This window comes from Camellia sinensis, chromosome 14, assembly GCF_055761805.1.
Source record: "Camellia sinensis isolate YWXY chromosome 14, ASM5576180v1, whole genome shotgun sequence".
Taxonomy (NCBI): Eukaryota; Viridiplantae; Streptophyta; class Magnoliopsida; order Ericales; family Theaceae; genus Camellia; species Camellia sinensis.
Genome location: NC_138974.1, coordinates 136,054,131 through 136,126,219, shown reverse-complemented (window position 1 = coordinate 136,126,219; position 72,089 = coordinate 136,054,131). Strand labels below are relative to the sequence as shown.

Sequence of the window (72,089 nt, the reverse complement as noted above, 5' to 3'; positions counted from 1 at the left end):
TAACGTACCGTATTTATTTATCGAACTGAATTAAAAATTCAAAGACTAAGTCGAGTGTGTGACACTCTGTCTTTAAGACAAATTCGCCCCGCTACGGTGCTTACGGTTGAATGGCGTCCATCTCCCAGGATACAATGATCTTCACAAACTTGTAGTAGCACACCAAACAAATTTGTACGGCGAACCAAACCTTGTGTTCTATACTCTCTTAATATTTATTCCTAAAACTAGAATGAAGAATAAAAGTACTAGAGTAAAATCTGGACAGCAAAACCAAAAATGCAGACTTCAAATTTTTTCCTTCTCTGAACTGCTGGAAAATTGATCTATATATAGGCACGAAAGGTGACCAAAAATTTGTCCGAACAGGTGCAAAGACAGCCGAACAGATGTGACAAAATTATGAACAGGTTTAGTTCAAATTTTGAACAAAACTGCAACATGTTATAATATAAACAATTCTGGACCGTTGCACAACCAACACCAATTATTCAAACTTTGAAAAGTGAACCGTAGTGGACCAAGTCAACCTGATGGAACTTAATTTTTTTTTAAACTATTGAAATATATATATATATATATATTAAACTATTTAAATATATATATATATATATATAACTATTTGAATAGTTGAATCATTTTTAGGAAACCACTTAAGGAAATCAAAAAATAAATTTAGAATTAAATTAAATTCCCACAATAATTTTAAAAAAAATTAATGTTAGACTCGAAAACGACGTCAACTTCCCATTCACTCATAAATGGTTTTGACGTTCCGTCTTCACCTTGTGACTTGTCACGCGGCAAGGAACACTTCACCTCTTCGGACCCGCCCCGAAACATATTCGAGGCCCACTCAATTTTGGGCCAAAAAATATGCATATATTAAACCATTTTTTCTAACATAAACTACACATGCAAGCCTATTTCCACAACAATACCATGACTTTAAGACTATCAATATCTTCAAATATTTGATATACACATCACAAAATTTATATATATATATATAAATTTCTATCTATAAGTTTAGTCATTTTATCATATGAATATAATCTAAAAATTTCAACAATTAAAAAAAAATAAGAGGGTTGAGAGGGTTTTCTTACTTAATAATAGAATTGAAATGGGTGATGAAATGGTAAAAAAATTTAGCTTCCTTAACCTTCCTCTCTTCTTCTCCTTCTACTGCTTAGCTGAATTCTTTTTTCTTATTTTCTCCTCACTCATCTAAAGGAGCAAACATGCATATGTATAATATAAATGCAAGCTAAGCCTTCTCTTGTATATATAGGATTATGCTGAGCTCTCTCTCTCTCTCTCTCTCTCTCTCTCTCTCTCTCTCCATTCTACGAAATCACTTTCTCTCAATTCCAAGAGCATAATGAGCTCTTCTTCCCTATATATTAACATGCAAACAAACATGTGCCAAAGTTGCCATCGAAAATCTGTTTTTTTTTTTTATTTTTATATTTGTGTATTTGTGTGAGTTGCATAAAATTGATACACTAAGATTTTTAACTAAGGCATTTAGTAAGAATAATTATCATAATTAAAATAATTTATAAACAATAAATATTGAATATATACAAAATTACTATTCTTAATAATGTCTTTGTTAGTGATTGAATTGGGTTAATTTAAAACTAACTTTTACACTATTATATATTTTAGATAGACTCTGAATAAAATTAATTAATTTATTTATTTATTTATTTTCTTTTAAGAATAATTAAATGCGGGTTTTCATAGTCATGTGCTACACATTCAGTAATCCCCAAGCCAAAAACCAGTAGTGTGACTCCATGAAGATTCGTCACATCTAGCACGCTAATTGATCTGCCTACAATGGGAAGGCTAAGAATAGTGCCAACATCATCCAAGGTCAAGGTCATCTTACTAACTATCATATGAAAATGTGTTCATTTCAGATTGTCATCTCTCAACAAAATTGGAGATTAGAAGCTTTTGACGAACCAATAAGTGCAACGAGCTAACTGTGACAGCCCAGACCGCTCAATAATGGCTTTGAATCTAGTATTGTTGTCTACTGACCACCATGCCCATGCAAAGATCTTCAAAGAGTGATTATGACACTTTAAGGCCCTCGTTTCTATAAAACAAATTAATATCTCATTAGAAACTACCATATAACACCATAAAAAATCATCTACAAATGAATTTAACTTCTACTTAGGAATGTTTACCTTCCCCTGCTAAACAGTTGCAATGACATGACTATTGAAACTCCACAGTTTTGATGGATCGGTCGGTCCACCTAGAAAAGCATAAGTAAGGTCCTCTTCCTGGACAGTAGGAGAATCGGGTAAAGGGGCATCCTCCACGACAATGTCAGGCATATCATTACCTTCAACTCGTCTTCGAATTTGGCTACGACTTTGACTAGCACTGGGGATATCATATTCTACTGGAACTGGATCATGGCCTTAACCATGACCCCGACCTTGACCTCGCCTACGCCATTGTCCCTATTCATGGTCAACATCCAGTTCACGACGTCTTCTATTTGAAGCAGTTGGTGGGACACGTTGTTGACGTTCAGAATCCATATTATCTGCAAAAATTAATATATTTAATAAGTAAACAATTGTAAAAAGAATATACAAAATAGGGGGAAAAAAACATACTGTTCAAAAGTTGAATGTTGTCCGAATTAAACAGATTCGGAAGTAGAATGTCGAAACAAATAAAAAAAATCAGAATTCTACTGTCAAAATAAATTATCATTTTCGTAATTCTATTTCCAAACAAGTAGTTTATTTTCGGAAAATCAATTCCGAATGAGAAACATAGTGCTCAATTACGGTGGGCTATGCGTTCATTTCGAAAATGGTAAAAACAAACCCTACATTACAAATGAAATAGGAATAAGGATTAAAACAAGTAAACCAACCTAATTTCTCCAAATGTGAAGAATTCCTTCAATAATTCACGTGAGATGTCTTCAATGCTTCAACGAGATGTCTTCAATGGATGGATGCAGCTTTTGGGAACAAAAGGTAGAGTATAAGAGATGGGTGTGTGTGTGTGTGAAAGAGACGAGTTTGGGGGTCTAAGGGGTTTGTGTGTGAGAGATAGGTCTAGGGGTATGTATGTGTGCATGATTTACATTTGAGGGCAGATGTGGAATAAAAAGTGTGTGGAGTGAGCAAAATAAATTGGGATTAATTTTTTAGGTGTGTGTATTGAGAAGGATGTGCATAGAGAGGAATGGGTATATGCAAATAGAAGCTCTCGAAAAAATTGCATTTCAATATGTAGTAGTAAAAAAATTATATTTTTATGATGATGTAACTCTCATGTTTATGTGCTTGATACAACTCTTCCTCAAAATTGTACCTAAAAATATTTCATTTGTAGTGTTTTTATTTTATGACTATCTCATCTATTTACAATTTTTACTTATTTTAATGGAGCTAAGATTATTAGGCAACCACTCATTGGTTTATAAATTGGTGTTTTAGGAAGATGGTTAAAAGTTTATTTTTTTACTTTTTTTTTATTATTATTTTTTTACTGTTTCATGTGAAAGGTGATATAACTCAAAATGGGTTAAAAATTAGGGAAAATCGGTCTAGGGTCCCTCTCCCACTTTTTGTAATGGAAGACATCCACAAAATTATTTTTTGATGTCTAAGGTCCCTTAACATATATGAGAGTCTCTTTCTCTTTCTTTCTCTCTCTTCACTGTTCATGATTTCTCTCTCTCTCTCTCTCCCTCTCATCTCATCTTCTGATCACCAAACCCACCATCGGAGGTCTCGCCTGGTCCTCTTACCGTTAAAATTAAGGTATAACCTATCGAAATTGTCTGGTTTTGAGATCTTCGTATTGGATAATATAGAGATCCTTGCATTTATTTCAGGTAAGCTTAGGTATTGGTTTTCTGTTTCTTGGGGGTGGAATGCGGACATTTTCAACTAGCAACAGTTCTATTGCAGCTTTGTTGATCACCCTTTATCCCCGCTTACCTACTGGACCAAATGATAATCAATGTCACCTTCAGGTAAAGTGCGGAGTAACGACTCGTACTTTTAGTTTTCTTTTCTTTTCTTTTCTTTTCTTTTCTTTTGAGTGGAGCACAATGAAGGTAATAGGTAGGAGCGAATTGGTATGGAAGTATGTTGTGTGCCCCATTTCAGGCAGTTGCCAATGCTCTGACTCTAGTTTTTCTTTATTTTTTTGGGAAAAACAATTATTTGGACTTTATAAGATGCAATTCTTCAACAAATCTTTTGTAGTTGGCAAGGCTTTCGTGCTAGAAGTAGCTTATAAGTCAGATGCCTATATATATATATATATATATGATGGTGGGTTTGGTTTTTCTCTGGTATGGTTAGTTCGAACCAAGAATGTCACTGGTTGTCTGTCTTTACCTTGGGAATTGATTGCTTCTGAGAGTGGTTTCTCTCACGGCTTCGAGGCGACGATCTCCAACCACTGTCGAAATTTCTCTGGACTTCCCAAACCCAAAGAAATTCTCAGACAAACATTTTCAGAGATTCTCCCACCCAGAGAATTTCTCTGGACTCCACAATCCAGAGAAAATTCCTAACTAGAGAAATTCTCTCAACCCAAAAAATTTCTATGGGCATGACCAGATGCAATAGCTGAGTTGAAATACGGTGATACAGTCACTCTGCTGCCAAAGTATGCCTGAAGATGCAACAATTTCTCTGGGTTGTTGTTGCTGTTTTTTTTTTTTGAAAATTTCTCTGGTTTTAAATCCAGAGAAATTCCCTGGTGTCCGTCGTCATCTTGTAAAACACAGGCATGAATCCATTCACTTGCAACTGAAGTTATCCAAACTTTCTTAGTTAGTTTTGATTAAATGTGCTTCTGAGTTTTGTTATTAAGATGTTATTAGTTTTGCTATCATTAAATTATTATTGTATGCTTGCTTGGCCTACCTTTGATCACCACTACAATATTGGGGAAATGAGAAGAAAAGTAGAGAAATTCATCCAGAGAAATTTCTTTGGGCCAGAATTTCTCTAACCAATTTTCTCTAGACTGAAATTTCTCTGGACTGAAATTTCTCTGGGCAGAATTTCTCTGGGCAGAATTTCTCTGGACCAATTTTCTTTGGACTGAAATTTCTCTGGACTGAAATTTCTCTGGACCAAATTTCTCTGGGCCAGAATTTCTCTGGACCAATTTTCTTTGGACTGAAATTTCTCTGGACTGAAATTTCTCTGGATCAAGGTTGAGGGACCTTATGTAACAACCCCCATACTGTTTACTGATTAATGACGGATTGATTACCGATAATCACCGATTACTGTTAAACGGAACTGATAATGACTGATAACTGACTGATAATTGAACTGATCAAAAGTACTGAACTGACTGACTGAAAATTGGAAACCGAATTGATTGAGTATATGTTAGTTAAATTGCATTCTATCTGTTTGATTGTATGATTATCTGTTCATGCTTATATGTTTAAACTGCTAATTGAAGGCCTTATCGACGGCCGAATTAGAAACTGATTGATGTTTAATGACCCTCGTAATTAATGTGATTTTATGGTATATTTACCTGAAAATTGATTAGGTATGATTAAATTAGATTAAATATTAATTAATCGCATAGTTCGGCTTAATTACCATCTCGCCACTTAGTGGCCACCGCCTCACACCTCATGAACCTTGTATACACTCCACGTATTTGATTAAACCATCATTTCTTCTCACATTTTGAGCCTCAACCGACCTTAGAGAGAGAGAGACTAGAGGAGTTGGTTTTCATCTTGAAATTGTTTGGAGAATTGAAGGAATTGAAGTATAGATTGCATATTTGAGCTCCTAGTCTTCTAATTCAAGCTCTAGGTAAGGATCCTATCTTCTTATTGATGCTATTGAACTAGTTCTTGCATGGTTCATGCTTCATTGTAGAACTAAGTCATGATTTGGGTCATTAATGGTGAATTGAAGCTCATTTCATGCATGCATGTTGGAATTAATGAGTTTGGAGTTGAATTCATGGTAATTGGTGCATGCATGTTCATGTTTATGTTAAATCCATGATTTCACCATGTTTTGAAAAGAATTGGCTCCTTAGAGCATCAAATTGGAGCTTTGAACTGATTTGAATTCATGCATGTTTGCATGTTCTTCCTATTCTTGAATAATGGTTTGAAATTGAGTTTGAATTAAACACCCTTGGACTTTGATTTCTCAAATTGAGCTTTAAAACATGTTATTCTATGTGTTTATAAATGTTTTCCAGAAAATGAGCCCAAGAGAATCGATTTTGATGCTTTTTGACTTGAGTTTTAGCTTGGAGGTGCAATCTGGGTTTTCCAGATTTCGCACTCCCGCTCGAGCGGGTAAATTGGCGCTCGAGCGGAGAATCCGAGCATCCTGTATCTCTGCACTGTTTTACAGTACGCTCGAGCGGAGGATTGGGCGCTCGAGCGGAATCATGTGTCTCAAGCTCGAGCGGGCGTCGAGCGGAGATTTCACCCATCCAGTACTTTTACAGTACGCTCGAGCGGGAAAAGTTTACGCTCGAGCGTGTACCTTTGTTGCATGTCCGCTCGAGCGGGGAAGCATACGCTCGAGCGTGACTCTGTTTTTCTGAAAATTCTGAACATGCTTTTGAATGTACATCTTTTCATCCTCATCCCATCCTAGGCATTCTTAGGCCTAGTTTAAGGCATCTTGTTGAGGATATAGATGTAGAACACACCAAGGCAAATGAGGGATTAAGTTATGTTATTTCCCAACCGTGTAGCTTAGTGTGTTCAATCTGTTAACTGTGTAGGGTTGGCGACTGAAGAGACACGCTCTAGCATACTGTAGCCCGAACTCTGTGAGTAACAATTGTGTAAAGATATGTTCAACTGATTATCTTTTGAATACTGAACTGAACTGTTTACTGAACTGGTATTATTTACTGAATGAATGTATGTCCTTTATTTCTGAACTGTACTGTGGCATCCTTAGTACCTACGGTTTACTGTTACTGTTACTGTTACAGAGATCTCTGTCGGTTTCCTTGTGAAACCACTACTGTTTACTGACTGATGGCCATCATTACTGTTCGGTCTTTTAAGACCTACTGTTACTGTTATGCTAATGGATGTACCACATATGACTGTTTACTGTACTGAGCAACTGAAATACTGATTGAAATGAACTGTTTTCATTACTGTAAGGACATTCATTCTAAACCCCTTTACGCTTTATGTTATTCACTGGGCTTTAGCTCACTGCTCATATATATATGTAGGTGTACAGGCACCAGACCGCAGCTAGAGGCGTCAGGGTTACTCCAGTTTTGTCCAGCCAGCCTCTGTGCCTCACCGCGAGGTTCCGAACCTAACGTGTTAGGGCTTAGGGGTGTTTTACAATTCCCCCTTCTGTACTGTTTCACTGTTTTGTATAGACGGAATGTTTTCTGTACTGTTTTGTAGGGTTGAGTCCCTAGTCTGAATGATTGTAAATATTGCACATTGTTCTGTACTGTTTATGTATGAATGTATGAAAAGTCTTTTTCATATAGACTGTCACAGCTCATTGGACATTGTTTAATTACTGTATTGGCTTCCGCCAGGCCCTGTACTCTATTTTACTGTATTTCTGTTCTGCAGGCCTTCGGTAATCTCGGATTACTGGCCGGTTACGGTGCTAAACCCATAGGGCCGGGTTTGGGTCGTGACAGAGTGGTATCAGAGCGATACTTAACCACGAGTTATACCGCACACACGTGTCCAAATGAGCTATAGGGTGTCCTAGAAAAGTAATTAGGGCATCTCATGAGCATGATAAGTGTGTGGTTATGTTATGACTGAATATCTGCTAATGTGTTAAACTGGTAAACCAATGACTGCTTATGTTTAAAACTGTTATAACTGCTTATAGTGAAATGGACAATGCAAATGAACCTGAGTCCTCATCTACTGAGGCAAGAATGGAAAGAATGGAAAGAATGATAGAACTGATAACTGCTAGACTTGAACAACAGAACCAACAGCCTCCTCCTCCTCCGGTACAGCCGGAACCTAACGTTAATGTGAATGATGGGGATATAATTGCTCTGACCCAGAAGTTCAGCAAAATGAAACCGCCATCCTTTCAGGGAGGCCTTGAACCGTTAAAAGCTGAAGCTTGGGTTCTGGAAACAGAGAAACTATTTGAAGTGTTTCCGTGCTCAGAAGCGAATAAAGTACTGTTAGCTACCTTCACCTTACAAGAAGAAGCTAGAAGGTGGTGGATGTTGATCCGCGATACAAATGCTGTTATGACTTGGGCTCAGTTCAAGGAGTCATTCTTTGAAAAGTACTTTCCGCAGTGTGTCAGGGATAGGAAAGTAACTGAGTTTGAACAACTGAAACAGGGCACCACGTCGGTTGCCGAATATGAAACAAAATTTACTGAACTTGCCCGTTATGCACCGCACATGGTGGATACTGAGTATAAGAAGGCCAGGAAATTTGAGGGCGGCCTTAATGTTGCAATTCTTGATCGAATAAACGTTTTGAAACTACCAACTTTTGTGGGTGTTCTCGACCGGGCATTGATGGCCGAGTCAAACATCGCAGCAGTGAAACAATCCGAAACACCAACAACGGAATGGCATGGTAAAAGGCAGGGTTTCAAATTTAAGAAAGGCAAGCACAACCCGTTGAACAAAAAGCAAAACACAGGGTCAATGACTACTTCTAGTCAAGGAAACCGTACAATACCGCCCTGTTCTGAATGTGGAAAAAATCATAAAGGAGTTTGTTACAAACTATCTGGAGCCTGTTACAGGTGTGGCAAGGTGGGCCACATGGTTAAAGATTGTCCTTCCGCTCCTCAGGGCAATAGCAAAGCTGCACCAAGCGCAGCAGCATCAAATGCTCCACCAAAACCGAATCCTAAAGCTACCGGGAAAGAGCCTGTGAGGCAAGGCCGAGTGTTCACACTAGTACCGGGAGATGTGCAGAATACCGAGACCGTTGTGTCAGGTATTCTCTCTATTTGTACACAAAATGCATATGTATTGATTGATTCGGGGTCTACACATTCTTATGTATCGCATGCTTTCTCACGGAAACTGAATAGACCCTTAGAACCTATGAACTATCTGCTAGCCGTATCATCACCTGTAGGGGGATCCATGACATGTGCTTATATGTACCCCGCATGTGAAATTATTGTTGGGGATATGCATCTGTTTATTGATTTACTGCCATTGAACATTGATCATTTTGATATAATATTGGGAATGGATTGGTTACAAAAATATCATGCCACTATTGACTGTGCGACCAAGCAAGTTGTTTTCCGTCCACCTGGTCTGCCTGAATTCGTGTTTAATGGGGTTGGAGTAGTACCTCCCCCGTATCCGATTTCATCTGTGAAAGCTCTAAAATTGATTAGAAAGGGCTGTAAGGGATATTTGTGTTCTGTACTGACTGTATCTACTGATGATAATGCTAATGTGAACTGTATTCCTATAGTCAGAGAATTCCCAGATGTTTTTCCAGACAATTTGCCAGGGGATTTGATTGACAGGGAGATTGAATTCACCGTGGACGTGATTCCCGGAACACAGCCAGTTTCTAAAGCTCCCTACCGAATGGCTCCAACTGAACTGAAAGAATTGAAGGCGCAATTGCAAGAACTGTTAGACAAGAAGTTTATTAGACCTAGTACCTCACCATGGGGTGCACCGGTTTTATTTGTAAAGAAGAAAGACGGCTCACTGAGACTGTGCATTGACTACCGTGAATTGAACAAGGTAACTGTAAAGAATAAATACCCATTACCGCGCATTGATGATTTATTTGATCAGTTACAGGGTGCACAAGTATTTTCCAAAATTGATCTCAGATCCGGATACCATCAGTTGAAAGTTAAATCTGATGACATTGATAAAACTGCTTTTAGAACGAGGTATGGACATTACGAATTTTTAGTTATGCCTTTTGGAGTCACGAATGCACCAGCTGCATTTATGGACCTCATGAACAGAATCTTTAAACCATACCTTGACAATTTTATTGTTGTATTTATTGATGACATATTGATTTACTCTAAGAGTATAGAAGAACATGAACATCATCTGAGACTTGCCCTACAAACCTTAAGGGAACAGAAACTGTATGCTAAACTGTCTAAATGTGAATTTTGGCTTGACCATGTTATGTTTTTGGGGCATGTTGTTAGCAAAGATGGGATTTCTGTTGATCCGCAGAAAATTGAAGCTGTAGTGAACTGGCCTAGACCAACAAATGTGACTGAAGTCCGAAGCTTTTTGGGATTGGCTGGATATTACAGAAGATTTGTCAAAGATTTCTCCAAAATTGCCCTACCACTGACACAGTTAACACAAAAGGGGACATCATTTGACTGGACTGACCAAAGGGAATCTGCCTTCCAGGAGTTGAAAACTCGATTAGTGACTGCACCTGTTCTGACTTTACCTTCAGGTACGGATGGTTATACTGTATTTAGTGATGCTTCTCATAAGGGTCTGGGGTGTGTTTTAATGCAGAATGGGAGAGTTATTGCGTATGCTTCCCGACAACTGAGACCACATGAAAAGAACTACCCGACCCATGATCTGGAACTTGCTGCAGTGGTATTCGCACTGAAAATCTGGCGTCACTATCTGTACGGGGTGACATGTGAAGTATACACCGACCACAAGAGTTTAAAGTATTTCTTCACACAGAAAGAACTGAATATGAGACAGCGGAGATGGCTGGAACTGATTAAAGACTATGACCTACAGATATTGTACCATCCGGGAAAAGCCAATATCGTTGCCGATGCATTGAGCCGGAAATCGATTGGAAACTTAGCCTGTTTGCTTACAGGACAGAAAGAGTTGCTTTGTGACCTTGAAAAATCTGAAATTGAAATTGTTTTGAGAGAACAAGGTGGAATCTTAGCTGCTATTTCTGCTCAACCGGCGCTGATTGAAGAGATTAAAGAAAAACAGCAACTGGATGATTTCTTGAAGAAGATCATTGAAGAAAGAGAATCCAAACCGAGACCGGGATTCAAATTTGAGAACAATGTACTGAAATTTCAAGAAAGACTGTGTGTACCAAATGATACTGAACTGAAAAGAAGAGTTCTGCAAGAAGGCCACAATTCGAAATTGTCTATCCACCCGGGGAATACAAAAATGTACCAAGATCTGAAACAGAATTTCTGGTGGCCGGGAATGAAGAAAGAAATTGCCGACTTTGTGTCCAAATGCCTTCATTGTCAACAGGTCAAAGCTGAACATCAACGACCTGCCGGACTATTGCAACCCCTACCCATACCAGAGTGGAAGTGGGAGCATATCACCATGGATTTTATTGTGGGATTACCTCGCTCCAGAAAAGGTATGGATTCAATTTGGGTTATTGTTGATAGACTAACCAAATCTGCTCACTTCTTACCTGTCAAGACGATTTATAATGCGGACAAATTGGCTGTCATCTATATTGATGAAATTGTTAGACTGCATGGAGTGCCTGTGTCTATTGTTTCTGACAGGGATTCGAAGTTTACATCGAGGTTTTGGCAAAGTCTACAGACTGCATTGGGTACTGAACTGAGACTGAGTAGTGCCTATCATCCTCAGACAGATGGACAGTCGGAAAGGACCATCCAAACTCTGGAGGACTTACTGAGAATGTGTGTCCTTGATTTTCAAGGAGATTGGGAAAGTCATCTGCCATTAGTTGAATTCGCCTACAACAACAGTTACCATTCGAGTATTGGTATGGCGCCTTTCGAGGCATTGTACGGCAGAAAATGTAGATCTCCAATTTGCTGGGCAGAAGTTGGAGATGGGCCTTTGCTTGGGCCCGAGATTGTTTATGAAACAACTGAGAAAGTGAAACTGATACAGCAAAGACTGAAAACTGCACAGAGTAGACAGAAAAGTTATACAGACGTCAGAAGACGGGACAGAGAGTATGAAGTGGGTGATCACGTTTTTGTGAAAGTGACACCAATGAAAGGCCAGACTCGTTTTGGAGTCAAAGGCAAGTTAGCGCCGAGATATGTCGGACCGTATGAGATTATTGAGAAAATCAATCCGGTGGCGTATCAAGTTGCGCTCCCTCCTGAAATGGAGCATATGCACAACGTCTTCCACATTTCGATGTTGAGAGACTATCTCCGGGATCCCTTCCATGTGATTGAGCCTACTCGTATAGTGCTGAGTGATGACTACACTTACGAGGAACGTCCTATACAGATTGTTAACAGACGGATCAAGAAACTGAGAAACAAAGAGATCCCGCTAGTGAAAGTTGACTGGCAAAACCACGGTGGCATGTATGCCACTTGGGAAAGGGAAGATGACATGGCCAAACGATATCCTGAACTGTTTCCACTGAATCCTGTTTTCTTCCAGAATGAAGGTAACTCGAGTTTAGAGGACTAAACTCTTTATAAGGAGGGGAGACTGTAACAACCCCCATACTGTTTACTGATTAATGACGGATTGATTACCGATAATCACCGATTACTGTTAAACGGAACTGATAATGACTGATAACTGACTGATAATTGAACTGATCAAAAGTACTGAACTGACTGACTGAAAATTGGAAACCGAATTGATTGAGTATATGTTAGTTAAATTGCATTCTATCTGTTTGATTGTATGATTATCTGTTCATGCTTATATGTTTAAACTGCTAATTGAAGGCCTTATCGACGGCCGAATTAGAAACTGATTGATGTTTAATGACCCTCGTAATTAATGTGATTTTATGGTATATTTACCTGAAAATTGATTAGGTATGATTAAATTAGATTAAATATTAATTAATCGCATAGTTCGGCTTAATTACCATCTCGCCACTTAGTGGCCACCGCCTCACACCTCATGAACCTTGTATACACTCCACGTATTTGATTAAACCATCATTTCTTCTCACATTTTGAGCCTCAACCGACCTTAGAGAGAGAGAGACTAGAGGAGTTGGTTTTCATCTTGAAATTGTTTGGAGAATTGAAGGAATTGAAGTATAGATTGCATATTTGAGCTCCTAGTCTTCTAATTCAAGCTCTAGGTAAGGATCCTATCTTCTTATTGATGCTATTGAACTAGTTCTTGCATGGTTCATGCTTCATTGTAGAACTAAGTCATGATTTGGGTCATTAATGGTGAATTGAAGCTCATTTCATGCATGCATGTTGGAATTAATGAGTTTGGAGTTGAATTCATGGTAATTGGTGCATGCATGTTCATGTTTATGTTAAATCCATGATTTCACCATGTTTTGAAAAGAATTGGCTCCTTAGAGCATCAAATTGGAGCTTTGAACTGATTTGAATTCATGCATGTTTGCATGTTCTTCCTATTCTTGAATAATGGTTTGAAATTGAGTTTGAATTAAACACCCTTGGACTTTGATTTCTCAAATTGAGCTTTAAAACATGTTATTCTATGTGTTTATAAATGTTTTCCAGAAAATGAGCCCAAGAGAATCGATTTTGATGCTTTTTGACTTGAGTTTTAGCTTGGAGGTGCAATCTGGGTTTTCCAGATTTCGCACTCCCGCTCGAGCGGGTAAATTGGCGCTCGAGCGGAGAATCCGAGCATCCTGTATCTCTGCACTGTTTTACAGTACGCTCGAGCGGAGGATTGGGCGCTCGAGCGGAATCATGTGTCTCAAGCTCGAGCGGGCGTCGAGCGGAGATTTCACCCATCCAGTACTTTTACAGTACGCTCGAGCGGGAAAAGTTTACGCTCGAGCGTGTACCTTTGTTGCATGTCCGCTCGAGCGGGGAAGCATACGCTCGAGCGTGACTCTGTTTTTCTGAAAATTCTGAACATGCTTTTGAATGTACATCTTTTCATCCTCATCCCATCCTAGGCATTCTTAGGCCTAGTTTAAGGCATCTTGTTGAGGATATAGATGTAGAACACACCAAGGCAAATGAGGGATTAAGTTATGTTATTTCCCAACCGTGTAGCTTAGTGTGTTCAATCTGTTAACTGTGTAGGGTTGGCGACTGAAGAGACACGCTCTAGCATACTGTAGCCCGAACTCTGTGAGTAACAATTGTGTAAAGATATGTTCAACTGATTATCTTTTGAATACTGAACTGAACTGTTTACTGAACTGGTATTATTTACTGAATGAATGTATGTCCTTTATTTCTGAACTGTACTGTGGCATCCTTAGTACCTACGGTTTACTGTTACTGTTACTGTTACAGAGATCTCTGTCGGTTTCCTTGTGAAACCACTACTGTTTACTGACTGATGGCCATCATTACTGTTCGGTCTTTTAAGACCTACTGTTACTGTTATGCTAATGGATGTACCACATATGACTGTTTACTGTACTGAGCAACTGAAATACTGATTGAAATGAACTGTTTTCATTACTGTAAGGACATTCATTCTAAACCCCTTTACGCTTTATGTTATTCACTGGGCTTTAGCTCACTGCTCATATATATATGTAGGTGTACAGGCACCAGACCGCAGCTAGAGGCGTCAGGGTTACTCCAGTTTTGTCCAGCCAGCCTCTGTGCCTCACCGCGAGGTTCCGAACCTAACGTGTTAGGGCTTAGGGGTGTTTTACAATTCCCCCTTCTGTACTGTTTCACTGTTTTGTATAGACGGAATGTTTTCTGTACTGTTTTGTAGGGTTGAGTCCCTAGTCTGAATGATTGTAAATATTGCACATTGTTCTGTACTGTTTATGTATGAATGTATGAAAAGTCTTTTTCATATAGACTGTCACAGCTCATTGGACATTGTTTAATTACTGTATTGGCTTCCGCCAGGCCCTGTACTCTGTTTTACTGTATTTCTGTTCTGCAGGCCTTCGGTAATCTCGGATTACTGGCCGGTTACGGTGCTAAACCCATAGGGCCGGGTTTGGGTCGTGACACCTTAGACATTATGAAAATATTGTTGATGGACCTTAGACATTATGAAAATATTGGGTGTCCTTTATGCTATAAAATCATAATACCAGGGACCTGAAAAAAAATACCCCTAGAAATAATTTATAAAATTCAAAAATATTTTTTTGACATTTATTTTTGTCAAATTAGTTTATATTTATCAAATTAATGATTTTGCCCTTAAAATTGAGTCATGATATCTTTAATTGTCCTTATTTAGAACGAAATTCAAAATTCAGAGTTAAATGTGTCATAATTAACAAGTCAGGCGTCAAAATAACATGAGCCTCAAATGATAGAGACTGTTAATGTAATTTGCCCAATAAAAAAATTACCTTTCTTATCTAAACCAAACATGAAAATAATTTTTTACTCATCATTTCTCACGAAATCACTCCATCCAAACAGTACTGTAAGTTTTCTCAGATATTGCTTGCTGGGTACAAGAATAAAGCAGCAGTTGGATACCCCAGCTAAATTCATCCAAATATCAGTGTCGATTCCACCTCATACCATATGCAAAGAAAATATGCCCAGCCCAGCACAGAATTGGATTCCAAGATACAGAGGCTTTGGCTTCAATAAAGCACAACCCGTAGCAAATTTAACAGCTGAATTTTCAGCAGCGGCCAACATTCTTCACCAATCCCAAAATACATGACCATTGAAAACACTCCAAAAATGAAAGAGTGCACAACTAACACAAGTAATGTTGCCACATCCAGAAAAATCCCATGTCAAGCAGCCATAAAATGCAACATGCCAGCAAAAACCAGAAAACTTTTAGGATTATTAATGTGGTCCACAGGATTTGATACAAGAAATTTATTCGTTAAAAATACAAACCAAGCATGTTTAGTTTAGATTCTAAGAGCTAATTGACAAGAGGAAAACTGAATTTGATACACCGAAAATCATTACAGAAAAAGATACTATGGAACACCCTTTTATTCTTCCTCAACAACGCTGGCCACGCCATTCTCAAATGAAGCATAGAATGCCCTAGTTTTCCTCTGCTCATTCCAATGATGCATCTTCCACAAACCACACTTGGTCCTGTCAAAGTCGCATAATGCGCCCCCATTTTACTTCCTTAATTAGAAAACCTTGTAAACCTGAAAGTAAAACCATAAATCTTATTATTACTAGGCACCAACAAAATATTTGAGGAAAGGAAGCAATTGAATCAATAAGCCTATCAGTTAAAAGTACATAACACATTTTGCACAGAAAAATAGGAGGAGTTCTATTATATACATCCCATACCATGTGCATCTTTAATTATATATATATTTTTTTAGTTATGTCATTATTTTGAGATATTTGATTATAACTTTTTTATGTTTGATATGATTTTTTTTTAGTTATGACTTAAAAAGTATGAAATTATATCATTTTCTTTTGTAGTTAATATTTTTAAGAGTTAATTACCTAAAAGTCCTATTTACAAATGTCACAGAAACTCACATCCTATTTATGATTTTTTAAATCAATAAGTCCTATTCAGTAAAACTAGAAATATTACCAGTTTTTTTTTTAATTTTTAAAATTAAGAGCATTATCAATTTTGCATAGTAATGTTTCAGATAATTGTTTTACTAACTGATAAAAAAACAGAGTATGAGATTAAATGTTTTTGTGCTTTTATTTATTAGTTTGATTCAACTATCTAATAAAATTAAGAACATTAACAGTTTTTTTTAGTTTTAAAATTGAGAATATTATCAATTTTTTCATTTTTAATTTTTTTTTTTCCAGTTTTGTATATCAATGTTCCATCATTATGCTCCTTCATAGACAAAATTTTCAATTTTGCATAAAAAAGTTTTTTCAATTTTTTCAAATTTTTTTTTGCACATAATTTTTGCAAAATAATTTTTGCTTATTTTTTTCAATTTGAAAGTTGGAAAATGCTATGGACCCAAACAAATTATCAAATTTTTTTACCAAACCTCTCACATGGTTGTGGGACTCACACAAATCACATGTGTGTGTGTCTCATGCCCATGTGAGGAGTTTGGTAGAAAATTTGATAATTTATTTAGATTCTCTAACATAACTCTTTAAAGTTTTAAAAATCAAAGTAAATGTTAATCATCATGTTCCTTTATAGATAATCAGAAATAATGAACAATTATTATTTGAAGGATAATTCCGACTATTAAAAATTTAATGTGACTTAAAAGTTCAAAAAATCTTGATTAGGACTTAATGGAATATAAGTTCATAAATTAGAACTTGTGTGTAAATGTCTCTTTTTTAAAGTATAATAATTGTATTATCAAAAAAATTAATATTTTTAAAATATAACAATAATTATACTACCAAAAAAAATCTTCAAAAAGTGTAATAATTATATTACAAAAAAAAGTTAATATTTTTATAAAATAATAATTGTATTACCAAAAAAACAAGGTGAATTCTCCAAAATATATTAATATTTTGAAAGAAAAGAGTAATAATTAAAATAATTAAGGGATTGGATGCTCTTGGTTAAACGTGTCCAATCGAGAAAAGGATACTCTTTTTACTTTTTCTACTTCACTTTTTTTTTTTTTTTTTTAATGGTCAAAATTTATTTTAAGAAAATTTAATAGGGGTATTTTTTTTAAGGTCCCTGATATTATGATTTTATAGTAAAAAGGACATCAAATATTTTCATGATGTCTAAGGTCCCTCAACATCAATCCAGAGAAATTTCAGTCCCAGAGAAAATTGGTCCAGAGAAATTCTGGGAAGAATTTCTCTGGACCAACCCAGAGAAAATTTAGTTCAAAAACCAGAGAATTTCTCTGGTTTTAACCCAGAGAAAATTCAGTTAAAAACCAGAGAAATTTGAAAAATCCAGAGAATGAGGTTCAAAGCAAATTCAACACATCCAACTCTACAAAGCCCATGAATGTACGTGTTGTATGTTACAATAGCTGGGCTTTCCTAACTCTCCTCCATTTCTTCTAGAATTCCAGTAGCTTCCTTTGCAGTAAAAGCTCATCATAATGGTATAGGTGCGTACATTAGGCAATGGTCCAGACTTCTTTATTCCTTCAAATAAACTTGCAAGATATTCCACTCTATTTGCTTCTGCCAAACATTTAAGCAAGAAATTGCATGAAAAAATACTAGGGTTTAACCCAATTTTCTCTGGGTTAACCACAACGCGCTCATAAACAGATACCCAGAGAAATTTCCTAACCCAAAGAAATTTCCAGACAAAACTTTCTACAGAATTTCTCTGGACTCCACAACCCAGAGAAATTCCAGACTGGGTCATTTTATTAAATTGTGTACATATATATATATATGAAAATATGTAAAAAGTACCTTTTCGATTCAAAATATACTAAAATGTCTTGGATTTCTCTTTGCAAAACGAAAAACTTTATGAAAATTCTAGGAAATATTGTAGAGATGTAAGAGATACAAAAAATACAATTTAATTGATAATATTGTGGTGCAAATTTCTGATGCTACGGGAGAGGCAACACAAGAAGAGGGATGGCTGCTTTGTCATATCTTCAAGAAGAAAAACCACCACAAAACCCTAGACAACAACAACAATCACATCATCAATGTGGAGACAAGAACCCAAATACCCAGTTCAAAATATACTGACTGTTTGTTTCTCGGCGACGCCATTGAAGGCCGGATCCGGTGAAGCTGGAGCTCAATCGGTTGGAGAATGAAGTTAGGGGTGAGGAACAAGAGTTGATCTGGACAGGTATGAGAATGGAGAAGTTTAGAGAGAGAGAGAGAGATGAGTTTTGATTTGGTAAGGTCAAATTTCTCTGTGATATGTTTAGGGACCTTAGACATTAAAAAATAATTTTGTGGATCTCTTCCATTATGAAAAGTGGGAGAGGGACCCTAGAACAATTTTTCTTTTGTTAAACTAGTTTATATTTTATCAAATTGACGATTTTATCTTTAAAATTGAGTAATAATATCTTCAATTATCCTCATTTGAAACAAGATTCAAAATTAATGATCAAATATGTGACAATTAAAAAATCAGAGACAAAAGTAACATAAATCCCAAACTATAAAGACCATTGATATAATTTACCTTTTTTTTATTTTGCCCATTGGATTTAATATTTAAAATATCAAGATTAACCCTAAAATTACAAAATAAGACAGAAATCTCACTCTTCTCCCTGACGGGTTTTATTTTTTTTCCTAAACATGATAATGAAAAAGGTCATTTCTTTTCTTTTTTTCGTCTAATAACCCACCCCACTATCCAAATGGAGTATTAAAGGATATGCTTTCTTCCCGTATCGTCAACTCCCAAGTTATTATGGTCGTTGACATTCGTCTGGCGGTCTTTTATCGATGTTGCCAAAAATTGGAACTTCTTTCTTCCCTGATATTATTAGAAATTATTAATAGTGATGCTAAGATTTTAAATAAATTATCAAATTTTTTACCAAACCTCTCGTATGATGAAATCCACATATATTTGATTTGTATAAGTCTCATACTCATGTAAAGGTAAAAAGTTAGATAATTTATTTAGAATCCATAATATTTTCCTTATGAATAGTTTTTAAGAGTAAAGGAAATTTGGTGCATTCAATCTGATTTGTGCTCCACCTGACAATGACATGTATACAATAAATTTCAAGTTTCAAAACATTCCAATTCCAATTCCAATTCCAATTCAGTATTCTATATAATAATAATAACAATAATAGATTCGAAATATAACCTCTCCTAGCAGGGAAAATAATACAAAATCATTGCACATTTTCCCGTTATAGAATCATTATTCTGCTGATTCCACTCCATTTTTTTCTTAAGCACCAAGATGAAATGTTTTTTCAATTTTATTCTCAGTTACTGGTGTGAAGAGACATCATACAAAACAGATTATTAAGCAAATAATTTTAGTAGGGATAATGGACACCCATAAATTATTCTAACACATTGCCATATCACCCAGGGAGGTGAGCCACCGAGGAAGTTTATCATTGGCAGCACAAAATAACAATCATGTAAGCAACGGTCTAGACCACTTGGAATTTCGAATGTTGCAGATTTGCTTTGAGGACGGCCAACCATACTCTCTCTTTTCACACCTTTTTATATCAAAGCTCCAACCTTCTATCCTCGGCAGTTCAGCAACAGCAACAGCAATCAATCTATATAATATGATCGTTCAAAAGAAATTAGAACATCATAATAAAGTTTAGAATATATATATATATATTCAACGCCACACAATAAAAAAAAAACAGATCGATCTTGTGTGTTTAAAATGTTGAAAAATATTCATTGGAGGCATGCTTATAAACTAGATGTGAATAATCAACAGCAAAGACTAGCATCCATTGATGATAACCATCCAGGGTGGTGAAGTGAAGATGTTCTTCCATGTTAACATCACATATGCTAATCAAGAAGCTTGAAATAAAATATATAGTAGCACGCTTACAACTTGAGCACTGCCAACAAGATGAGGAAGTTTAAATGGAAAGGCATAAAAGCAGGACAAAATTTAAAAATGTGGAAAGGGGGGAACCATCTAGGGATATAATGGATATTAAAAATTACCATAATGATGATCTTTGCATGGATTGAAATCTTTCATGCTCAAGATCTATCAGCTCCAAGACTCCACCTCCAGTAGCACCAACTGCTTTGCTCTCTGAATCCACAGTTTCTTTACTTACATCGTCTTTGCATGCATCAAGTTCTGCATTTGCATCGGAAGTGTTGGGAACACAATATTTCTGCAGCCACCTATCTGTCTCCCAAAGGACATGCATTATGCTTTCTCGTGCTGCATAACCATGACTCTCATAGGGAAGGATCACCAGGCGACAGAGCGCACCATGACCTTTCAGAGCATTAAAGAAACGATCCGACTGCATCATTGTGAATGCAAATAAGGGAACAAAAAGCAGCAAGAATAATAGAGAAGAACATAGATAGAAACCATTAAAATACTTGAACCGAATATCTATGAAAAGTAAATACTGTTGAATTGAGTGAGAGAATATTATTTTATTTATTGAAGGATCATACAATTATTTATTGAATATGGACACTGAAGACAGTTTTGAGGGAACGAAAAGAAAAAACAGTTTAGAAAGAGAGGGGGGGGGGGGGGGGGGGGGGGGACAAAAAAGGAAATAATCATACCTGCATGGTCAACGTTCCGGGATTATTGTCTTCTTCTCCATGGATAAGCAAGATAGGCTTTTTTATTTTATTGGCTGACATAAAAGGGCTCATCTCAACATAAGTGGTAGTGGCCTCCCATAGTGTTCTGTCCTCATTCTACACAAATAGTAGTAATTCACTACGTCATGTGAAGGCAAGCAAGTGCCTAGACGTCAACATAATTTTTGCCACTATAATAGTGCACTACCTGAAACCCAAAAGGCGTTAATGTTCTGTTGTAAGCTCCAGAGCGAGCAATTCCACAAGAGAAAAGATGAGGGGCATGAGCCAGGAGGTTTGCAGCCATGAATGCTCCATAAGAATGACCACCAACAGCAATTTTATCTGGGTTAGCCACCTTAAAGAGTGAAGCACCAAACAATGTCAGTATCAGGACTCAGGACATTCAGGACCATAATAAGATTCCCAGGGAAAAAGAATTCAGAAGCTTACTCCACGTCGGATAACTTCCTCCACTGCAGCCTCAGCACTTCCAACCAGTTGCTCCACATACCTACAGAACACAATGTTTGACCAATATAGCAATATATATAACGCAATCATGATTATTAAACATATGAGAAATTCTTCTTATTGCCAATACAATGGTTCATTTTACTATGTGATTGGAACAAAGAACTGGCATTTTAGAACATCTTAAGTACCTATCATTTGCCTCTTCATCGCCTTCACCAATGATAGGAATTGTTGGTCCAGACAAAATAGCAAACCTGAAAAACACGCAAAAATCATAAATTCATCCAACATAAATACACCAAACCAACCAACAAATAGAAGCAATAGAAAAAAAAATTTAAAAAGCACTCAACTATCAGATCAAGAGAAGTTCAAGCAAGCAAAAATCATACCTCCTTGCCAGCCAAAGAAGGGCTGATGTTGGACCTATGCCTGCAAACTCATTAGGAGAACCACGAACTTGCCCAGCTGCATCTTTGCTTTTGAATTCTCCAGGGTATGACCAAACAAGGCAAGGTAGAGGGCCATCCCTAGCGGGATCATAGCCTGGAGGAAGGTATAGTGTTGCAGTAAGTTGAACTCCATCCTTCCTCTCATACCTAATCATCTCTTTCTGTAATGATGCCAGTTGCGGGTATGGATGAGGAAAATTTGTAATTTGACATGCTTTCTTATCTGGCCAGCTCTGTATGTAATATTGGGTGTTTTCAGTTTTTGATTCTTTGGAAGTCAGTAATTTTAGCTGATTAATGTCTAAGTCCCCTTTATTCTCATCAGACATTAAAGCAACAACAGTCTCGTAATATTTTTCCTTGTCGCTCTCCCATATTCGTTCTTTATTGCCAGTATTTCTGGAAAAGAGTGTTAGACCAGAGTGTTAGCAAGGAAGAAAGATAAAATTGAAATCAAGAAGAAGAAGAAAAGCAATATAATTGTGGGACACTTACATGTCAAATAAATCCAGGAATGGGATATTCCCAGTCGGTGTCGCACCACGTCCATTTAGTAAAATATGAGTGCCTTCATCATTTTCCTTCATTACCTTTGCGATCACATAAGTCCCCGCAGGAGTTCTCCGCAGCATAGGAGAACCAGGATCAGAGTACACATCTTCAGATGACCTATCAAATAATATGCGTGGATTCACATCTTCAGATCCAGGAGAGATTACCCAGGTTTTTATCCTCCGTGTCTTATACCAAGATTCATAAACTAGAGCCAGCGAATTATCACACCAAGAAATACCTCTGCAAAAATAAAAAGTCAAATACATCGCCTCAATATTCCGGGTTTAGACATTAAGCAGACAGGGGGCAAGTTATGGTGAACTAAGCACATTGCACAATTTATATTTACCAAATTTCACAACCATGACTTGGGTGAAGAACACAGGGAGAGCAAGCAACCCCCTTCCCATCTAATATGGTTTAACAAACTGCACAATGTATTTCAAGGAAACATTTATGAAACTATGACTAGACATAGTGTGTGTAAGGTGTAGGTTGTATATATACATATGTATAACCCCATAATCTAATAGTAGATAATAATATATCTTGTAGCATCAAAAGTTTGACACCTTCCTAACCTTCCTGACAAGAAACTATTCTCAGGCCTGCTGACGTGCTTTACTTCGGTGCTAAAATTACCATCCTCTGCTAAATTCATGTGTGTGTGTTTGTGTTACCATGAGCATTGTATAGAGATCTCATCAGCAAATAGTAAAAAACAGTTAGTTTTATGTTCTCTCCACTAGACAGGTCTGGTTCAAATGATGTAAACCAAAATGAGTTGTGTGGGAAAGTGGTTTGGAAATACTCCTCAGATCCTGGGAGACGCTTGTGATCCTTAGCTAGTCACCTGAAAATTAATGAACACTCCGGTCGGGGGTGCCGGAATTAGCACTCCGACGAATAAGTCAATGTATACTCTCTTGATTGCTTGTAACTTAAGTTAAGCATACTAGTTCTCACATACCTTTCCATGACTGATGATCCTGTATTTTTAGTATTCTCTTTGGGCCTTAGGGCCAGGCCCATCCATGATCCTTTACATGTACTTCTACTCGGCCTTTGTTCTACTGGCTAGAGTGCCGGTTATTTTATTCGGCTCTTCGATTGACTAGGATCAGTGCCGAATATAGGTTACGTTCCGGACCGGACGGGTCCATTCTCCCCTATTGATCCAGTTAAATTCGGCTCCCACAATTGCCCCCCAAACACCCCACTAGCATCAGTTAGTCGGCGTGTTTGGCTTCAAGCCTGGGAAGTCGAAAATTCGGCGGTTAATCCTCTTCCCAATGCGTGTCAGAACGCGTACACGCTTTTTGGTCATTGTAACGCTTTCCCGTCCCTTCGTACACTGCCTCCATTTAATGTGATTTGAAATTGTCTCTTCGAATGTATGTTCTGAATACAAAAAGATATCTGGTTTGCCTTCTAGTGCAACTCCTTCACTTCGCGGCTTCTGCAACTCCTTGCTTCTCATTTTTTCTCTTCGCCTTCTATAAGTTTTCTTCTCCTTCACTTTCGATCCCGCTTCCTTGTTTGCTTTTAGTTTTCCATAATCCTTGGGCTGGTCAAGATGGCAAAACATCTGAAGGAGCTCCTTTCAATGGACCGAATCTCCGGCTTTCGTCGCCATTTTTCCATCCCCGATGACGTCTACCTGTCACTTTTGGCAGACAGCACCACTTATATGGAGAGGGATGACGAGAGCACAATCGTCTTTCCCCTCCTGTCAATTGCTGAGGGCGGAATCCGTTTTCCCCTTCATCTATTTTTGAGGACCGTTCTACGATACTAGGGTCTAATCCCTTCCCAACCCAACGTGAATTTCTTTCGTATCATAATGGGAATTGTAGAGCTAAATCGGCGTCTTAGGATTAATTTAGGTATACCCGCCATTCGGCACTGTTATGTCCTAGCCAAAATCTACTGGCCGGCTAGGACGCTACTTTCTTAGAGCCAAGGATATTGATCATCACTTAATGACTATGCTTGCCAGCTCTGGCAAGCGTGTTGATGACGTGATGGTCGTTGTCCACGGCAATTGGGAATTCGGCGAAGGTGAAGATCGCCTAGACCCGGTGCCAAGGCGAAAAGGCGAACCAGGTGGCCGATTAGATCACTTTTGTTTCTGTTATTTCCATATCTGTATTCGGCACTACATACATCTAACCGTTTTATTTGTGCAGGCAGCGACTTGAAGAGAGTGTTAGTTTCAAACGACGACGTTGTGCTTGCAGAAATCAAAACCACGCTACAGTTCGTCGGCCGTCCAAACCTTCAAAAACAAGGGAGGGTGGCCCACATTCTACTGCGGTACGAGCCGACTTACACGACATTCTCGGCGGCAGACAACATTCCGATCTCGCGAGGCGACAACCATCTTACAGCCCTTATCTTCCCCAGCTTCAAAAACTTGAGACAGATTGGTTTAGAAACATCCGATTCTGAACACGTAGAAGAACAAGCTGCCGAACCAATCGCCGAGGACCCGGACCAGTTGACAACGGAAGTTGATGAAGCTATTAACTCGGCCTTTAAGGAAGCCGGACTGAATTCGTCTGACCCTCCGTCCACATCAGGCCAAAGGGCTGCCTTCGAAGATATTTTTACAAATTTGGGAGACCTTCGCGGCGCTTATTCTGAGGATATGGCTGGAGAAAGTCTCACGCAGTTGGCGCGAAAGAAAAATGCCAAACGCATGACCGCCCGACGGAAAGTCGAGGCCACACGTTCTGGACCTGCCTCGACTGAATCTTCCGAACCCATTATTGTAGAGGAAACGACTCAAGTTCATGCGGCCGAGACGGAAAAGAATGCCGAGCGGCCGATTACAGAAGAACAGACAATTTTAGAAGATCGGGGAGAAAATCGTACCGTCGAGAGCAAGGCCGGCTCCAAGGGCCCCATTGATAAACGGCCACACTTAGAGGAGTCGGGTGTGGTTGCTCCTTTTGTTGTTGAGCCAAAAATAAATAAAAACATGCCGATCTCCTCTGAAGCGTCAGCTTTGAAAGATCCAGCTATGGCACTGAGCATGGTTGCCTCGGTCTCCTTGCCGGCTGACAAGGCAACCTTTCGTGCCGAGCCGGATTTGGTAGCAATAGCATTAGCTGCCCAATCGGCCCTTCTGGTATGTGACTTGATCTTAACTCCTTGTTTGATTTGGTTTGTATACGATATTTCTTGGTATGTGACGATCCCAACTTCTTGTTTTGCAGAAGGTTGGAAGGATAGCCGAATTAGGCCGTCGCCAGCACGATGCCGTTGAAAGAATTGGCCGCTTGAAGTCGGAAGCTGAAGGTGAGCGAAGCAGGGCCAGGTTCGAGGCGGCAAGAGCCACAATGGAAAGTGCTCGAGCCGAAGCTGAGAAGGAGAGGGCTTGGACTGCTGACTAGCTAAGATCTAACGCTGAGGAGAGGGCAAACGCGAGCGAGGAATCGCTCAAGTTAGCCAACGAGGCGCTTGCCAAGGTAGAGGCCGAGTTAGAAGAGTTGAAGAAGGCCAAGGAAAAAGTCGACTCTGAGGCATCCGCAGCGTTCGAGGCTGGAAAGAGCACCGCCCTTGAAAACTATGTAGAAGAAGTCCCCAAATTCGAGAATCGGGGATTCAAACATGGGTGACTCAAAGCCCTTGCTGCCGCCGGAGTTACATTGGCCATGCCAATTCCATACGAGCAAGTGGACGTTGAGCTGCTTGAGTCTGATCCCGAGGCTTGATTTGGGAGACATTTTAGTTTTGTTAGGTATTTTCAATTTCAATGTATGTTTTTGTTTAGTAGATTTCTGTTAGTTCAAGGTAATTTTCATGTATTAAATAGATACTATATGCGCTCAATTTATTAATGAAAATTTCCTTTTCATTTCACTATTAGTTGTACGCAATTTTTGATATTAATGAAGAGTTTTGCTTTTCACTACTTTGGGTAAAATGATTACTTCTGTTGTGCATGCTAACCATCGATCCGATAGGAAGTAAGATCATGAGATGAGTAGATTAAATATCCCACTGCATAGCTGCCGATTAGAACATGAGATGAGTAGATTAAATATCCCACTGCATAGCTGCCGATTAGATAACAGTGTAACTTGGCAATTAGTTTAACCTTAATTTAGCCGAACAAGTAAATTGACTCAGGGACCCGTCGTATGGCCGATCAGATTAATAAATCTGCCCCTGCCCCTGCCCCAGCCAATGTATGAACTCCGAAAGCCGAATAGCACTACTTCATGGAGCGGCTGCGGCACAAATCGATCGGCATTGGGCTTAGGTATTTGGCCGATTAGATTACTAAATCTGTCCTTGCCCCAGCTGGTTCATGAACTAGAAAGCTGAATAACAGAGGTTCGTGGGGCAATTGGGGCACATGACACAATCGGCGCCGGGCTGTTGAGGTTTTAACATTAATGAGATTGCCTCGGAGATGCTGCCCTCGTAGGAAATAAATGGGCGTGTACTTCGTGCAAGAAGGTCCTATTTATATGCTCAGAGTCAGTAGCTCAGTCCAGCTCTTTGAGAAAGGTTAAACAAGTGCAAATGTCAAATAGACTTTTCTTCAACAGCAGAAGAGAAGCGAGGACGCTAGCTGAGTTGGGAGGAGATATGAGTCGAAGTAGTGAACCTTCGCGCACTGGAGGTGGACTTCCAGGGATCGGGAGAGACACCAATCTCCTCGTCGTCGAAGTAGGTCGCCCAGGAAAGACAAGCAACCACAGGGCAGATCTCCTCAACCCCGTGCTGGAAGGGAATCCGATGCGACTCCGCACCCATTGAGTTTTGCGGTCTTCGTGGGGAATAGACTAATGACAGAGGCGGATTCGATCATTCGGGATCCAAATGTGGCAGTCAAGTTCGCTCGACAGATTTTTCCACCTGAAGTCCACCAGTCGATGGTAGGTCGGCAGGATTTCGAAGTGTTTCGTGAAGGCGTTCATGGGGCAGTGAAGGGACTGTACACCGCTTATGAAATCGGCATGCGTCTTCACGCGGCTCGGCACGATATAGAGCAGAGAGATGAATGCATTCGAAAGTTAGAAGCTCGCGCGGAGAAGGTCGAGCGTGAGCTAAGGAAAATCAAGTCTGCCGAGTCTCAATCGGCCAGCCATCCCAACCTGGCTGTGGAAGAGAGGGTGACTCAAAGGCTGATAAGTGATACTATTGCCGATCAGAACACGGCTAGCATGTTTGCGATTGAGACAGCGAGGACCGCGGCCTATGAAAAAGGTTTCCATGACGGCCGAAAGGTCGGAATACAGAAGACCAAGGAGAAACTTGCCGCCGAAGTGTGCCGATGTGAAAATCGTGGGTTTAAGCACTGCTGGATCAGGGCACTTCAGCAAGCTGAGGCTCTCCAGGCAGTAGGTGTGAATTCTGCGTTGCCGTTGTATCAACAAAAAGATTTCCCCTTTTCCACTTTCGAAGTTGAGAAGAGTGATGATGAGGGGGTCGCCGAGTAGAAGCAGACCTTGTAATACTCATATAGATCGAGAGCGAAATTATGTATTTATTGACTAATTTTAATAAAACGCTTTGTTTTCAATTTGAATAGAAGCAGACCTTCGTTTACAATTTGTATTTACTGGCTATTTATATTAGTTTACTTGATGCCAATCGATTTGTCTAAGGACACATTTTATTGTGAATATTCGTACGTTTTAGCCTACATTTATACGGTTTGAGCTATTTCGTTTTGTATATTTGCGTATTTCAACCTTTGTTTATCGGCCCAAAGGCGTCATGCGCCGATAGGGCTCCGAAAGGCGTTATGCGCCGATGGGGCTCCGAATTCGGAGACTTTTTGGCCAATCGTGACATCCACGAAGGGCGCTCCGAATTCGGAGGCTTTATCAGCCCAAAGGCGTCATGCGCCGATGGGGCTCCGAATTCGGAGACTTTTTAGCCAATCATGACATCCATGAAGGGCGCTCCGAATTCGGAGGCTTTATCGGCCCACAGGCGTCATAAGCCGATGGGGCTCCGAATTCGGGGACTTTTTTTGGCCAATCGTGACATTCACGAAGGGCGCTCCGAATCCGAAAGCTTTATCGGCCCAAAGGCGTCATGCGCAGATGGGGCTCCGAATTCGGAGACTTTTATGGCCAATCGTGACATCCACGAAGGGCACCCCAAATCCGAAGGCTTTATCAGAACACTTTTGAACTGGATTTCGCAGTAAGTAAACAGGGATCTTTGCATTACAAAAGTGGAGAGTGTACATGGTGAACCATTCAAAACTAGTATCATTCCCCACAAGTCGGGTTCAATGATAGAATTTACGCAAGTGCATTAAATTCCAAGGCCGTGGCAGACTCCTTCCGGACATGTCTTTGAGCCGATATGCCCCTACTCCTGCGATCGAATCGACCTGATAGGGGCCGTCCCAGTTAGGACCCAATTTTCCATCAGCCGATTTCCTGGCAGCTGGAAGTACTTTCTTCAAAACCAACTCTCCTGGTGTGTAGCAGCGCAGCTGAACACGTTGATTGTACGACTTAGCAAGCTGTTGCTGGTATTCTGCCATGGACACAAGGGCACGGTCTTTTCGTTCTTCAATCAAAATCAAATCCAAAGCCAGCATCATGTCGTTTCGGCCCATATCAAAAACTTGCGATTTCAGGGTTGGGTAGCCGATCTCCAGGGGTATGATCGCCTGGGTCCCAAAGCATAAAGCAAACGACGTTTCTCCTGTGGATCGCCTCGGCGTAGTTCGATGAGCCCACAATACACTCGGCAATTCTTCGACCCATTTGCCTTTAGCTTTCTCCAGCCTCTTCTTGATGCCGTCCAAGATAGATTTGTTAGAGGCTTCGGCTTGACCATTGCTTTGGGGGTAAGTCGGCGTGGGAAAGTAAGGCCGGATACCATACTTGCTGCACAGCTCTGGGTAGACGCCACAATCAAACTGGGTGCCGTTGTCTGAGATAAGAGCTCTTGGAATGCCGAATCGTGTTATGATATTTCTTCATACAAAGCGCTTAATATCGGCGTCTCGAATGTGCGTTAATGCCTCCGCTTCGACCCATTTTGTGAAGTAATCTGTGGCGACAATCAAGTATCGCTTGTTCCCTGGGGCCCTCAGCAATGGTCCTACGATATCAAGTCCCCGCTGGGCGAACGACCAGGGACTGGTAATAGAGCTTAACTCTTCAGCAGGCAGATAGGTTAACGGGGAACTTCTTGCACTGTTCATTTTTTCACATAGCATTCGGCATCAGATCTCATTGTCGGCCAGTTATACCCCTGTGTTATAGCTCGATGGGCCAAAGAGCGCCCGCTAGAATAGACGCCATAACTACCTTCATTTATTTCAATCAGAATCTCTTCGACTTTGTCCGGATGCACGCATTCCAAGTATGGGACCAGAAAGGGATTTTTTGTAAAGCTTTCCTCGCGGATCCAAGTAGTATCGCAGGGCTTTGTTTCGTAGCTTGTGCACTTCTTTCTTGTCCTCTAGGAGCTGTTCGAAAGACAAGAATGCAGCAATGGGATCCATCCAACTCGGTCCAAATTCTATAACATTGACCTGGACTTCCTCCGAAGGGCTAATGCTCGGCTCCGGGATGAAACCTACTTCGATGGTCCATTTAATTTTTGAGTTAATGGCGGAGGCTAGGCAAGTCAGGGCATCTGTATGTGTGTTTTGATCACGTGTTATCTGATTCAATTCATGATGGTCAAATTTTGCCAGCAAGGAGTTAGCCGTTTTCATGTAAGCCGCCATACGGTCATTTTTTGCCGCGTACTCCCCCTTTAGCTGATTGATCACCAGTTTTGAATCGCAAAATACAAGCAAACGCCGAGCACCCAGAAGATGTGCATTACGAAAACCGGTTAGAAGTGCTTCATATTTGGCTTCGTTATTTGATGCTTCGAAGCCGAGCTTGATGGCCTGCTCAATTATTGCGCCATCGGGAGCCATGATTACTACTCCGGCTCCACTGCCCCGTTGATTGGATGATCCATCACAGTACAACTGCCAAATGTCCCCAACATAAATTATCCAGTTCGGCTTAGGTCGAATTTCATCAGACTTGAAGTCGGTAAGACCCCCTGTGAATTCAGCAACAAAGTCGGCAAGCACCTGTCCATTGATTGAGGTTTTAGGTAGAAACTGAATATCGTACTGGCCGAGTTCAAGAGCCCACTTTGAAATGCGTCCTGATGCTTCTGCACTTCGTAGTACTGATCGGAGGGGTTAATCTGTTAGCACCCCGATGCTATGCCCCTGGAAGTAATGCATTAGTTTTCTTGCTGCCATGACAAGGGCCAGAATGAGTTTTTCCAACGGAAGGTAGCGTGTTTCAGCGTCAACCATTGCCTTGCTCACATAATACACTGGCCGCTGCTCCCCCAGTTCTTCCTTTATCAGTACGGCGCTGACGGCCCAATCAGAAACTGCCAGATACAAAATGAGCGGATCACCGGCCGAAGGTGTCGTCAAGAGTGGAACTGATCAGAGATAGGTCTTAAGGCCGTTGAAAGTAGCTTCGCACTCGGCGGATCATTCAAAAGCCTTGCCCTGCCGTAGTATATAAAAGAATTGTCGGCAGCGGTCCGTAAAACGACTGATGAACCTGTTAAGTGCGGCGGCCATCCCCATCAACTTCTGAGCTTCCTTGACCGATCGAGGGGAGTCGAGTTCTAGGATTGCTGTGATTTGCCTTGGGTTAGCTTTGATTCCTCGGTGGTTGACAATGTAACCCAAGAATTTGCCAGAGCCGATCCCAAACGCACATTTGGAAGCGTTCAGCTTCATTCTATATTTACGTAGAATGCCGAATGTCTCTTCCAGATCGGCTATACGATTCTGCTCTTCCTTGGACTTGACCACCATATCGTCAATGTACACTTCCATAGTGTGGCCGAGTTGCTCCTTGAATATGGCAGTGACCAATCTTTGGTAAGTTGCCCCTGCATTCTTCAGCCCAAAAGACATAACCTTGTAGCAGTACGTTCCTCTTGGGGTGAGGAATGCAGTTTTGTCTTGGTCCTCCGGATGCATAGCGATTTGATGGTAGCCTCTGTAAGCGTCGAGGAAGCTCATACGCTGATGGCGTGTCGTCGCATCTATAAGTTGGTCAATTCTGGGTAGGGGAAAACAATCCTTGGGGCAGGCTTTGTTTAGGTCCGTGAAATCAACACACACTCGCCAAGTCCCATTTTTCTTCTTCACAACCACAGTATTAGAGAGCCACGTAGGGTAGGTCACTTCCCTGATTGCCCCAGCGTCAAGCAACCTGTCGACTTCTTCAACAACGGCAGCAGTGTGCTCTGCAGCTGACCGCCGACTTTTTTGAATGATTGGCTTGCATTTAGGGTCAACATTCAAACGGTGTTGCGAAATAGACGGATCTATACCCGGCATCTCATATGGAGTCCATGCAAAGACATCGAGGTTGCTAAGTAGGAAGGAAATTAGCTGCTGTCTGTCAGCTTGATTTAGGGAAGTGCCGACCATGAAGAACCTGTCTAGGTTTCCGTCGATTTCAACTCGATTTAGGGCTTCCGTGGCCTTTTCACTCGGGAGTCGCCCAACATCATCGAGGCTCTCCCGATCCGGTATCTCAATGGAATTCACTTGCAACTCCTTTGGCGTCTTTCCAACAAGGAGATAGCATGCTTGTGCCGACTTTTGTGAACCACGGATTTGCTCAATGCCGCGTTATGTCGGGAAGCGAAGCAGCTGATGATAGGTGCTTGGCACAGCCTGCATAGTATGCAACCAAGTTCGCCCCATGATGAGATTATACGACGATGCAGCTTGACGACCAAGAATTCCACATCCACTGCTCGGGAGCCCACTCGAACAAGTAATGTGATTTTTCTCAACGGGTATTCTGGATTGGCGTTGAAGCCGAATAGTGGATAAGGAGCCGGGGAGAGATCCGATTCAGAGAAGTAGAGTTTGATGAATGTCTTGTAATACATAATCTCCGATGTGCTCCCTGGATCAATGAGTATGCGCTCAACGGTGAACCGGTTTATGCGTAAACTCAATTACCAAAGGGTCGATGTGGGGAAGTGTCACTCCAGCCAAATCTGAATCATCAAAAGCAATGCTTGCAACTTCATGGGGCCGTTTTGCCAGAGTGAGCTGATTTTGAGGGTCGGGATTTAACTGAATCGTATGAACCGCGGATGAAATTGGCAGGCTATATATCATGTAGATCACGCCGAGTGGAGGGAAATCCTGTCTTAAAGCTATTGCTTTGGTTAAGTTGCCTATTCGGACGTACTGTTGTAGCCGACCATCTTGTACCAATTCCTCCAGGTGATCCTTCAGTGCATAACAACTCTCAGTATCATGGCCATGTTCCTTGTGATACTCGCACCGCCTATCCCGTCTTCGAGTGTTAGGGGGTCCCATCATTTTTTACGGCCATTTGAAGAACGGAAGATGTTAGATTTTGGACATGACCGTGCTAATCGGCTCTGACAAGTCAGTATATTTCTTGTCGGCACGCCTTATGCGCCTGCTATCGACTTGCAGCTGTTCATTTGCTCGGTGAGAGCATTGGTCGCTTGATCGGCGAGAATCCCGTCTCTTATCTCGTTTTGCCTGATGCCGTGGTTCAGGGCTCTGAGGTGCTACAGAATTTAACGGCTGAGCAATTTCAGCAGGAGCCATCTTATTGGTCACATTTCCGGCTTTAACCCGCAAGACATCATCTTTCACTTGACAGTATTCTTTAACTTTCTTCATCAACGACCAAACTGTTTTGGCGGGCCGTCTGGTCAAAGAGCTGCGGAGGGCACTGTTGGGATACAGCCCCATCTTGAAGGCGGTGATGGCCATGGAGTCATTGCAAGCATCGTCTACCAGATTAAAACATTCCCAGTACCGTGCCGAATACGCACGAAGGGTTTCCCCCGGTTGAATCTGCATTGCCCAAAGGGAATCGGCTTGCTTTGGCTGGACCTCATTAGTGATAAACCTTGCCCTGAAGGATTTTTGGAGTTGGCAGAAGCTCTTAATCGAAGCCGGCTCCAATTTATAATACCACCTGATAGCTAGTGGTCCCAAACTGCTCGGAAATATTCTGCACATGAGAGCCTCGTCGTCTACATGCAGCGTCATGGCTTGCTTGTAATGGCAGATGTGATTGGTGGGGTCTGATTTACCGTCGTACAAGGTGAATGACGGTACTTTGAATTTCTTAGGTAGCACTGCCTTTGCAATCCGTCGTACAAAGGGATCGTGCTGGTCTTCTTCATCTGAACTGTTTCTTCTTCGCTTATGCCGTATACGGGGACTCTCTTCAGAAGAATTGGTAGTTTCAGGTTGGGCTCCGGGGATAATGAGTCGGAGTCGCTATTAGTGTCGTCTTGTCGGGCTCGAGGTCGTTGACCACCTGCCCTCAGAGGTTGTTCCGGATCTGGGCGTACAGCTTGTTTGGACTTCACCACTTCCAAGGCCAAATCTTGATAGAGACGTTCGTTCTCAGCGATCATATTCTTCAACCTCTGTTCGTTTTGCTTTGCTTGTTCCATAATCGCTTGCATTGTCTCATGCTTCGAAGTCGAGGGTGAGGCGAAGTTCAAGGCGCGTCTTGCGGTGATAGTCTCCGGTCCAAGCATGTTTGTTGGAGTAAGGTCGTCTCTCTGTGTGGTTTCGTTAGTGACTGTCGGAGGGTCTTCCCTTACGCCCGCCATGGATGTATTTGAGTATTCCCACAGACGGCGCCAATTATGAGAAAGTGGTTTGGAAATACTCCTCAGATCCTGGGAGACGCTCGTGATCCTTAGCTAGTCACCTGAAAAGGAATGAACACTCCGGTCGGGGGTGCCGGAATTAGCACTCCGACGGATAAGTCAGTGTATACTCTCTTGATTGCTTATAACTGAAGTTAAGCATACTAGTTCTCACATACCTTTCCATGACTGATGATCCCGTATTATAGTATTCTCTTTGGGCCTTAGGGCCAGGCCCATCCATGATCCTTTACATGTACTTCTACTCGGCCTTTGTTCTACTGGCTGGAGTGCCGGTTATTTTATTCTGTTCTTCGATTGACTAGGATCAGTGCCGAATATAGGTTACGTTCCGGACTGGACAGGTCCATTCTCCCCTATTAATCCAATTAAATTCGGCTCCCACAAGTTGATATAGAAATATGTAAGTAGATGGGTGCCACCTTAAATACTATGCCCAAAAATGATGCCAATAAATAGACGCTACCCCGAAAAATTAGAAAACCACGATCTTCCACACACACACACAAAATAAAATAAAATAAAACTGTAAACTTAAAAGTTAGCATCAAGCATACGGTAGATTAGATCACATATAAATGTAAGGACTTTAGACTGCAAAGAAATTAATCCAAATTAGTGAACTAGAGTGCTTTTATGTATAAAACAGAGACAGGGTGGTCCGCGCCCATAGAGTTATCAAGGACAGCGACACCAAGTGCCACAGTTGGGTTATCGTCCTCCCATACCTCAGTTAGAGGGGCCCCCACCTATCCGACCAGTAGCACCTCAACCGAGCAATAGGAAGTGTTTTGGGTGTCAACAATTGGGGCATGTAATCAAGGATTGCCCTCAAAGGCAGCAGGCGCGACAGGGTCAGGCAGTTGCAGCCAGGGCATTTGCAGTGATGCCAGGAACTGACAAAGTGCAAGGTACTTTTAATCTTTTTCAAGAACCCATTAGAGTACTTTTTGATACTGGTGCCTCTCATTCTTTTATATCTAGACAATTTGTAGAAAGAGAACATATTGTAACTACCTCCTTATCTAGATCTATTCGTGTTGAGACCCCTTTAGGAGGGGCAATTACTCTTTATGAGGTTTGTAAAGATTTTGAGATTGAGTTTGCGGGTAGAGTCTTGTATGCGGACCTAATTGTATTAGGGTTTGAGAGGTTTACAATTATTTTGGGTATGGATTGACTGCGAAAATATTTTGTGACTCTAGGTTGTGCTAGAAGGACTGTAAATATAGATATTCCTGATATGTCACGGCGATTAAAAAAAATCTAGCGATGGAGAAGAGTCGGCGATGACGAGTTTTCTATGCTCGGTAGAAATCCCTAAGCAGGATATTAGTGAGGTTGTGGTGCGTGAGTTTGAGAATGCATTTCAGGAGACACCTGGACCTCCACCTCGACGGGTAGTAGAATTTTGCATTGACCTAGTGCCGGGAACTGCACCAATTTCTAAGGCGGCTTACAGAATGGTGCCTAAAGAGCTTGTGGAGATAAAGAAGCAGCTGGAAGAGATGCTTCAGAAAGGCTTCATACATTCAAGTAACTCCCCGTGGAAAGCACCTGCGATCTTTGTCTCCAAGAAAGATGGCACTCTCCGTATGTGCATAGATTACAGAGAGCTGAACAAGGTGACTATCAAGAACAAGCATCCGCTACCTAGAATTGATGACTTATTTGATCAGTTATAGGGGTCAACCATGTTCTCTCAGTTTGATCTCAAAACGGGTTACCATCAGACGGGTGTCAGAGGAAAGTATACCGCTTACTGCTTTTCGGACTCGGTATGGGTTGTACGAATTTCCTGTAATGCCTTTTGGTTTGACCAATGCTCCTACCTATTTCATGGACTTGATTAACAGAATTTTTCAACCATATCTAGACAAGTTTGTGATTATCTTCATAGATAATATCCTGGTGTATTCTAAGAATGAGGAGGAACACAGACAACACTTGAAAGTTGTATTGCAGACTTTAAGGGAGCAACAGTTATACGCTAAGTTTAGTAAGTGTCACTTTTGGGAGAAAGAAGTTTGATTTTTGGGGCATGTTGTATCCAATCAAGGGATTGCGGTAGATCTTGAGAAAGTTGTTGCGGTCAAAGAATGCAAGCAGCCTACGAACCCTTCAGAGGTGAGAAGTTTTTTAGGACTAACTGGTTATTACAAAAGATTAATAGAGAAGTTTTCCACTATTGCAACACCCATGACCAAGTTGACCCGCAAAAATGTGAAGTTCTTATGGACCGATGATTGTGAGAAAGCTTTCCAGGAATTAAAGCAGCGGTTAACTACAGCTCCGGTGTTAACTATACCGGTACAAGGGGAAAAGTTAGTAAAGTTTACTGATGCGTGTGGAACTGGGTTGGGATGTGTGTTGATGCAGCATCAGAAGATTGTATCCCATGTTTCTCGACAGTTAAAACCTCATGAGAAACGATACGCTACTCATGACTTAGAGTTGGCATTAGTTGTTTTTGCGTTACAAGTGTGGCGACACTACTTGTTTGGCGAGCACTTTGAGTTGTACATATATCACAAGAGCCTCAAATATCTTTTTTCTCAAAAAGAGTTGAACATGAGGCAACAGAGGTGGGTTGAATTCGTCAGTAGTTATGATTTCGAGATCTTTTACCACCCAGGAAAAGGAAATGTGGTCGCAGATGCACTTAGTTGACAACATGGGATTATAGCTTCATTGATGATTCAAGAATGGAAATCCTGAGTTAATTTCGATGCATGATGTTCAACCAATAGAGATTGCTGAGAGGGCATACATTGGTAGTTTGACCGTGCAGCCGACGTTACTGGGTAAAGTTCGTCAGATACAGAATTTAGATGGTTTCTCGTCAGCAAACTTGATGACCTTGTAGTGGATTTGATCGATGATTGTCCTACTGATTGGTCAGTGGACTCATATGGGGATTGCGATTCAAGGGCAGGTTGTGTGTACCTAACATTGTTGAATTGAAGAAAGAGATTATGGATAATGCCCATAGGTCCCGATATACCATTCACCCTGGTGGGACTAAGATATATCATGACCTGAAGAGGACGTTTTGGTGGGAAGGTATGAAGAAGGATGTAGGAGAGTATGTTTCTCGATATTATGTGTGTCAACAGGTGAAGACAGAACACCAACGACCGTTTGGACTTTTGCAGCCTCTTGAGATTCCTACTTGGAAATGGGAGTACATCTCAATGGATTTCGTGGATGGATTGCCGCGGTCTAAGCGAGGCAATGAATCTATTTGGGTGATAGTGGATCGAGTCATCAAGTCTGCTCATTTTATTCCTATCAGTGTTCACCGAACTGCGAATAAACTAGCTAGGCTGTTTATTCGGTAGATGGTGCGACTTCATGGCGCACCAGTTTCTATAGTTTCGGATCGTAATCCGTTGTTTGTGGTAGAGTTTTGGGAGAGTTTTCAGCATGCTTTAGGTGCTAGGTTAGACTTGAGCACGGCTTATCATTCTCAGACAGATGGGCAAACTGAGCGGGTAAATCAGATCTTGGAGGATATGTTGAGAGCTTGTGTCCTCGATCTTGGTGGTAGTTGGGAAGAACACTTGCCATTGGTGGAGTTTGCTTCTAATAATAGCTATCACTCTAGTATCGGGATGGCACCTTTTGAGGCTTTATAAGGAAGGCCATGTCGATCACCTGCTTATTGGATAGAGGTAGGAGATGCGCCGTTGTTAGGGCCAAAGTTGGTGAGAGAGACCACGGAGAAGGTGAACATTATTCGGGAACGTATTAAGACTGCATAGAGTCGTCAGAAGAGTTACGCTAATAGAAAACGTAAGGGGGTTAAGTTGAATGTGGGAGATTTCATGTTTTTGAAGGTCTTGCCGATGAAGGGTATCATGAGGTTCGGAAAGAAGGGAAAGTTGGCACCTAGATTTGTCGGACCATATGAGATCACTGAGAAGATTGGTAATGTGGCTTACAAATTAACCCTACCACCTGCTTTAGCTATGATTCACAACGTGTCCCACGTATCTTTATTGCGAAAGTGTGTGCAAGACCCTCCCCAAGTAGTATCACCAGAAGTGTTGGAGATTAGTGACAATCCAACGTATGTGGTGCGACCAGTTACTATTCTAGGCCGAGATGTAAAGTAGTTGCGACGCAAGAAAGTGAACTTGGTGAAAGTGCAATGGAGCGAAGATGAGAACGATATTACCTGGGAGTTAGAAGAGAAAGTTCGACATATACATCCGAAACTTTTTGCCTAGTACTTTCTCCTATCGAATCTCGGGGCGAGATTCTTTTGAGGTGTGTATATTGTAGCGACCCTAATTTTCTTAAGTGATTATTTATTATTATTATGATTATTATTATCTTATTTTATTTTTGGCTTTACTAATTGTGTGGTCACATGAGAATTTAATGTGGTAATTAATTAATTTAATGTGTTATTTAATTATATATAATTAATCCAAATATTTAAATATTTATATTTGTTATAAAAAAAAGGTGATATATATATATATTTAATCTTATATTTATATTTATATATATTATAATTATGTTGTATTACATAATATAATATTATATAATAGTCATATAAGATAGTCATATATAGAATAGGAAATTAGGTTATTATATATATAATATAATATAAATATTCAACTAGGTTTAAAAGTTCTTTAAGGAATCCTACAATTGATAGTAGCAGCCACGGGGAAAAGGGCGTCGAGAGAGAGAGAGGAGCAAAGAAAGAGGGACGGCAGGAGGAGAGGAGGAGAAGGAAAAAAAAATTAGGGTTTTGTTTTGGTGGCTCCATTAGTTCTTCAAATAATTCTTTGATCTACAAAAAAATATTGTGAGTACAAACCTTACTTTCCTTGATTTATGTTTAATTCGTTGTTTTTATTTATTTATTTATTTTTATTTATTTGATGTTAGTTTGATTACGTTTTTATATAAAGATGATCGATTGATTTTAATTATTTTGATTAGGTGTGTATGTAAGGTTTAGAATTTTTAAATGTTTGATGATTTTAATTATTTTGATTAGTTGTGTATGCCAGGTTTAGGATTTTTATATGGATTTATTTTATGGTTGTAATCACCTTCACGGATATATGAAATTAAAATAAATTAGAAATCCATAAATAAATTCCTTACACTCCGCCATGACTCTATGGATTGTTGTTTTATTTGAGTGTTGTGAGAAAGAGTGTACAAAAAAAAAAGGTGAGGATTATGAGATTTATTTGAATGCCTTACGCTTGGCATTGTTATGTTTATTCTCATGAGTGAGATGTTATGTAAATATATATTATTGCCTCGTTCTCATGAGTAGACGAGTGCTTTGATTTACGCGCGTACATATATGCTAACCATCCGGGGAGTGTGGATCAAACTCGGGACGATATGTCCGTGCAAGTTTGGCTTCGGAGCGGTGTTAGGTATACGGGAGACACATGGGATATATGTGTAGGCCGGAAGTGGTGGGCCGAAATAGTGGAGTTAAGGTACAAAGAATTTAATTATGAAATGATTGTTATAGTGTGTATTGTATTGATTTGTACAAGTTGAAAAATAGTAAACAACCTCGCTAAATTATGAAATTTGAACAAAGGCATGTATACGTGATTCTAGACAACTTTTGTGTTTTAGCTTGTTATTAAAAAGATCGATTAGAACTTATAATCGGATGATCTTAGTTATTGTCGATTTGATTCATTTTAGCAATGAAGATTTTAGAGGCTTTTTTAACCCACAAAACGAGCTCATTTTTATTGGTTTTGCGTAAACTTAAGTAAAACATTATTCTGCACACTTTTCGTGTTTTGAACTTTTTCGAAAAAAATCATCTTAGAGCAGTTTTTGTTCGTTTTCTACTCCAGATTTTTCAATTGAATTCCGTTTAGATTTTTCTATCAAGCTTTTCTCTCAACCTGTCCAGTTTCTATTAAATTTGTTCACGTTATCTTTTAGAAAATTTAATTCTGTACAACTTTCGTTCTTTGAATTTTGATCAATTCGAAATATTTAAATATGAAACGGTGCATTTTTATACTTCTTTAGCAAGTTACTTATGATTAAATTATACTAACTTTATTTTGCAGAATGGTGGATCTTACTAACTTTTTTTTATGCAGGGCTGACCCACTATATTTTTATTTCTATTTTATTTACTTTATAATCAATTTATATTTCGTTGTGTACGGACAAGAAACTAAATGCCACCGTATCTCAAGAAACTACCCATTTGTCTCGGTGCGGTTGGAACTACTTGTCTTGTCCCGTAATAAGAATTTGATGTATTTTTGTTTGTGTCTGGTGGACACGTGGGTGTTGAATCTTGTACTCATACCAGTATACCTGTATACTGACCCGTTTTGTCTCTTGGCAACTCGGGTGCGTTCTGTCTGAGCGCAGCCGAGCTTTCTTTGCAGGATTAGTTGGGGCTACGGTGGTGACGTGGAATTACTATAGTGTTGGACTTGTCGTTTGGACCTCTTTTGTTTTCTTGAGCTTAGGGTTGATATTAATCTATGTATTTATTATTATTTTTAATGACTTTAGTATTGGAATAATTTGACATGATTTGTAACCGTACTTTATTTAAGTTGTTTTGATTGGTTGTTGCTACCTGAATGTTGAGGTATTGATTAGTTATGAAATTATGATGGATGGTTTGGTTGGCGTTTAGTTTTTTTTTGTTTCGCCCCTAAGATTTGGATGATGGAATATTATTGGGGTTAGTCCTAATTTAATATTTAATTGTCCAAATTTTGGAGCGTAACAGTTTGATAAAAACAGAAGCACCATTACCATAATAATTGTAAGAAAGGTCTGAACTCTTGAAACCTAGTGTCTTACATAAAATACTTGGAAAGAAAGATTATTTTAGAAAAGACTCAAGTTCTCAAATTGAATGCAAATCTATCCAACAAACAACAGATAAGGTTTAGACGGAGATGAAGATCATCTAACTCTTATTCATACCCATAGCGAAGATCTAGTCTGTGTAAGATTCTTGTCTGTTCACCTTCAAGCAGCTCAGCAGGTTGTGTATAAACTATGTCACGGGGAGAAACTTCTACTTTTGCATCACCACCATCTTGTGTCTCCACCCTATAAACAATTCACAGAAAACACTCAACTAGTATTGCACAAATTGCAAAGTAAAAAGGTAATGTAACAACTATCATTCTGTATTTATGTAAGCTCAGTTGCTCTAAGGAAACTGTTACTCCCAAATTAATTGAATTACACGTTGATTGACCAGAAGATATACTAATTTTTTAAACAATTTGCTTTTATACTAAAAAAAAAAAAAAAAAAAAACCTGATGAAACCAGTATGTGCTCAGTAATTGTCTACTTTAACCTGTACCTCTGTTTCGACTTTTCTCTCCCTCATACATAATTCTTTGCAATCTCAAGACAATTATAAACAAATGTGCCTATCCCTTATTTTTAAAAGCTGTCTCAAGAAACAGACTGTTTCTATCAACTTATGGACACGTGCTGTCATTTTAAAAGATTATATTGGAATTTATGAATCATGCTCCAATAGTGCCAAGTTTCATAGGCGACTTTCACTCATCTACACAGTGGGAGAGCAAGCAAGACAGAGACGGTAATTAAATTTCCAAACCAAATTTTTAAATCTTTTATTAATGAAGACATCCAAAATTTAATTTAGGCCCAGCTAAATCAGTTAAAAGTCATCTTTCAGTAAGGGAATATGAAGGTTTCAGATGTATACCAATAGAGTGTTGAAGGCTTGTCTGCTCTCCAGTTGATTGAGCGTATCCCTTTTCTTACACTATTGAATGCAATGGGAATGTCCTCAGCAAGGGGCAAATCGCAAAGTTCCCTAATAAATTTTCCATCTGTTGTCCACACATCAACTTTCTTGGGAAACCTTCCACACGGCACAATAAAGGAGTATGGCCGGTGAATCGAAGTGATTAAAAGATATTTTTGATCCGGAGAGGGGTCCATTGATGTATATATGGCTGGTGGACCAATGGGCTTCACTGTCCCATCCAAAGAAACCAAAACAAGCTGTGTAGTAGCATAGTACTCGAAAAGATCTTCATCATACTCATCCTTGAGCAGATCTTGGAAGGTTCTGACTTGAACAATGTTTTTCTGCTCATTAGACTGAATTTTGGGACCAGACGGAACCAAAGGTTTCTTAGGTGGGTCTCCACGAGATAAGGGAATTGTGCAAACTAATAAACTCACATTATCCACCCAGACAAAACTGGAAAGCAAGAGGTAGAAAAGGCATTAGCAACACAAAGTAGCAAAATGTTCCTCATGATAACATTGTTATGAAAAAATGGCACGCACTTGTCAAAAACTGCATTTAGATAGATATCCGGTGACTGAAACACAGGCCTAGATTTTCCGGTCTCTACGTCAGCAACCCATACTCTAAGCTTACTGCTACTGTTGTCCTGCTTCATGAAAAATTTCAAAAATTTTAGAACAAATTAGAAAATTGAAAAGATTGGCTAGCAGAGTATGTAAGCTGAACTCAGCATAAATTACAACCAACCAAACAGTCATAGATGGTTATGATAGTCCAATTGCGTCTATTTTTTGCATATGAAAGCCAAAAACACCTAACGAAATGTAAAAACTTTAACACTTCAGCAGAGGATGCCACTGTGGTTAGTCAGCAAGGTCTAACTATTAACCATTTACATTCTTATATATATATATATATAAATAATATCCGTCAAGCAAACTTTAGAGGATGTTGACAAAATAAATATTTTAGGGAAAAAATGAATGTTAATTATGTCAAGAATATAAAGAATATATAGTAGACAGATGAGCGAAGCAGAGAACCTCGAGACAACTCTCTGACCAACTTGTCATGAATGTGAATATATACGTAACACAACAACAGTTATATTTACATCACCATCAATTGTCAATTAGTGGATTACATTACCTCATCAACTCGGACACCAAAGGCTAAATGCTGCCCATCATTTGACCTAGTTGAAGGAAAAACAAAAGATAGATAGATGAGCTCAAGAATAGTATCAATTTACAGCAAAATATGCTACGCCAGTGTGGTAGGTTGCTGAGAAAATACAGAATAGAGGAGCCATGTTTGTAACAATGAATAATTGCATATCAACAGTACACCCAATGAAGTCAAAGGAAATGGAACCTTAATCTTAGTAGGAGTGATAAGGAAAGAAAAATACATATATAACAGGTGACATGGAGAAAGGTGCATTAACCAGGAATAATTGTATTATAGCAAAAATCATGATGAGACCTCCAAACAATAGATGATGATATATAGAAGTTGCTTACACACATTAAAGCAATACTTTCATAAAAAAGAAAGCCACTTATCACAATAAGCTTGATTCCAGATTTAAATTTCAAAACTATTTTCAAAACTAGACTGAGGCATTCTTATACTGCAACATATTATTCAACGTTTCATTTGAAAAGTAAAGAAAAAAAAGCTAGACAAGGGTGATATATCAGTAATATCTAACTTTTGTTTACTTGTTTCACTTTGCAATAACCAATAAAGTACATACAGATAACTTTTGCTAAATATTGTGATAAGTTAAGCGAATGTTATCAAAAGAACTTGCAAAGTATTCAAAGAAAGAGTTATGCGGGGAATTACCAGGTAACAAAATTGATTTTAGCACCATCTGGAAGACCATGGACCTCTATCTCTGGGCCTAGTGTACCATCATTCAGTAATTGGTGGATCCCAATACCAGTGTAAAATGACCTGAAAACAAATATTCAAAACATTCTCTCACATGGCACCTTAACCTTAGATTTAATATAACTGAAAAAAAAAGAAAATGTGAAGCAATGATAATAAAAACAGGTCAATTATAATATACTAACATTATCTAAATCCACTGTAGCCTCGCAAATGATACATACACAAATATTAAATAACACCAAATTTCACGAGCAATATCTAAAAACCATCACAAAAGTGGCAATTAAAGCCCTATTTCAGTTGATACGTATCTTCAACACTAGAGAACTTTAATTGGAAATTAAACATATATCTTCACACTAGTTGATTTTAAGTGGGAGGTAAAACGGGTAGAGGACACGACAAATATTCAAAAGGCTAAGAAAAATCAGACAATCACGCGATTGTGGGATTTAGGCCTCGTTTGGGAACAAGCTAATTAGTAATTTTTTGGCTATTTGGCTAAACTATGAGCTAAAAAAAACTAGTATGTTTGGGATGACTTTTTAGCTTTTTACGAAAAGATGTGCAAAAAGTAGAGAGAAAATAGAATCTTTGACTTTTTTGGTATGGATTGTTGGCTTTTTGACTTTTTTAGTAACTTTTTGACTTTTTAGCTAAATGGGCTGGTTCCCAAATGAGGCCTTAATACTCTATCCACAAAAAGTGGCCTGCGGTACTTCAACAAAACATCCATACTTCATAAGTATAAAAGAAAAACTTTATCTTTACTCACATCCGACTTCGGGCATTACACTTTCCATCAATTCGAACACCAGCTAGCTTCTCCTCTGGTCTTGCCAACTCAGACAATGGAGGTAAAGATCTCCGCTTAAGAAACAGTATTTTATCCCTTTGTGGTGAGAACGACAATGCTGGAAGTGGTGGAGCATCAACAATATCTCTAATCTTTGGCGGAGGAACACGATATCCACCACCCAATGCTGAATCTACATCAATGCAATGCAAGTTTAAACACATATGTTAGTCAATTAAAAAATATAACCAAAAAACAAAAAAAAAACTTCTAAACAAATGATCCTCCGTATAATCCAATTGAGATTCTAATGTCACAGATGATGAAGATTCACAGCTTGCTGTTCTCTTAAAAATCTATACACAAGCAAGAGGTATATCAATAAAGCCCTAAAATTGCTCTTACAACTACAATTTCTGGTCAATTTCATTTGACTACAATGAATTTACCAATTAGCTAAAAAAATTCATTATCAATCCAAATTCAATGTCATAATCACCACACACACACACACAAAAACGCAGAGATGTGTATACAGTACCTTCGTCATCAACAGTAGTAGTAGTAGCAGCGGCGGAGGAGGAGGAAGAGACGGAACCGTTATCGCCACCAGCGGAGGCACCGTCTTCGGCGGCGTTGATAGGGACAAGATTGTGAAATCTAGAGGATGTTGTTGTAGTCATGGCCTTGATGGACTTGAGAGTGGTGGTTGGAGTTGAATGTCTGGGAGTCAAAGATCGAGTGGGCTTGGGAGAGAGAAAGGAGGAGGGAGCCGAAGAGAAAGGGATGAGCGAGATGGGAGAGAGGAGAGGTGGAGTGAGAGAAAAGAGAGAGAAACGGTGATAGACTTTGTGAAGGCTCATAGTGTGGTCTCCTTAGATGAAATAATCGGTCAAGTTACCAAAAACGGAAAAAGAAAAGTGAACAGCACTAGGAAACTCCTGGTTGGGTGAGGGATTATTGTGGTGCGCGCGCGAGTATATCGGGGGTGTCTCGTGTGGATTTTAGATACTAAGCCCTCGTTTGGCAACATGTTAATTTAGTAATTTTTTAACTATTTAATTAAAAAAGTAGGTAAAAAAATCTTATATGTTTAGAATGATTTTTTGACTAATTACGAAAAGATGTGCAAAAAGTAGAGAGAAAAGAGAATCTTTGACTTTTTGGTATGAGTTGTTGGCTTTTTAACTAAAAGGATAACTTTTTAACTTTTTGGCTAAAAAGGTAAGTCCCCAAACGGGGCCTAAGATTTTAAATTTTTGTTTTTAAAAAATTATTTTAAACTGTTTGTTTAAACTTTTGTTTATTAACTTTTGATTCTGTAATTTTTTTTCCTTAAAGAAAACTGGTTAGAATCAAAAGTTGTTGGGAAGGGCATATAAAATTACTTAAATACCCTCGTCAATTTCAACTATTACCAAAAACCTAATTATATAAATCTTATTTCTCAAAACACTGTTTATTTATTCGCTTGAAAGAGAGAGAGAGGGGGCGATTTTCGGAGAGAGCGATTTTCGGCGGAGGGAAACCAAGTTCTCTCTCTTTACTCTCTCTCTCTCTCAAACTAAAACTCTCTCATCAAGATCTAAAACCCTAACCGAAGGGGAAAAACCCTTCTATCGCCATCACGTTAAGAGGCAAACGCTCTCATCACCTAGCGTTGCGATCTGGCCAAAGAACCACTGCTATTGCATTAACAAACCAGAGCTCTCTCTTTCTGTCTTCGCAATCTGGTCGGACAACCAGGCTAGGGTTTTGGTAGACTGTAAGGTCTAGGGTTTCGGGGGAAAGAGAAAGAGAAGGAGAAAGAGGCTAGGGTTTTGATAGAACGGTACGATGATGATTGACGGCTCGCACATCTCTGGCGTTGTTTCGATGGTGGCTGGCCATCGACGGCGACGGCGCTCCATCTCCAACTTATACCCAACATTAATATAATATATATATATATATAATAACAATTTTTATATTAATTGATACTAATTATATTAACTTTCATTAATGAAATAATTTTATACTAATTGATGAACAAAAATCACAATTAATAATTAGGATATTTACCAATAAATCCTATCTCACAAACAGTTTTACCGATTGGTCCTAAGGTTATTTCTATTGTTCTGATTAGTCCTATTAGTGGGGAAACATCTTACCAGTTGATCCTATTTCCTTTGTTTAGTAACATTGAGTGGTCAATTATACCCTTCTGTGTGTGTGTCGCGTGGCATACATCATTCCAAGGCAAAAAGCATAAAGAGCCTTAGTGTACTATGTTGATGTGTGGCACCCATTGTGTGTGTCACGTGACATACATCATTCAAAGGCAAAAAACATAAAGACCCTTAGTGTTTTTTGTTGATGTATGACACCCATTGTGTGTGTCACGTGACACTCCAAGGTAAAAAGTATAAAGAGCCTTCGTGTACTTTGTTGATGTGTGACACCCATTGTGTGTGTCACGTGACATATTGTGTGTGTCACATGACACTCCAAGACAAAAAATATAAAGAGCCTTAGTGTACTTTGTTGATGTGTGACACCCATTGTGTGTGTCACGTGACACTCCAAGGCAAAAAGCATAAAGAGCCTTAGTGTACTTTGTTGATGTGTGACACCCATTGTGTGTGTCACGTGTACTTTGTTGATATGTGACACCCATTGTGTGTGTCGCGTGTACTTTGTTGATATGTGACATCCACTGTGCTTGTCACATGACATATTGTGTGTCACGTGACACACCCTCATAAAGAACCTTGGTGTACTTTGTTGATGTGTGGCACCCATTGTGTGTGTCACGTGACATATTGTGTGTGGTACATGGCACACCCTCATAAAGAGCATGCATCTAATAACATCTAAATGAGGGCATTAAGGTTCCTCAAAATATCCAAGAACTAAATGGTTTATTAGAAAAAAATTGGGACCAATTGGTTCATAAGTTTAACATTTAGAATTTATTGGTAAATCTCCCTTAATAATAATCATAAAGAAAAGAAATACATATATAAATAATTAAAATGAATATATAGTATTAATTTTAATGAATTAATAAATTAAACAAAATTAACAAAGAAAGACAAGAAGAAGAAAAAAAAAAAGAAAAAAAATAAGGAGAAAAAAAATAAAAGAAAAAGAAAAAAAAATGTATTATAAATGATGTAATAACCCGACCCTCGTATCTGTTTCTGGTATATTGTCAGTTCCTTATTCTGAGCATTTAAATGCTTACTGTGAAATTAAATTTAATTAAGTGAATCCTATGATTACGGATGCATATCTGTTTAATAAGAAAAATATCTGTCACAAGTACAGTGTTTGGAGCAGAAATTAAGAGCCTTAGAGACTTGATAATTTGAAATTGATTTTACATTTGAGTCAGCAGCATTTTTAAGTACTAATAAGTATTTTTATAAAAATTTGATTTGGGATGATTAAACTGATTGAGTTTATCTTAGTCAACTTTTTTTTATTATGTATATATGTAAAGGTGCCTTTTTAAATATTTGACTTAGAGTTGTATACAAGAAAATATCCTGAGAGAGAGAAAAGAGAGGAGTTTGAGAGGAAGAACTAAGGGGGAAGAAGTTTTTCAAGGGAGAAGAGTAGGAATTGAGAGAAATTATAAAGATTTGAGACAAGGTAGGCATGAATCACCTTCTCTTTAAACACTTTTTAAATTTCTCTTATTTTTATGGAGTTGTTATTTCCATCAAGTGTGTGAATATTGTCCTCTTGAGAAGTATTCTTGATATTTAGTTGTTTTGAAGGTAAATTGAGTAATAAAGAGGCATGGTAAATTATTTCTTGGATTTTCAGGTTGAACTTGCATGTTTATACCTATGTCTTGTTTGTATGTTTAAGGGAATTGGGTTATGTTTATAAGTTTTAAAGATCTAAGATCCAAGTTATATTGAAATTGATATATGTTGTAATGTCTATGTACATGTTTTTGAACCATACTTCATCAATTAAAGGACCTATTGTGAGCCTTATACAAGCTTACCAAAAATGAGGTTTTGTTTGGAAATTTCAAACTGCACTGCCCAGAATCGCCGCACGTGCGGGGATTACTGCCACACGTGCGAGAAGCCTTACCGCACGTGTGGGGCTCACAGCCGCACGTGCGGCCCATGCTGTAAAATTTTGTTCACTCCGTTTTGTGTGCTTAACCCTCTGGTATTTTTGAAATCTATATTTGATGTCCCTACAATGCCTATAAATTCGTTTGAAGTAAAATGAAGCAGGAAATGTATCAAGAAAGAAAAAGAACTAATTAATAAGTTGTGCATATGTGTAGGTCATAACCCGGGAGGGGCAAGCACTCCGTTAAAGCACTGTGAGTAGCAGTACAGAAATGTATATTTTATTTACTGTTGATAATTATTGTCACTAACACTCTGTTCTTCGTAAGTGTTACACAAACATTTATGACGATTGGAAATCAATGTGAACTTATATGAACATTGAAAGATTTGCGCACATCAGTATGACTTTGGAATCCTTTTGTTTTGTCAATAACAAATATTAACCCTCTATTATTTATCAACATACTACGTTACTTCTTAAAGAATAAATGGAACTTATGTTCATCCTTGAACAATGGTATCTGTATGAATCCAAGATTATTTTGTTGTGTTACGTATGGACCCGAGGTCATTTAGAATCTACGACATGAATGCAAAGGTTTAACATCATTATGTAACCCACGTTAGAATGTAAATTGTTCTGTCTTTGTTAAGCGTACTGCAATGACATGATATGGCAAGAAATGTTCTATTTTCTGATATTTACGTTTTGAATTAATGAATGATTGTCCATATATATATATATATATATAAGTATTCATGGCATCCTTAGCACAAGGCCCTTACCCGAGGGTAATAATACCGTGGTCTTATGGCCCTTACCCGGAGGTAATAATATCGTGGTTCAAGTATGTTATAAGTTCCCGGTATCGGAGGTTCCGTTATGAAACTAACAAGTATGCCCTATATTGATTTGTTAGCGCTATTGGAAGTACCAAGTATAATCAAGTATGAACTCTGATTTCTGTTTATGATTTAAGCATAATTAAGAATATGTATGAATTTGTTCTGTTTATCTGTTCCAGTTATGCTATGCTCTGACATGATATGGATGGTCCGGTCTTTAAGACCTAATGATTTCTGGTATGGAACAAAGTGCTGTATGGAACTAAATGCTGCAATGCGAGCCACCTCTAGAATCCGTACAAGCCACCTCTTAAGTCCATACATATGTGAACTGAGGCCTATGGCCGTTTTTGTGAAGATTATGAGGCTTATGGTCGTTCTGTGACATATGTGAGGCCTATGGCCAATCTGTGACATCTGGGCTTATGGCCATTTATGTATGATCTGTTAGTATGAAACAAAGTGCTGCACGGAAACTAAGTGCTGCCATGCGAGTCACCTCTAGAATCCGTGCGAGCCACCTCTTGAGTTCATACATGCATGAAAATGGCTTAATGCCGATATGTTTAAGGGCTGATTGCCATTCTGTTTAAGGGCTTAATGCCACTCTGTTCAAGAGCTTAAAGCCATTCTATTTAAGTTTAGGCCTAAGGCCATTCTGAAAATAATTACAGGGTAAAGTTAACTATATGTCCTCTACTCTTATATATGTACATTGTAATTCAAGTTAATTGTTTAATTGTTTACATATTGTTATTCACAGAGCTTTGCTCATTTTATGTTATGTCTGTTTGTGTAGGCACTCCACCTAGAGGTCAGTCTTAACCCATGGCATCCGTTCCTCTTTTGTCAACCTCAGAGTGTCCAGACACTTAAATGAAGGCAACCCATTTTATGGAGTGTTATTAAGCTTTTGGTTTTGTACCCTGATTGTCTGTCTAAGGTTGAAGTGTATATAATCCTTTTACCTTTTAATGTTTTTGTTACACTCAATCTTGAGGGCTGGGTCTGCTTATGTATATGTATATGTACATAGCTAAATTCTCAGAGGCACGTCACTGTCTGTTTATCTGCCTTATGTTTTGTTTGTGATCCTGGCATGATAGTGGTCGCTCAATGGATATAGTTCTTTTTTGTATGTTAATTTATATTGTTGAATGCTTCCGTTCGAGCCCCATATGTTATGTATATCAGGTTAAGTGTCCGGTTCCGAATAGGTCATGCCCAAACTTTTAGGGGGCGAGTTTGGGGCGTGACAAATGAAATCACAAATTTTATATCTTATAGGGCAAAAAAGACATTACACAGTAAAAAGCTATTTTACAACTTATTCAACCAAACATTACTCTACTAATTAAATCTATAATCCCACAGCTGCACCAAACAAGTTTATAAGCTGTTAAGCCATAATCTATATTTTTACTTTATGCATTTTTGTATTTTCATAATTTTTGTTTGGGATTTTTATTGATAAATCTCATTTAGAAGTGTTTTAACCCAAAAAGTCCATGAAGAAATTTATTAACCCATTTAGTCCCATGTATGTATAGTTTTATTCTATAAAGTCATTTTTCTTGATTTACACTCTTTTTTTAGACTCTTATGCCCTTATATTTAATTTTGATACCCTTACAAATATTTTTTGAACGGTTAGCAATTTTATGATATAAATATTCATATTTTAACATTCACATTGGTAAGAATGTAAAATTGACCCGTGGGCGGTCCAAAGATCGCCCCCGGGCCGGGGTGGGCCCGGTCCGTTGACAATGTGAATATTCACATTGACATGTTCACATTCACATCGATAGAGGTGTAAAATTGACTCGCGGCCTGTGGGCGGCCAGAAACCCGCCCGTGGCTCGTGGGCTGCCCGGGGCGGGCTCGGCCCGTTGACAATGTGAATATTCACATTAACATATTAACATTCACGTTGATAGAAGTGTAAAATTGACCTGCGGCTCGTAGACGGCCCGAAACCCGCCCGCGGGCCCGGCCGGCCCGTTTACAATGTGAATATTCACATTGACATGTTAACATTCACATTGATAGGAAATGTAAAATTGGCCCGCGGCCTGTGGGTGGCCTGAAGCCCACCCGTGCCCGGGGTGGGGCGAGCTGTAAATATTCATATTTTAACATTCACATTGGTAAGAATATAAAATTGGCCCCTAGCCTATGGGCGGTCCGAAGCTCGCCCCCTAGCCGGGGCGGGCCCGGTCCGTTGAGAATGTAAATATTCACATTGACATGTTAACATTCACATCGATAGAAGTGTAAAATTGGCCCGCGGCTCGTGGACGGCCCGAAACCCGTCCGTGGCCCGTGGGCTGCCCGGAGCGGGCCCGGCCCAGCCCGGCCCGTTGACAATGTGAATATTCATATTAACATATTAATATTCACGTTGATAGGAGTGTAAAATTGACCCGTGGCCCGTCGGCGGCCCGAAACCCGCTCGCGGGCCCGGCCCAGCCCGACCCGTTTACAATGTGAATATTTACATTGACATGTTAACATTCACATTGATAGGAATGTAAAATTGACCCGTGGCCCGTGGGCGGCCCAAAACATGCTCGCGGGCCCGGCCCTTTTACAATGTGAATATTCACATTGACATGTTAACATTCACATTGATAGGAGTGTAAAATTGGCTCGCGGCCTGTGGCTGGCCCAAAGCCCGCCCGTTGCCCGGGACGGGGTGGGCTGTAAATATTCATATTTTAACATTCACATTGGTAAGAATGTAAAATTGGCCCGTGGCCCGTGGGCAGTTCGAAGCTCCCCCCAGGGCTGGGCGCGGGCCCGGTCCGTTGACAATGTGAATATTCACATTAACATGCTAACATTCACATTGATAGAAGTGTAAAATTGGCCCGTGGCCCGTGGGCGGCCGGAAACTCGCTCGCGGCCCGTAGGCTGCCCGGGGCGGGCCCGGCCCGGTCCGTTGATAATGTGAATATTCATATTAACATATTAACATTCACATTGATAGAAGCGTAAAATTGACCCGCGGCCCGTAGGCGACTTGAAACCCGCCCGCGGGCCTAGCCCATTTACAATGTGAATATTCACATTGACATGTTAACATTAACATTGATAGGAGTGTAAAATTGGCCCGTGACCCGGAGTAGGTTCGACTTGTTGACAATGTGAATATTAACATTGATAGGAGTGTAAAATTGGTTCGCGGCCCGTGAGCCACCCGAAGCCCTCCCGCGGCCTGTGAGCCACCCGAAGCCCTTCTGCGGTCTGGGGCAAGCTCGTTTGGGCCCGGGCTCGAACCCAGCCCGAGAACTTAGGCTAGGACTTGGGCCATCACTTTGAAGCTCGGCCCGCATAAGGCCCATTTAAGGCTCGGCCCGAGGTCCTGCCTGCCAAAGGCCCGGTGTCTTTTTTTTGGAAAATAATAAAAATTTTGGGAGAAAAAATTAAAAATAATTAAAAAAAATTGCGAGGCTCACCTAAACCCGACCCAAGCCCAAGTCTAGGCCCAAGCCCCTTGGCTCGATAGCACCCAAAGCCTGAATACTTTTGTGCCAGGGCTAGGGCCTAGGCCTAATTTTTTTGGCCTGTGGGCCAGTCCGGCTCGGCCCAAATTTTGGCAAGTACCCACGAGGCTTTACATGGGTTGGCCCTGGCCCGGGCTGGGTCGAGCCCCTACACATTGATGATATGAACATTTACATTGACGATGTGAACATTTACATTAGGGGTATTTTGGTAATTATGTCACCCATAGGATGTGAACACTCACATTAGGGGTATTTTGGTAATTATGTCACCCATAGGACTTATTGAAACATAAGAAAATAATGTGGACTAAATGGAACATAAGTAGATGAAAATGGTATTTTGGTTTTCTTACCTCAAATAGGAACATTCACATTGACGGTGTGAACATTTACATTGACAGTGTGAACATTCACATTGACGATGCGAACATTCACATTAGGGGTATTTTGGTAATTATGTCACCCATAGGACTTATTGAAACATAAGAAAATAATGTGGACTAAATGGAACATAAGTAGATAAAAAGGGTATTTTGGTTTTCTTACCTCAAATAAGAATATTCACATTGACGGTGTGAACATTTATATTAACAGTGTGAACATTCACATTGACGATGTGAACATTCACATTAGGTGTATTTTGGTAATTATATCACCCATAGGATGTGAACATTCACATTAGGGGTATTTTGGTAATTATGTCACCCATAGGACTTATTGAAACATAAGAAAATAATGTGGACTAAATGGAACATAAGTAGATGAAAAGAGTATTTTGGTCTTCTTACCTCAAATAGGAACATTCACATTGACGGTGTGAACATTCACATTGACGATGTGAACATTCACATTAGGGGTATTTTGGTAATTATGTCACCCATTGGACTTATCGAAACATAAGAAAATAATATGGACTAAATGGAATATAAGTAGATGAAAAGGGTATTTTGGTCTTCTTACCTCAAATAGGACCTAATGGAATAGTCAAAAAGAATATGGATTGGATGAAATAAACCTCTTAGAAAAAGGATTTATAAAAAAAGCTTCCTTTTTGTTTTTTTAACTTTATTAAAATAGAAGTCAATATAATTTAATTATTATTTTTTAATTATTCAATTGCTTGTTTAAAACCTAGTATTATAGAGAAGAAATGGAAAGATGATCACTCTCAAAGTCCCACGAAGGATTGAAACTCATATTTCTATTATTGAAATTAGAGACCGTACCACAGACGTATAAAATCATGAGTGACCACTTACCACCTTAAAGTTGGTAAAGTAATTCTGCACATAAAAAAAAAAAAAAAAAAAAAAAAAAAGCACATTCCACCAATTGAGACCCCAACAATGCTACAGATTACTAAATTTTTATCACTAATACCATCACTAATACTATGATAAGTAAAAAATAAAAAAAAAAAACAAAAACTAAGATGCAAAACACATGTGACAGTAGGTAAGACCTACTACCACATCCCTAATGCAACCACTAATTAATGGTCTGCATCATTTTCATTGAGACCCATGCCAACAGACCGTGAGAATAATTTTTAATTCTGGCTTTCAACCATTGTTCTTTATATTTATTAATTTTTTTTTTAAATTTTTTATAAGGTATGCCGTTTAGCTATGTTAGACAAAAAAAATTACAAGAGAAGTTTAAAGAAAATAATCTATTGTAAATTGAAAAATACACAAATGTTAGAGATTTTAAAAAAATTATTAAAAATTTTATATAATAAATACATAGATGTGAATCTAAAAATCTTATATGGTGCAAGTCTCATGTAAATATTTAGTAAAAGATTTAATATATTTTTTTAAATATTTAGTATTACTCTAAAAAAATATTCGTAGTGGTAAAAGGACCAGCCTAGAAATATTCATAGTGATGAAAGGACCTGGCCCAAGGGTAAAATCATTTAGACCGTGCAACACATTCCCAACTCCAGAGTATGAGACTTGAACGAGTTGAATTGGGAGACTTCCTGATAGGTACACTTTTGGTTGATAATGGATGGAACAAGAAAACGTTTCACATACCCAGAAGCTATTTGGCTAGAAATTGAAGTCATGGTAATGATCAGGATGGTGTAAAATATCACTTAATTTGTTAAAATTATACTGATTCGCATCAATCTGTACCATTTTATCTGTTAATCGCTGTTTAAATTTTAAAACCGTTCTGCTCCACTATAATTAATACATATATATTTTTTTAACATATAATGAAATATCAGAATAAAAATGAATGAAAGAAATTTAAGATGTAAAATTTATTATAAATTAGTAGTTATATATATAAAAAATATTATGTAAAATTAGTTTGTGTTAAATATATATATAAAAAAATATTATGCAAATTAATGTTACATATTATGCAAATACTTGATAATTGGTTAAAATTTTGTTTAATCCGCCAATCTGTCCAAAATCGTTCAAATCGCAATTTGTCAATCCGCTAATCCACTCTTTAGTTTATAATTTTACTCTCGAAGTATCTGAACCATACCACGTACACCCCTAGTCATGATGATGGATATTTTCTTCATGGGATGAGTTGTTAAAGTCTTTAAGTTTTATATTTTATATTTTATTATTATTATTATTTTTTTGTATGAAAAGACTTCAGAAAAAAAAATTATCAAAAGATTCTATTCTCATCATGATTCGTGAAAATAACCCATTGGTACTCATACGACACAAGCCTGAATGAAACTCACTGATATTTATTGACCTAAAATTACCAATACACCCCTTTGCCCGTCCTCTATTTTATTATTCATACTTGTATTCGTATTTCTCCTGACGTGTTTTCATGTGATGAGCACAATTGCTTGCCAATCAAATCTCATACTTCATCAACCTATAAAAATCAATTTTGGAATTTTTGTTGGCCCAACCAAGTAAATAGAAGTTTGTATTGGAATAGTAAAATAGAACACTAATAAATTATGTTAGTAGAGATAAGACAATCATTTTGTTAGTTTAAAAGTTAAAAATTCAAGAAAGTTGTCAAATGCTTGTGCCTTTATTTAACTTTGTGAGCTGATTTTTAAGACGGTGACAAACGGGTGCACCATGTGATGTAAGCACCACGAAACAAAGCATCTCAGCCTAATTTTCCCAAAAATGTAAGGGCGTATTGGTCATTCTAAAGGAGGAACTTTGAAACAAACAACTAGTGATATTTTGATACTACAATATCACCAAGACAGTGTATATGTGGAAGCTTATGGTTGGCAGTCACCTGATAAGAAGGGTGTGTTCACAAAGCATCACAGCCCTCAATTATATCATCATACTCTCCTCACATCACAACAATAGCACCACTACTTCCAACTGCAAACAGTTATTAACCATGGCAACAACAATTGCTGGTGTGATCCTCTCAACCCCAAGAGTCTTGGCCAAGGCCTCAGACCCACCAAAGGCCCTGACCATCAAGTCTCCCTGGCTGAACCATCCCTGGAAGAGGTCCAACCAATTTGGCATGGGCTGGATGTATGTCCGACCCGTGGCCGCAGCACCAGAAGGGCTGTCAGAGAAGGTGGCTGAGAGCATCAAGGGTGCAGAGGCGGCCTGCTCCGATGACCCGGTGAGTGGAGAGTGCGTGGCAGCGTGGGATGAGGTGGAGGAGCTGAGTGCAGCGGCTAGCCATGCAAGGGGCAAGAAGAAGGAGACCGACCCACTGGAAACTTTCTGTAAGGATAACCCGGAGACCGATGAGTGCCGCACTTACGATAATTGATGATGATAATTGATGCTGATGCCATGCTCTCTCGCATTTCTTATTACTGAACTTCAGTCTTCATGTTGATTTTAATTGTGAGTAATTACCATGTATACTGCACTGAATGGTACATTGGTTGATACCTAGTTGTTATAATTCAATCTTATGTTTATTCTGCTTTTAGTATGGACAAATACAAAATTTACAACCACTGGATTGGTTTATAGACTAGTGGTTTTCTTTTCTTTTCTTTCTTTTCTTCCAGTTGATTAGAAGTCATATATAAAATAATGGGAAATTAGTACATACCACAAGAGCATACCCAGACAACCCATACAAGAAGCAACCAACTCCAGACCATTCAACCTTACAACCAGAGCTACAAAATAACAAGAATCAAACTAAAGCAGATCAAAAGCTAAAGCCTAGTCATGTCCACAACAAATAACCAAACAAACCACAAATCATAAAGCAGTAAATTTACGAAAAACAAAATACTAGGAATCCAGCAACAGATTTTTAATGATACAATTCAATCTTAGTAGTTTTCACTGCCAGTGTTCCATGTAATATTTTTCAAGGTGAGTTTCGGTATTCATTCAATTCTCTTAAAAGTTCCTATTAACCCAGATAACCCAGCGCCCATGAAGAATATTTTGTGTCATCGTGGGGACAGATTGTAGTTTGGAACTGAATTTGTTCTCAGTTGATAGCTGGAGAAGCTAAAAAGATGAAGTGCATGTGTGATGAACCTCCTTGTAACTATAATACATATGTGCATGTTTATTTTAAGAACATGAGGAACTTCCTTAGCAACTTACCTGGGCAACCGCATCTCAACCAAATTCTCTGGGTAGCATGTTAGTCGTCGCCGTTGTCTTTTTTTTTGGGGATCTTTTTTCTTTTTTCATTAATGTTTTTCTTCCTGCTCCATCAGAGGAGTAGTGGAGGAGGTTATGGGAGACCTGGATGCAACAGCCATCATTACTTCGAACTGGATGCAAGTCAAAGAAGTACAAAGTTGTATGTTATTTCCAGAAAATATCACAAGTGGTACCCCGCCAAATTCAGATATTTTCTGCAACCAAACATTCTAGCTCACATTCATAGTAACGACAAAAGTTCTTGTAGCCGATAGTCGTTTCTACTTGCTTGAGACGTAAAATTAGGTGTAATTTAATTTGATAAACATCCAAGCTCACATCACTCAAGCATCTTAAAACAAATGGCAAGCAAATTTAATTTGACATGAAGAATCACACACCTTACTTGGGTTAGCAATGCCACCCATTCAAAGTAACCATACTCAACAAACAAATCAAGTTAACTTCATGTATACCAATATATCTTGGACTCTTCACCATTTTGTGGGAATTAGACATCTACGCTTCAGCGTAGAACGTCAACGGCTCTGAAAAATTGAACTGAATTTCTCTACTTCCTAGTTCCTACCAGTCACGGGAAGGATCCAAATTTATATATACCATACTCCCACAAAAAAAATGCCTACACTTGCGCATTACTAGCAACCACAATACATAAATCAACTACCACATACCATGTAAGTATATAAAATAACCAATTTTTAGACATTCAAAAGAACCCCAAAAGGACATAGAAAGTCTGATCTAAGTATAATCCCCTATTTTAGACACTAAAACAAAAAAAACTTAACAGTTAAAGCAGACACGTATTAATGTCTTGCAAATTAAAAAATAATGAAACTAACTTCAAAACCACGAAAACCAGCATACATAGACTCACTTTGCCTTAACTTAATGTTGATGAAAGTATTCAGCACTGAAACATGTTTGCGGACGCTGCAACTGTCTGTACTGAACAAGGGAGTTGCCATGGTTCCAGCAAAGTATCTGGAATTTCAGGAATGTCAATGGCAAATCCGCTAACCTCCTCTGCAACCCGAAGCACCGAGTTCAAAGAGCATAGCCGATCAGTCAATTCGACAAGTTGAGCCCTCAGGACACTGTTCTGAGACACAAGCTTGATGTACATGTTATCAACCTTATTGACCTTCTGTTCAATAAGCTTGTTCCCATTTTGCAACTGGGTCACTTGGCTGATCAGACCATCCAAATGCTGCTGCTTCTTCATCCGGGACCTCCTAGCCGATTCCCTGTTGGATATCATTCTCTTCCTTTTCCTTTCATCAACTCCAGCATACCGTAGGTCCTCATCAGATCCTGGACTCACCGGCTGCTTCGTGGAAGCCATTTTTTCCCAATATTTTCCCGGAATCACCAAATGATTTTGCTTAAACTGTTTGTAATTTTAATCGATTTTAAACTTTCCCTCCAGATAAGTGAAAAATTGGGTATTTACAATTGATTGTGAAGATTAGGGTTTTGAGAGTTGAGTAAGAAAACTGAGGACTTAAAACAAAATAAATTAATAAATAAATAATGGAATGAGATGACTAATTCATGAAATCACGTAGAACCAGTAAAGGAACACAACCGAGAATGAATGAAGGATTCGAATCCGACGCATGAGAATTGCGTAATTCATTAGCAATATGCCATCATTGAAACAATTTTTTTGAGCCACAAACTCACAATAAAAATAAAAATCGAGTCGATATCAAATCAGTTGATGATACAAACCCTGTATGTATCTGAATCGGAAACGCTATTTCCAGATTCTCTGCAAAAAAATACACACAGAGAAAGCAAAATAAGCAATCGATCAGCAGCAACCTATAAAGTTTAATATTTTTTACAAAGAGAAGATAAAACAAATCAGCAAATAAAAAGAAAGGAAACAAGAGCCAGAGGACTGACCGGATAAAAACAAAAAGAGATGATGGAAACCACAATGCTTGAATGGAGTAATTAACAGGGTTTTCCCGCAATTATAAGTAACGCTGTACTACATTCATATGTTTGCTATCAAACTATATATGGTAAGTTTAATACCTTCTAAAATATTAATTCTTTATTTTATTTTTTATTATCTCAAAATATTAATTTATTTTTAAAAATTAAAATTTAAAATAGCATAATTTTTTTATTTTTAAATTTATTAACATTAATATACATAAAAACATAATTGTATTAATTGATATTCTTAAAAAATTAAAGTTAATTTTAAAAAATTAATATTTTTAAAGTGTAATAATTATATTATCAAAAAATAATTAAATTTTTCAAAAGTGACTAGTATTTTGAGATGAAGAGAGTAATAAATCTTGTTTGGCATCTCTTAAATAAATGTATTTATTTAGATTATATCACCTCTCTACTTTTTTATATATCTGTTTGTAAAACGTCACACAATGATCATCTCAAATAATCCATAAATATTATTATTGTGATCCTTTTTTTTTTTTTTTTGAGCAAACCAAAATCGTATATAGAATAAAAGAACATTCTACAATATATATCTTTTATCATATGCATCCTTAGTTATGCTATTTTATTTTTTAATTATGACCAATTTTTTGATATATGTGATTATACCTTATACAATGTTTAGTTTTTTATTAGTTATAATTCAAAAAGTATAAAATTATGCCAAATAATATATATCATAGTGTTCAACACAACACCTAACAGCGCACAAACCAAACAAGACATAAAACAGCCTAATACACAGATCTAAACAGAAACAACCATCACACATCAATCCCAAAATCATCTTACCACTACTATCTTTGCAAGAGTATGAACGAGATGAATCCCATTGACAACCCGAATCAAGTTGAGTGAAATTTTAGTATCTTTGAACTTGTTTATTAAAATTTTAATAAGTTTTAATTTAAGTTCGGCTTCAATCTCAATCTTAAAAAAAATTTAACAAACCGAGCTTAAGCCTGTTCATGAATCTTAATGAGTCAAATAAATTATAAATTCATATGTATAAGACTGAAGTTACAATTGAAATTTTGATTATATAATTATATATACAATATATAAAACATACTAAAAAAAGTAAATATTTCACTAAAATAATAATATCTATTATTTAAATATATAAATAACATATTTATCATATGTTCTATACATATTTTTGCATTATTTAATATTTAGTATATTTATTATGTTATTTAAATAAATATGAGCCGAGTTTTAATATGCTTGGATTTGTTTATTAAATTTTAACGACCTTGAATTCGAACAAACTTTTACCGAGCCAAACCTAAACTTATTTATGAACAACTTTATTTATTTACCGTGCTAGATATGAATTAGATTTCTATTATAAAGATATAAAATATCATATATCAGTGGCGGTCATAAACGATTTTCCTAGGGGATACAATGCATAGTCATATTAATTTTTACTGTAACATTCTCATCATCCATAGCAAAATGAAGGATGTTCCGCTTAAGGATAATTAAAAAACACTGTGAATGTTCATTGTTGGGATGATAGATGATGTGAATTCTACAAAACCAACATCAAAATAGAAGGTGATTGTAGACAGATAAGGTTACACAAACAAAAAATAAATAAATTATTACATAATTATGTGGACTCCTTGGCCTATTTTGGAAACTCGGCTAAAAATTAATTTTTTAACTTTTTATTTTTTTCGGTCACTCGAACTTTTTACATATTTAAAAAAACAAAAAATTCAAAAAGCCATGCATAGTCATGTTAATTTTTACTGTAACATTCTCATCCATAGCAAAATGAAGGATATGTTCCAATTCAAGGAGACTTGATTTAAAATAACACTGTGAATGTTCATGGTTGGGATGATAGATAATGTGAATTTCTACAAAATCAACGTTAAAATATAAGGTGATCGAAGACAGATAAAGTTATACAAACAAAAAATAATAATAATTATTACAAAATTATGTAGACTCGTAAGCCAATTTTGGGAACTCGAGTAAAACTTGTTTTTTTGTTTTTGTTTTTTTTAAGTCACATCATCTCTTTGTTTTTTTATATATTTTTTCAAAAATAAAAATTAAAAAAAAAATTAAAAAACCAACTCTTAACTTACTTTCCAAAAAGAAAAATGCTTGGGAGCACTAATTAGTGCTCCCACTAATTAGGTGGCAGTGGATCCCGCCATTAATGATGTGATATTTTGGTCTTGGAGTTGTATTTTTTTTTTTTACTTTTTTAATGCATTAGTGCTATTAGTGGCGGTGTTTTTAGTGGGATGAATCATTGTTGTTCCAAAAAAAGGTTGTGCCTCAAAACAAAACACTATAAAAAATGAATTTATTTACAATAACAATGTCACATTATTATTATGAAGTTTTTATATATGAATTTTATGTATGAATATAATTTTTGTTGTAGAAATTGATTAAACACACATGGATCTAAGGTTTTAAAATCATAAATATGACATTTTACACACAATATGAAATTTCATATTCAATTATATAACACAATTTGTGGTGTGAGCTATCAAGTTTGACTCTTATAGAGAAAAATTCAATTATATAACACAATTATATGGAATAAAACATTTCAATGTTATAAATAGAATAAATATTATCAGTTACCATTAATTTTTCCGGCCACGGCAAAAAATTTGATGGAGAGGCCACTTGACCAAATCATAAAATAGATCACTCTAACCTATAGAATGGATCACTCTGTCATTACAATCTGTTCAGCAGCCATGGCAGACAACCTATTCCAATGGTGTATTTTCTGGTCCATGGACGGTTTTAAACAACAAAGTGTGACAAAGATTAGCTGTAAGGCCCATTACTTATAAAAATTAAAGAGCTATATTTTGAATATTGCTTCTAATGAGATGAGAATATCAACAAAAAACCTTCTCTTGTAATGCTTGTACAAAGGCCTCAGAGGCATCACCACTAGCAATAGCCACAAAGTTTTACGATGATTTTCTCAAACCAACTAATCAACCAATAAACACGAAAAACATAAAAAAAAGAAAAAAAAATTAGAACAAATCGAGCAATTTATGGATCAAAGAACCAAAACAGAGGTAAAAAAAAAAAAAGAAGCAAAAACAGATCCGATGACAGATCTGCATTGCGATACTGAATACATATACATATGCATATAAGCATTCATGTAATTATGCATTAAGAGAATGCTATGTACACAATGAAGCTCAAAGATAGTCTTTGTGTGTGTGTGCGAGCGCATAATGTAGGTGAATTTTGAGGTAGATGAAAACGCATGAGAGGTGAGCTTACCCTGCTGCATTTGAGTGCTCCAAGAGAACTTTTCCATGGCAGAGTTAGGGCTTCTCTGTGACGAATCGCGCAAATTGCAGAGAGAGAGTAGATAATGCGTACGCAGATACACAGAGAGTGGGATAGTGTGTGAGAGAGAGATTGAGAGATCGAGGGAGGGAGAGAGGTTGAGAGTGTTACCCAAAAAGCAACCTAAGAGGGGGGTGAATTAGGTTTCTACAAATTAAAATTAATAATACCCCAATAAAATTAACTACTTGGACAACAGATTATGAGCAAGCACAATGATGAACTTAGCAGTAAATGATTAAGCAAAATAACAATGAAGTATAACTAACATACATGGTAAATCAAATGATTAATACATGGATATTAGATAGCTATAGTAGTAGTAGGAAAGTAAAGAGATTAGGGAAAAGGAGACAAACAGATTTATAGTGATTCGACTTCAACCAAGCCTACATCCACTTTTCAAACTTCACTTGAGATTTTCCACTATCTTCTAGCTTTACAAGGGTGCTAGCAACTTCTTTACAAATGGAGCAATCCTTTATGGATTTTACGCAGACTTCTCAAGCCCAAACCCTTGCAAATCTTAGGTGATTCACAATTACTCTCAAGATTTCAAGAACACAGTGTTTGCAACACTTTTACAAGATGAAATGGTATTTTTGCTTTCAAAGATAGCTTACAATAAATATCTCAAAAAGATAGATATATAAAATAAAGCTTTGATTTTTCTGTAAATCTCACACAGGAAAGATGAGCTTAATGCTATAAGGCTCAGTGTATAATTTTTGAGAGAGGATGTAAACAAAAATTGAAGAACACTTCTCAGAGAATTTTTCAGAGAATAGATGTGAGTGATTATAAATCAAAGAATATTTTCTGATTTTTTGTCACTTGTTTGCATTAGAGGCTTTGGTATATATAATGAAAATTATAGCCGTTTATAGCCGTTGTATTCATTTAAACTTATAGCCATTTATAGCCGTTGTAGTCATTTGAATTTATAGCCGTTTATAGCCGTTGTACTTCCATCATCACCAATTTGAATATCTTCCACTTCATCATTACAAATTTGAATATCTTCCACTTGAACCTTTTGAACCTTTTGGCCTTTTGAACCTTTATAGCCGTTGTACTTCCATCATTACTAATTTGAATATCTTCCACTTGAACCTTTTGAATCTTTTGGCCTGCTGCTGTGCTAGGTTGTTTGAACCTTTATTTTTGGCTCTTTGAACTCCTAATTTAATCAAATATTAAACACATTCTAACAACATTTAGGATAAAGGTTTAGATGAGAAATAATGGGACAAAATAAATTTTGATTCTATTTTTCTCTTTCAAATAAATCATCAAAACAAATTTTGGATTCTATTTTTCTCTTTTAAATAAATTAAAACATAATTAAATAAATCATCAAAATAAATAAGTCTAACAGAAAGATCGAGATAGAGAGATCAATCGATTGAGATCAAGAGGGATAGAGAGATTCATATCGGTGAGCGAAAGCGAGAGAGAGGTTGAGCGAGCCAAGCTAGGGCAAAACTAAGGAAATGGAGCAAATAAATAAAAGAAAATAAGAGAAATAAATGTTAAATATAAATTGGAGCTTTTTTTTTTTTTGCGACGGCCAAACAAGCAGTCGCAAAAAAATAGTCGCAAAAAGCCAATTTTCTAGCAGTAAAGCTTCGCCTCAAAACAAAACACTATAAAAAATGAATTTATTTACAATAATAACGATGTCACATTATTATTATGAAGTTTTTATATATGAATTTTATGTATGAATATAGTTTTTGTTGTATAAATTGATCAAACACACGTGGATCTAAGGTTTTAAAATCATAAATATGACATTTTACACACAATATGAAATTTCATATTCAATTATATAACACAATTTGTGGTGTGAGCTATAAAGTTTAACTCTTATAAAGAAAAATTTGATACTCTTTGTAATGATTTATTTCTCTCCTATTACAGAATAATGATAAACTTTTTCATAAAATCCAACATGCAGTAGTTCCCCCGAAATAATGGGGGAATCTATTTGCACCCAAAAAATAATTCATTACGCATAATTTTTCAGTACTCTTTATTAAATTATTTAGGGTTGTAATTGTAACAATCCGAAAATTTAAGTTGTCCTTTAAATTTTATATTAGTATTATTTAATAAATGATTTCAAAAAAATAATTTTAACTTTGTATTATTATTCAATATTATTTTCTGAGTATTATGGTATTTTTATTATATTTTTCTCTATATCTTTCCTAGATCGAAATACACTAAAACTGTTGGCTTTTTTGGCTTTTGAAGGTTAATAGTATAAATTTAAGCGTACCAACAAGGATCAATCAGTCCTTATAGAATTTTAATTGCTAACCAATTATTAGATGATTGTGTTGAAATTCTTTTAGTCTCAATGAAGGGGACTTTTACTAGTGGCTTGTTTTAGGAGAAATTTATAAGAAAATAACAAGTACAGAACAATTTAGAAACTGAATTTCATTGAGTAAATAAGAACTTACAATGAAATGACCCAGCCTTGAAAAGGTTTACAGCAATGACTACTTGAAACTACCCCTAGGAAATGAAGTGCAGTATAGGAATTGAAGTGCTGGAATGTAAAGAACTGGAAATGTAAAACTGAAAAGGGAATAAGAAGTAAATAAACTAGTTTCTAGATCTGAGTCTGGGTCTTTCAATTTGGGGCTTTCCCTGCTATTTATACTCTCCAAGGGTAATTGTCAAAGTGGGCTTCCAACTTTCGAAATGTCCTCTCATGATTGATGATTATGCTCTCTCATAATCAGTCCCACTACGCCGTTCTTGTAGTTAGGCTTCCCTCTTGGATTTGAATTTGAATTCGTGAGTAACTGTTGGGCCACGTCATCTTGCGCCTTTTAGCTATTCCAGTGCTACATAGATCCATTATAACCAATATGACTTGCCACGTGTCTGTCTATGACTGGAGACTTGTATTAATTCCCCGAATTGCCTTTCATGTACCACGTGTCAAGCTACGATTAGCTTTTATAAAATATATAGCCAACATTACCCCCCCATACTAATATACCTAATACTTGGTGATATTAGTGGACTCAATGCACTTTGTCCACGACCTAGGACGTGCATGGACTTTGCATCTTCTTAGAAATGCAACCGTCTTTTATAAATGAAGCACTTGATCTGCATTAAATTCTTTCTTGTGCTTGAACATTTTCCACTATCTGAGTATTCAAAAGGGTTGATACAGTTCCTATGGCCAAACAAACCCTTTTTTCCATCGATCGTACATACGAAGAGGTATTAGACAATGATGTTCGTCCTCGAAAGAACCTTCATCTATTTATTGGCCACGTTTATCCACCTTTATTTATTCAAGTTATGGATACTTTCGCAAAATATCAACCTTTGGACCAAGAATTTGAAAAAATGGATCTTGGAAACTCCTCCTTTGCCTCCAAACTTTCTGCAGGGGATGAAGCTGCCTTCTCTTTCTCTAATAACACTTCTAATAGCACTGGTTGGGGAACTTGGCATACACCCACTCAACCTCAAACAAGGAAGCGAATCCACCATCGATTCCCTGAATTTGATGACCCCATTACAATCCATCCCTCCATGCACAGCTCCGTAGTATATCCATACGTCCCCCTCGACCGTCTTCATAGCCTTGAGGACAACATGCTTTCGGCATGGTATATTTCCACCTTGATATCCAGAATAGTGCAAAATACTCCACAACCTGTTGAATCCTTGGGAATCATCAGTCCCTTACTCTTAGCCAAAAAAGCAAAACTTTGCTCTTCTGACTGGCTAGAATTTGTGAACAAGCCTGAGTTCCCATCTTCATTTGGAAAGGACCCAACTACTCCTTCCCTTCCTTTCAATCCTAACTGGATTGAAGAACTGAAACTCACCCTCTTCGAGAGCCAGCATTTTGCTCCTACCAAGCCCCAATTCTTCCTACTACTTACCAACAGTATAAAGCCCAGACTCTGCTTGCCGCTTTCTCCTATTTATCCTTGGAGGTCCTTCGAGATGATATTCCTCACAAGAACTTATTGTGGTCTTGTGATATTATCTCTCGAAGCCACATCCTTAACCCTATAGCCCAGGCAGAACTTTATACTTTCTTGGATCAACTTCCTTTTCTACTCAACTAGCACACAAATGCTTCCATTACCAGTGAGTTATTAGAGAACACTTCTACCACTCGTATTCAAACCCAGTATGAAGCAGAGAATCTTCTTGAAGAATATAATGACTTCAAGAACCAAGATTCAAAGTATGGAGAAGATGCCATTAAGGGTGATGCTCACAAGGAATGAGGAATAGATGAAATAGATAAGGCTTTTAAACAAACAGAATTTGAGTTGAAGGCCCATCATCTCTTCTTCCAACCAAGGGCTCATCAACTAGATAAACCAAATTTAGATAGGATAGAAGATAGGTTAGGAAAAGAGTATGTATTTATGGAATTTTGCTAGACAAAGTTCCGTGATCTTATGACTTTGTCCATTCCTTACTTTTATGAAATTGAGAATGTAACCAAGTAGGTGTTCCCAATGTAAATATTGCATATCAATAAAACTGAGCTCTTCAAATATCATCAGTCATGATCTGGTTTTATATTCCAATTGTATGATCGATTGCATGGCGAATATGGCTAATGCCTTACTCTATCTATGTAATCTATGAATAACAGCTTCGAAGCAACCAACTTACTTTGACGCCTGGCTTTAAGTGCTTCGGATCATGGATTTTCTCATAGGAGCATCCATATTTGACTTATGATTTTCATACTCCAATCATCTGGTTAACCTAACCTATACAAATCACAGCTTCGAATTGACCAATGTTGTTTCGAAGTGCTTACTTATTTCAAAATTCACAACTCTAAACAAGATAAGCATCCCAAAGACTCTTTCGAAGAACATCACCTTTCAAAGACAATCTAGGAGTATGCTTATAAGGCCTTCGAAGAAAACAAACCTTAACTATAGTTTTGTTTAAGGCATAAAATGGCTTTGAAGCCAACTATAGGTTTTCGAAGCAGAGTTGAGTCTTTGAACTAAATTTCCCTCCCAAACTTACTCTTTGAAAGAGAATGTGGCTTGGGACCCCTTGTGTTCTAAAACTAAAGTTTTAATTCCATATGAGTCAAAAATCCATCAAATAATTTATTTCGAGTTTACTTGACTTGTTAGGCTGATTGGGTACTTTGAACAAAAAGGTTTAAAACCCCTTCTTCTTACATTTTTAACCTACTCACTTGTCCAAAAACAAACCCTTTCACTCCTATTGCTCTTGACTACAATTCTCTACTCTTTTCATACTCAAACTCTTTGCTTCTCCTTCGTCCTTTCACTAATGGCTTCTTCCTCTCTGAAAGTACTAGTTGTTGAGCGTGTGAGCCCGTCTGCTGTTTTGAGGAAGATCATTAATGAAGAATGTGAGAAGTACAGAGTTGGTGAACGAAGCACCGTTGATGGATGCATTCTCATTCCCCGTCACCATGCTCAAGGGGTGTTTGTGCTTGGACCCATTTTCAAAGAAGCCCCTATTCAGCTTCCTGCCTTATACCCGCGTTTAGAAGATCAATGCCTCCTTTATGAGGGTGGCCTTGATTGGGGAAGCTGGAGAATAAACCATCCCCATCGCTGTTGGCCTACATTGAGACTAGAATGGGAGGAATGGTATGATCGAGTTGTCTCTGCTAGGATGCTAGACCTTCAAGAACTCTGCCTTCTCAACGCTCTTTGACTAGCCGGGTTTCCTATTTTTAAAGACTTTTTCTTTATACCTGCTGCACTCTATTATTGGAATCCATTTTTCAATTTTTTTCAATTTCGATGTGGCATAATGGCCCTTACTGTTCTTGATATATGCCATCTCTTAGGGCTATCACCCATTGGCACTCCTTTCGGTCTTGATTACCTTGACCTTACTGGCCTTTTTGCATTCCCCCTCTAAACTCCTCTTTTAGTGATTTTGCAAATTCTGACAAGAGAGAAGGCCTTGTATCAGACCGAGAGTTCTTATCTTTTCTCCTATATTGGCTTTGCAAATTTCTATTTTGTATTTTTTCTCAGAGGATTATGCTTGAGTTTGCCCCTCTTGCCAAGGCTCTTGCTTCGGGGAAGAAGATAGCCTTAGCTTCATATGTTTTGGGCCATGTATATAAAGCCAGTTCTCAGTTTTGTGAGAAACCTTTGGACGCCAACCAATGAGGGCCACTTTGGATATTGGAACTTTGGCTTTTTGCTTACTTCACTGTTTTACAATCCAGGTGTCTGAGATTTTTGTTACCAGACCCTACTACTTATGGAGTAAAATATGCTAGAGTTCTACTTTACCCTTCTAGCTTTGCTTATTACTTCACTTTCTTTCACCAACTCCCAACTTCTTTCCTTGCCTCTTTTTTCTGCCCCTTTGCGTTTGCGGCCAACATAGGGCCAGCATGGTTGAGGACCTTTTTGGCTGATAGAACCTGCTTTCAACCTCAACACAGGGATATGTGGGCCTTTATCTTAACTCCAAGGGAGCTATTTGTTGGCACCTTGCACCCTCGAGCTTATAAATACGAAGTTGAAGCCTACTGTCCCGTTCAATTTGCTAGGTAGTTTGGGCTTACTCAAGGGCTTCCTATCTCTCTCTACAGTCAAACTAACCCAAATCTTGCAAGTAGAGAGCTGAAAATTCCAAGAACTAGTCTAGATGAGGCAACCTCCAAATTCATACAGGACCTGATCAAATTTCAATTCACCCCCTTCTTTCCACAAAGCACTACATCGAAGAGGTACCAGAACTGGTGGACAGCCAACATGGAAGTACTCCTGGCTATCTCTCCCCAAGATCTATTGGTAGGGCTGGATATACCCTCTTAAACCAGGCCCAAGGGTACTGCAATCACCATCACTTCTCCCACTCCTCCTACTATCTTAACTCCTACTTCTATCACCACAAAGACTGCTCCTGTTACCTCAGCCCCTTCTCCTAGGGTTACCAAGGCTACGTCGAAGAAGGGTATGCATTCCTGCTTTCCCTTTTCTCTTTCCTTCTATAATGCCTTTTTTCATTTACATATGACTTTTTTTCTTGGTGCAGGAGCTCTACAAGAAGACTCTCCTAAAAAAGCTCAAGCTTTGAACATTTTTAAGGGTAAGCAATAGTAACAAAAGAAAAGAAAACTTCTGCTTAACCCTGAAGAACCTGAGGCTCACCTGGAAGAGAAGGAAGCAGAACAGGAAAATGAGACCATATTAAAAAGAAAAAGGAAAATGGCAGTTTCTCCTTCTGACCTTGTTACGAGGCAGCTGCTAAGGCAGTGGAAGAAGAACGCTCTAAAGAAATTATTCTATTTCAGAGGTCTGAAAAAAAGAGGCTGCAACAAATACTAAGGGATGAAGCTGCTACTACTGATGCACTACAAATGGAGGCTACACGGAAGAAATAGACTGTTGAGCTTTACGCCCTTCACAGCTCTCCAATCATTACCATTACAACCTCTAAAGCTGGTAATTTCTCCCTTAATTCCTTTTGATTCCCTTTCCAAGACTTAACAAAAAATTAACATTTTCTTTCTATTTTCAGCTATGTAGCAGCAATCATTTTCCATTCGACATTGGCCTCTTCAGCCTCAAAAGGAATAAGGAAGGCTCATACTGAATTTCCAATGAATATAGAGCCCATTCAGATAATGCTTCCACTTCCCAGCTCTACATTCCCCATGTCTTCCTATTTAAAGCAAAGCATCACACCTTCCTTATGCCTAGGCTTAACACCATATCTGCCCCATCTATCTTTGATCTCATCTCATTTTACTTCTCCTATAGTCCTGGTTGCCCCTTTATCACCTAAGAGAATTCCAGTGGTCACTTCATCTTTAGTGATAACTGGTACTCGCAAGGAAGACACTGGTTGCTCACCAATTTCCTTCCTACCACCTAACTCTAGTCCTTCTTCTCTTGACTTGCTGGTGGCTAGGACAAGGGATTCTTCCACTTCTTCTCTTATCCTCATGCAACCATCTTTTCCTTCCACTAGTGATTCCTCTACACTTGCAATGTCAAAGGAGGAGATGGACCTTTTTGAAGCTCGGATGGCTAGCCAATTTGACATGCCTTCCTCAGCTCAATCAACAAACAGTGAGGCTGAACCATTGGTCCTTGTTGACTCTCTCCTGGAAATCTTTGAAAGTTCTTCTACTGTCAGTAGAGTCTCTTTGCCTCCAGTGGACTTAGGCATTTGTTTGGAATTGCTGACATCATTCTCAAGGATCCCATTTGAAGCCTTACAAAGACCCATCATTAAAAATGGTTTCCTCCAATGCTGCAAAGCTCTTGAGCACTCCAACATAGCCATCTCAAGACACTTGACCCAGGCAGCAACCACCATGGATTTTTATGTCAATATCTGTCATATGGCCAAGGCTGCGGAAGAAAGACTATTGAAGGACAATGAGTTTGTCTGCTACATACATGAGGAGGTATTTGAACTAAAAGGACAATACTCCGATGCCTCTCAGTTTCAAACTCAACTTTTAAAGAAAAAGGCCCGACTGGAGAAGGAGCTAGCAGCAATCAACTTAATCTTGGATCGAACTGTTAAAAAGTTACAAATTACTAACCAAGGGTTGGCTGACAGAAGGCAGGATATGCCTACAGCCATTCAGTTGTTCCTAACCATTAGAAGTAGAGAATCAATTGTAAGGGAACAACTGAAACACTGTACTAATTTCTGGGCTAATTTGTGGCTACATGTACTAAATTCTTTATAAGATGAAAACCTTTTATTATCTATGTGAGTGTATCATGCTTTATCATTCTATTATTTGGCACTTTCTACACTCCTTGTGTCTCCCACACAGTTGGATAATAAGTTTTCAAGTGCCTTCCATTAATTCTCTTAGGATGCATATAACCATTTAGGTTTCTTAGATGGTAGGCTCCCCCAGGCAAGACTCTATGAACCTGATATGGTCATTCCCAATTAGGTGACTATTTTTCAAATTTA

At 38.3% G+C, this 72,089-nt stretch overlaps 3 protein-coding genes across 8 annotated transcripts; 1 reads left to right on the top strand and 2 right to left on the bottom strand.

Annotated features, from left to right (window-relative positions):
• Window positions 1–19,509: 19,509 nt before the first annotated feature.
• LOC114315403 (Prolyl oligopeptidase family protein) lies at window positions 19,510–45,701 on the bottom strand. 2 transcript variants are annotated; one of them, XM_082904301.1, is made up of 15 exons: window positions 45,268–45,701; window positions 44,706–44,919; window positions 43,880–43,990; window positions 43,178–43,223; window positions 42,568–42,674; window positions 41,975–42,478; window positions 41,210–41,338; window positions 22,481–22,780; window positions 21,926–22,384; window positions 21,722–21,787; window positions 21,510–21,570; window positions 21,265–21,414; window positions 21,036–21,173; window positions 20,445–20,758; window positions 19,510–20,032 (listed from the first exon to the last, which is right to left on the bottom strand). In XM_082904301.1, coding segments are annotated over exons 1-15 (2,922 nt in total). In that variant the 5' UTR covers window positions 45,590–45,701; the 3' UTR covers window positions 19,510–20,031. The 2 variants fall into 2 exon arrangements, with proteins under 2 accessions (XP_082760427.1, XP_082760426.1); XM_082904300.1 differs by lacking the exon at window positions 19,510–20,032 and having other exon boundaries at window positions 20,441–20,758; window positions 45,268–45,673.
• Window positions 45,702–56,529: 10,828 nt separating this feature from the next.
• Window positions 56,530–56,919, top strand: LOC114315401 (calvin cycle protein CP12-1, chloroplastic). The gene has a single exon (XM_028262003.2). The coding sequence runs from the start codon at window positions 56,530–56,532 to the stop codon at window positions 56,917–56,919; it is 390 nt and encodes a 129-aa protein (XP_028117804.1).
• Window positions 56,920–57,235: 316 nt separating this feature from the next.
• Window positions 57,236–59,816, bottom strand: LOC114315402 (bZIP transcription factor 53). Of its 5 annotated transcripts, none has more exons than XR_014350150.1 (4): window positions 59,700–59,816; window positions 58,666–59,562; window positions 57,723–57,895; window positions 57,236–57,280 (listed from the first exon to the last, which is right to left on the bottom strand). XR_014350150.1 is itself a non-coding variant. In XM_082904299.1 (2 exons), exon 1 carries the CDS (start codon window positions 59,131–59,133, stop codon window positions 58,696–58,698), a length of 438 nt encoding a protein of 145 aa, XP_082760425.1. In that variant the 5' UTR covers window positions 59,134–59,271; the 3' UTR covers window positions 57,752–57,866; window positions 58,666–58,695. The 5 variants fall into 5 exon arrangements, 1 of the variants encoding a protein (XP_082760425.1); XR_014350149.1 differs by having other exon boundaries at window positions 57,723–57,866; XR_014350147.1 differs by lacking the exon at window positions 59,700–59,816 and having other exon boundaries at window positions 58,666–59,271.
• Window positions 59,817–72,089: the final 12,273 nt, after the last annotated feature.

What these genes read in the sequence shown, in the direction of transcription:
- LOC114315403 (XM_082904300.1), bottom strand. Translation starts at nt 45,589, where the DNA reads ATGAGCCTTCACAAAGTCTATCACCGTTTCTCTCTCTTTTCTCTCACT. An exon ending in TGTAATGCCCGAAGTCGGAT is followed by an intron (nt 43,991 to 44,705) that starts GTGAGTAAAGAT and finishes ATTTGTTTTCAG; the next exon opens with GTCATTTTACACTGGTATTG. An exon ending in AAAATCAATTTTGTTACCTG is followed by an intron (nt 43,224 to 43,879) that starts GTAATTCCCCGC and finishes TCCTTCAACTAG; the next exon opens with GTCAAATGATGGGCAGCATT.
- LOC114315401 (XM_028262003.2), top strand. Translation starts at nt 56,530, where the DNA reads ATGGCAACAACAATTGCTGGTGTGATCCTCTCAACCCCAAGAGTCTTG.
- LOC114315402 (XM_082904299.1), bottom strand. Translation starts at nt 59,133, where the DNA reads ATGGCTTCCACGAAGCAGCCGGTGAGTCCAGGATCTGATGAGGACCTA.